General features: G+C 47.1%; 1 protein-coding gene across 7 annotated transcripts; it reads left to right on the top strand.

Moving 5' to 3' along the window:
• Positions 1–3,729: 3,729 nt before the first annotated feature.
• Positions 3,730–49,925, top strand: ILDR2 (immunoglobulin like domain containing receptor 2). 7 transcript variants are annotated; one of them, XM_080374556.1, is made up of 10 exons: positions 3,730–3,787; positions 5,594–6,912; positions 16,068–16,400; positions 17,498–17,617; positions 26,849–26,905; positions 31,657–31,803; positions 32,549–32,725; positions 37,852–37,968; positions 39,735–39,945; positions 40,873–42,393. In XM_080374556.1, exons 2-10 carry the CDS (start codon positions 6,867–6,869, stop codon positions 41,597–41,599), a joined length of 1,935 nt encoding a protein of 644 aa, XP_080230682.1. In that variant the 5' UTR covers positions 3,730–3,787; positions 5,594–6,866; the 3' UTR covers positions 41,600–42,393. The 7 variants fall into 7 exon arrangements, with proteins under 7 accessions (XP_080230682.1, XP_080230678.1, XP_080230679.1 ...); XM_080374553.1 differs by lacking the exon at positions 3,730–3,787 and adding an exon at positions 42,401–49,925 and having other exon boundaries at positions 6,628–6,912; positions 37,855–37,968; positions 40,873–41,560; XM_080374551.1 differs by lacking the exon at positions 3,730–3,787 and adding an exon at positions 42,401–49,925 and having other exon boundaries at positions 6,633–6,912; positions 40,873–41,560.
• The last annotated feature ends 2,671 nt before the right edge of the window (positions 49,926–52,596 follow it).

Below are 52,596 nucleotides of genomic sequence, written 5' to 3'. Positions count from 1 at the left end.
AAATGAATTTAGTAAGATAGGAACAGGCTGTGCTGAGCAGGTGCAGGGCATGGCAGATAAGCACATCACCAAGCAAACTGTTCATATACAACTTGACCTTTCTATCCCCTTATACCTCTATTTTCCCACACTTGCTCCTTCCCAAATCATCTAGATCTCTCTCTTTCTTTGCCTTTGATTCCCACCCTAACCATCCCATAAGAAGTCCTATGCAATCCCAAAATGCTCTTCCCTTACGTCCTGTAACATGTCCTGTATCTGTAGGCTGCAGCCCCTCTCAGTCCTAAAGTTGCTGTGGTATTGACTCATCTTGATGGGCTTCATACCTGCACGCTGGGTCTAAGGCTTTCCTGGGACAGCCCCTGGAGGGGCCTGGACAGGTTTTCCCTTCCTCTGAGTCCTTAGTTTGGGTTCCCGTATGTCATTGTGTCCCTGTGCTCCTCTGGACTTGTGGAGATGGGCTTTTGGTGGGCTAATGGCTCTTGTGATAGGTGTTGGAGGAGCCAGGGCAGGGTATTATCTAGGCTACCTCCATGCCATTGTCTCTCTGCACCCCTTTGAGGGTGAGTAACCGGGCTTTTATCACATAATTGCACAGTTGATGTCTTTCTCAGCCTGGTTATAGAGGGTTTAAACCTACGGTTTCCCTGGAGTGTGATACAAAGTGGGAACTTTGCCTTTCCAGTCCAGTAATTATTATTGTTTCATATGTAACGCATACCCATTTCAGGAATCAGAACCTGCAGGCTTCCCCTTCCTTAGGTGAATGACTTACCAGTAAGCTATAGCCATCAGCTTTCTCTTGGTTGCACTCCTTTTCACCTAATGAATCTTGGGTTTCTTTCTGAACAGTGCCACGACTGCAAAAGGAGCGGGGAGTGCCTTACCTCTCAGCTGTGCGATTAAGGCTGTAACTTTGAACACCTAGGAGTCAGGAGGCCTTTTTATAAAAGGTGAGCCATATCCCCCTGCCTGGTTCCCTTGCCTGTCTTTGCAAGGCTTTGCTGAGTGTTAGATTTATTGTGAATGTTCTGGATCAGGCCTCACAGGTGGTATCAGCATGTTTCTTCCAAGTTTCTGGGGGAACTTGAGTGACAGCTGCTGTGCTTCTGTTTGCTCTTCAGAAACAGTTGTGTTTGTGCTGGGAGTTGCAGTACAGCAGGTCATGGGGTTGTGGGATGCATGGGACTTGCTGGGCAAGTGCGTAACCCTGCTGACCAGCACGTCCCAGAACCACTAAACTTGTTAAAAGGTAAGTGGCAACCAGCTACCTGTGTATGGTACAGCTGCATCCCCTCTATTCAATAAATTTCAAATATCTTTAATGCTGTGGCTCCAATGAAACCATCACATTGCTCCAGTATCCTCGACAAATACTAGAAAATCCTTACTATCTGATAAGGCTTGGTTTTCAGGTGGAAAACAGGGATTTGGCTGGGACAACCTGGATGTATGTAAGCCTTAGCTTAGGTCCTTGTTGGACATCTATGTGCTTGGGACTATCTGGGCATGCAGAGAAGCAAAACTGTAAGCATGTAGTCAGCTTTGACAGTTGATTTTCAGACAGTGTATTTTCAGTCTCACGTTGTTGCTGAATGAGGGTTTTTTACATTGCTGTTCTTCTACATGTTAGGTACCAAAAATTTTCCAAAGTCTTGTTTTGGATCTGGCCTTAAGTAGGATGACCTGGGTAATTATAGACTTGTCAGACTGACAGGGATCCCAGGCGAAAGAATAGAATCACTGATACAGGAGTTGCTCCAATAATGTATTAAAGAAAAGTAATATAATTAATGCCAATCAACATGGGTTTGCAGAGAATAGATCCTGTCACATTGGTTTGTAATTGCATCAAAAAGATAATAAGTGTGGTTACTAAAGGTAATGCATTCAGACACGTGAGGCACGTGACTTGACCACACAACACTAAATCAAAGAAATGCAATGGTACAGAGACCATCCAGTCCCCAGTTAAAACATTAGCTTAGGATGTCTCAAAATGTAATTTAAAATGAGGAATTGTAACTGCACATTTTCAGTAAGCTTGTTCTTTCTTAGGTAATTTTTTGGCTGCATACTACTAAATATTTGTTGGTACCTTTGAAGGAAACACAGTCATCACAGATACTTGCAAATGATACAAAGACTGAGAGAATAGTTAGTAATGTGGTGGGATCTCCACCAAGAGGAGCTCCGCATGTGATGCAATATCAAAAGGACTAACAGCATGATCCCTGGAAGGATAAACAAAAATATTAAGCAGGAATGGTGATGCTGTAGTACTTCTGCTTTCATGCTTTTAGCAACTGTGCCTGGGATGCTCTCTCCAGATCTGGTGTTAGCTCAAGAATATAGCAAAATAACAGTCTGTTGAACTTCCAGAGAGAATGTTAAGGGTGCTGTGATCATCGTCTGTCTGTTACCTCTGTTCAGAAATGCCTTAAGGCAGCCCTTCCATCTAGCTTGGCACTACTAGAAAGTGAAGTTAGATGAAATTAGGGGAGTGTGAGGTCCCTTCCGACCCGAAGTGTTTTGTGATTCTTTTTCTAACAAATATGGTGTAGTTTAAAACAGGATGAAGTGTGGTGAAGTGATATGGCCTTTTATTAAGAAACTTGGATTAGACAATCACAAAAGTCCAGTTTGTGAACTCCAGCTCCCTGAAGATATTTGTGCTGCCCACAGTTTCTCTGCAGCCAAAACCATAGAGGGTTTATCAGCTCGTTATCTGTAGATATGCAATCAGAGTTTGTCTTATTCCTATTCAGTGTATTTTTGCACAATGACACACAAAAGATTGTGAGCTGGGATGATTCATTTACAACTGTGTGCCTATATAGTAACTTCACAAACTTACTGCTGATGCACATTTTTACTTACATGAAAATTTCAGTTTCCCTCTGAAAGTGTAGCAAAGGTACACTATGATTTTTGATGTCTAAAACAGAATCAGGAGCAGCACAGGAAATTTATACAGAGGAGTGAGTACTATAGAAAAATGCTGTTCTCTTGGGGGTTTTGGGATGCTGAATTCATATTACAGAACTCAAGGTTCATTGGAATGAGAAAGTAAAATTTCTCCATTAAATATTCTGAACATTTGTTGGTACAAACATCATGGTTAAGAACAAAAGCAGTTTATATATCCATATCACTCACTCTTGACGTTAATGGGAAATAAAGCTCTGTATTATTGTGCTGTCAGATGTAGCCCAGGCAGCTCAGAAAAAAACAACGTATACAGAGTGCATATATTTCAGCAGTGTCTTGCTGTGAAGCTATCAGCAATTAATAAGAGATTCCAGTGTAACAAAGCAAACGAGGAAAAGTTTTAGTTAGTAGCTATTCTGAAGAGGCTCACTAAACACTACGATTTTATGATATGTCATCTAATAGCTTCTGTAACATGCTGGTCTCAATACTAAATCAAGAGAACAGTGTCTAATGGCTGAATCTAGTATGACATCCCAGAAAGCTGTTGAAATCACTGTTTCTATGGAAATTTCTACAAGGGAAATCCAAGGGGCTTAATGGATGTGCAAAAGTACACATGAAGAGAAGTATTTTCATGCAGCATAGCCAGTTTTCAGGGATGTTGCTGAGATGGGTCATTCTGAGGGAGGTGCTGGTGTAAATCATTGCCGTTGCTGGTAACTTAACAAGCTGACTCTGCTTATCAACAAAGGAAATGACCACAAAAGACTGGTACTGGCAGATGAAAGGAGGGAGGGAGGAATAAAGCAGTTGGCAAGAAAAGAGCCAGCAGCTGCTACAGCATGAGTGAAAAGTAAGTTTGTTTGTTTCTGTATTGTTCACCCCAATTTGTTCATGATCCCATCGCTTGGAGGAGAACTGCTCCAGATGGAGTCACGGTATCACTTATATCGAACAGTGTTGTAGCGTGGTATTCTTCCGATTCCTTCTGGGGCTAAATTATGCAGAAGGGGCATGAGGAATTTGGTCATCCCATATCAAGGTTGTCAAGTGACCGAGGGAGATGAAGGTGGAAGGCTACCAGTATGCTGTTTCCCAGGGGACAGAGAATCCCTGCTGGGCTGTGGCTTGAAGCGATCTAGCTAATTGCATAGGAATTTACCCAGCTTTGAAGGTGAGATTGGGCTAACTGCAGTCATGCAGCTTTCTGTTTTGAAAAACTGGCTAAAAGGAAAGACAACATCCCAACATTAACTATTAAGCCAGCTCTGATGTTGCAATACTCAGATCAAAGGTCTACAGAGATGTGGAACATCTATTCAGGGCTCAGACATCCATCATATGTGCGTATATACAAATGATAGCTCACGTTAAGTGGGAAGGAACCGTACAGTGAGTCTGAGTATACGAAAATTTCAAAGCAGCTATAAATCCAACGTTACATGCAAAACAATGGTGTTTCCTTGTATTGAAAATCTTTCCTTCCTTTGTTGTGAGTCAAAAGTTTAGCAAAACCATGTATGCCAAATTTATTTGCAAAACCTGGAGTAGATAAAAAAAAAAAGCAAAAAGCTAGGAGTAGCTAACAATAGTGACGCATAACGGATTGTACTGCTCCCAATGTTAAACAGATGAGATAATATCAACATTGTCTCAGGAACTCTGGATCAGACTCCTGGCCAATTAAGTTATAGGGGCAAGGCACCAGGATTTCACTTGAAATGTTGAGGGTTAGCAGGAAAAATGGTTAGGGGAGGGAGAGGAAAAATAGCTTCGTGTTTACCTTTTAGGAGTCTTAACTCAGCCCATACAAATCTTCAGGAATTATAACCTATGGAAAGGTAACAGTGGTGAGGCAGGCCCTCAGCAGATGTGAAGTATTGTAACTCCATCTGAGTCTTCTGGAACTACATGTATTTCTGGAGCCTGAAGTTGTGGCCCTAAGGAGAGTTTCTGCTTTGCGTTCCAGCTGCAAATATGCACAAAAGCAGTGGGGTGTCAGATCACTGTGTGCTGAAGGAGAACAGCACCATGTGCTGTTGTGTATGTACGATATTTAGCATAACAGTGTCTTAGATCTTAATAGTGGCTTTTAGCTAGTACAGCGAAACAGTTAAATTCATAGTGTATCAGGTCAGAGGAACATCAGGACACTGATTGGGGTGGGTGTGTATTTTCTTTTTAAAGCAATGTTGAATAAAAATAAACTTCTTTGTGAAAAGTATTTTTAAATAACACTGAATAGCTCTGAATAAAACACTTAAAACCAGACTGGCTGCCTAGGGATTGTCTCTCTAATTCCACTTTATTAAGAGGGACTATGACTGTTGAAAAACAACTAAAATGTTTCCACGCATCTTTTATAGCAAACATCCTGTTTAGCTTTTTCACTCAGGTATTATCGATCTGGTTTTATTCACGCTTGTGAAAAAAGCTTATCTTGCCCGTAGAGAAGTCCAGTCTGAAAGGCAAAACTATGAGGAATCTACAGGCAATTGGAAAACACCTGCTGGAATGCAAATGGCTGGTACAGTTTTAGTGCAGGCATTCATCCTGGTGCACCTGCCATTAGTAGCAGGGCATACCTAGCACAACTCCCTTCTGGGCCCAACTTTGCATTAGAAAATCGAAATAATTTATATTCTTTGGGAAATTCCAGATGAAAAGAAGTTGAAGACTACTCCCGTCTCTCATGTGAATCACTGATGTCTGCAAAATCCAAACTTCACTTATGAACACCAGCAAAGCCCCTGAAAGAAAAGTGCCTGAAGATGAGCAGCATCCAAAGGAAGCTGTGCTGGATGCTGTGAAGGGTGAGTGCCATGCTGGAAAGGTGCTTCTCTTTGGTGCTGAGCCACCCCAGAAACCATGCCACTGTTTAGCCAGCTCTAGGCCTATGAATGATTCCACTGACTTATTTCACTTGTGCACAAAGCTTAGAACTTTTTGGTACAGTACATATGTATACACATGGGTCCACGGTGGCCAGGGCTGTTTAATTTCAGAGCAAGATCCATCTTTTAAAAAAAGTGATTTTCTTTAGCTGGATTTCTAGTTGCCTGTCCCCTTCCTCCCAAAAAACTTCTATCCCCTTCCAATATCATCTTGGCATGAAAACTTAACACCCCACAACTCAGCTGTCCATTGCTAACAGCCAGAACGCCTCCTCCTCATCTAAAATTATATCCCCTCTTCATCTAAAACTAAAGTAATTAGTCGCAGTGCCCAATGCTGGAAGTGGAAACCCCGGGGAAATTCAGAATTGGAACTGTCTACATTCGTTTCCCAAGGTTAATTTGGGGAGGATTGATGATGGGAGTGGACATGTTCAGCGCTTGAGCAAAGTTGTCAGCCGGGACGGGGCCGCGGGGCCGCGGCCCCGCAGGGTCTGTGTGCCCGCTCCGGGCCCGGCGGCTGAACTAGTTGCAGGGGAACGTGCCCTGGTGCCCGCTGCTGGGACAAGAGCCCCGGTGACCCCCGGCGGCACCTGGCAACCGAAACGCGCCTTTGCCGGAGGGAGGGAAGCGGCTTCGGGAAGCGGCGTGCGTGCGTGCCGGTGTCCCCGCGCCGCCGTCCTCCGCTCGCCTCCCACCGCCGGCCGGCCCCCGCCCGCGCCCCGCCGCCGCGCTGTCCCCGCCTGCCGCCGCGCCTGGACAGCCGCGGGGGCGGCCTGGCGAGGCGCCCCCCCTCCCCAGCCGCCGCGGGAGCCGGCAGCCGGCGGCAGGGGAGGAGCGGAGCGCACGGCTCGGGCCGCCGCCGCCAGCCCGGCCGGCTCTGCGGGGAGGCGGCTGCCGGAGCGGGGCTGCGGGCGCGCCGGGCGGGGCCGCCCCCCGGCCTCTCCCGCCGCCCCGCGGCATGGTCGCGCCCGCCCCACGGTGCCCCCGCCCCGCGCCTGCCGCCCGCCCGCCCGCGCCGCCGGGGCCCGCGGGAAGATGGATGGGCACGTCCTGGGCTGGATCGTCCTGCTGTGGCTCGCAGGTAGGGCCGCGGGCGGCCCCGACGTGTTTGTTCCTGCCGTGCCCTGCCCGGCGGGCTCTGCCGCCTTCTTGAGGATGGAAACGGGAGGTTTGGGGAAATGCCCCGGGAAGCTGCTGAGGGAGCCAGCGGCGGGTGGGGGTCTTTACGGGGGCGTACCGCGGCGCAGTTTGGGGAGACTTCGCGGAGAGGGGCCGGTCCCGCTGGGAACGGGGGGAGGCAGCCGGTGCCTCCTGCCGGCCCGGGGGCGGCCCCGAGGGGCCCCCGGCGCTTCGGTCCGCGGAGTGCGCTTGGGGGGGGGGGGGGCGGCGGGGGAGGGAGGAGCGCGTTTGTGGCGGAGACGGTGGGAGCCGGCCCGGGGAGGCAGCAGGAGCGCGGGGGGGCCGGAGTGTCCTTGGCCGCGGTGCAGGGGGGGATGGCGGCAACCCTCCTCTCCCCCCGCCCGCCCACGCCGGGTCGGGAACAATTGCAGGAACTTCTTTGCCGGTGTTCTGGCCGCACACGCCGTCTAAGAGAGAGGTCTGAGAGGAGGGGGCTGCTCTGCTTTGCCCCTGCCCCGGCTTCCAGGGGGCAGGATCCGGCCTTGCCGGTGATGGTGCGGCAGTGCCCAGGCCTTTGTAAGCGCCGGACGGGGCTGCCTCCCCCGGCACAGCTCGCCAGCCGCCCCTTGCCCAGCCGGCTCCCGAAGAGGTCGGGCAAGCCCTCCCTAAGCAAGGGGGAGGGGAACTGGGGGGGGCGGGGAGCGGAGAGGGCTCTGCCGGGGAGAGAGGGCAGGGGAACAAGCTGCAAGGGTCTGGGTCAGAGCTGGACGACGAGGGTAGGGATTACAGCAGGATGAGAGCGGCAGGGCAGCCGGGAGTTGGGGGAAAGAGGGGGCTCTGCCAGGGCAGCGGCAGGATCTGCCGCCTCTGAGCGGGTGCAGCAGCCAGGCACAGGCAGGAGCAGGAGGCTTTAGGAGAAGCTGCAGCAGGCTCACTTCACCAGGCAGGCTGGTTACAGGCTGAAAGAAGAAACAGACACTCTTGGATTAAGTGGCATATATTTCCCACCACCACCAATGTGTCCCACAAAAAAGACCTCAGCCTCTTCTGTCTTCCTATTCAGATTTAGGATTCACAGGCAGTAAATTTCGGCTTTTAGTCATAACACCTCTCTCCCACCACCCACCCACCCCTTTCCTTGCTTTTTCACTCTGAGTCATCTTCAACACCGGTGCCTGCCTACTGCTCCCTTCCAGGGTTTCATGGCCTCATCTGGGGCTTCGGCAGCTTCCAACTCATCCTCCCTCCTTGCCTCCCTCCCTGCCATTTGGCTGCTTCCGAACATATCCCGCTTCACTGAGTTGGTCTGGAGTGCCAGCACACCCACAGCTACCGCTGCTTTCTTGCTAGCCATAGGAGTGTGCTGATAAATAGCATCCAGGGAGTGGTAGAGGAGTACAGGGTGTAGATAAACATGACATAACATTCCTCTCTCTTTTTAAAGAGCTTCATTATCTGGCTAGATCAGGACTTTTCCATCAAGCTAGAAAGCTGGGCTGTTGACACCTTTCTCCCTCCATTAAAGGTAGTTCATGATTATTGGCAGCTGTTTGGAGCATGCAAGGTCTGTGCAGAGAGAGAGGTACCGCTGCGGTAGGAAGACCTTCCAGTCTCCTCTAGTCCTGGGCTTTTGAGGCAGGACTGCTTGCTGCTGGTGCTGTCGACTGCTGGCAGGCAAAGGCTTGCGGCAGGCAACAGGTTAGCCATAGCCGTGTGCCGAGAGATGGAGGCACCAAGAGATATCCACTTGTTCCCCTCCAGCCTCCTGCTGGCAGCTGCCACCCAGTGATAGAGCAGGCGGTGCTGTCCCATTATGTGGCTGAGAGAAAGCAAATAATCAAAGATGTGTGTGTGAGGGGGTGAGTGTGAGCGTGTATGTGTGCGCGCAGAAAAGGGAGAGAGGCTAGCAAACATGGATTCAAGATTTTCCTCTCCCCAGTGGCTGTGCAAAGGAATGAAAGGTCTGCATCAAGGTAAGGAGCCCTAATCCATTCAGAGTGGTACACTCCACTTTGGGAAAGAGAAGTGGGGGTTGGGAGGTGGAGGGGCCAGGGTAAGAGGCAGAGTGCAAGACAGGGACAAAAGGGAGCAAGAAAGAGAGAGAGGCACTCTCTCCCTCTTCTGTCCCCTCCTCCCCCCCTGAGGTGAGCTGAGAAATTTCTGATTTGCACTCATAGTTCCTTTCCTCCCAGCAATAATTCCTCTCTGTCCTTTGTTTGTCTTTAATTTTTGACTTTTGCCTTTATCTTTTGTTTGGTTTTGTGCATTGTGACTACTTACTGCAATTTCAAAAAATCCTGTGTGAGGTACAGTGGATTTGTTTGGCTTCTCTTCCTCCTGCCCTGCTCTCCCACGTGCCTAAAGCTCGTATTTTAGTAACAACAGCAAAAGGATGAAGAGCAGGTCATCCTTTATTCCTTCCTAGGAAGTGGCACAGGTTAGGATATGTGTAGGACTGTGTTCTTCTCATTCTAGAAAAAGAAGTTAAAATTTGCAAAGTATCCTTAAGCCCCTGTGTAAAGCTGGTTCTTGTAAACTACCAAGTGCAGCTTGATTCTGGAATGAATCCTCCCCTCGTGTTTACCATTATTCTTACTAACGCTGTAATTCCTAATGCATTTAAAACTGGAGAGAAGTGTTACACTGGAGACTGAACTCCAGTTTTATCTTCAGAACAAGCAGAGCAAATTCTTTTCTGCTTCGCAACTCAGGCTAAGCTTGGAAAGATTACAGTTAGAAGGCTGTCCACATTTACATGTGATCTGCTTTCCCTATTAAGTAATTTTTCACCAATAATTTAGCACTCACTACCTGTTTACTCTCCCTAAGCAGAAGAGCCACTGCAGTGCAATGGTGTAGTACAAAGGCAGGTAGATTTACTACCTCTGCTTTCCCAACCACAGTTTAGGAGAGCAGGCAGAGGGGGCATGCCGGAGCACAGCTGTGCTTTGCTATTTCCCGGCCAACTGAGTGGAGTTCTTGGGAAGGCAGGGAAACGGATGGATTATTTTACCTGCCTTGAATTGAAGTATTCACCTGATTTCCCTTGTCTGGCTGCACACAGCATAAGTATAGTGTAACTTGGAAGAAATCTTGCATTTATCTTACTTTTTATTCCTGTGAGATCACCTTGAGTGGGAGTGGCACCAGTGGGAATCTCGTTGCTATCCTAAGGACAGGTGTTATGGCTTGGTGTTGTAAGTCTTGGAGAGATTCTTCCCATTTCTTTTCCTTCATTCTCAGGCTTCTGGTGGTGACCAGTTGCTGAGCGATAGTGCTGGGAGTGAATTCAGGGATGCTGAACCAAGACTGTAAACCAGGAGCCATCTGACAATTTTAACAACTTTCAGACAGTAATAAGACAGGGTGGATTTGATCTGATGGCCAAAGCTGACATAATTCACCTGAAAATATCCAGGGTGACTTCTGTGACGGTGTGGAAGGGGCAGGTTGTAAGAGAGTGTAATGAGCGCAGGGAAGCTGGTGAAGAGAGGCTGATACCTAGAAAAGTACATGAAATATCCTGAGCTCTTGTGAAAGCCTTTACGCAGTCCCTGCCATTTTGGGGCTGTGCACTCCCCTAGAGAAGTCAGGAGCCTGGGGCACCTGGGGGACAGCATCACAGAGAATGGGGAAGGGCAAGGAATAGTCCAGTGTCTGCTGCAGTCACCTTGCAGAGTCTGGGCTCTACCCTGCATGGAGTGTTTCTGTATTGAGGTTCTGTGCTGTGGGTGCAGGGTGTGCAAGGCCATGCTTTTTTCTGACTGCTTTGGTTTTGTCCCTTTCCAGGTTAAGCAGTTAGGGAGCTGAAATTCTCGGTTTTGCTATAGAGCTGTAAAAAGCAGTACCATGCTTTCACCTCAGCTGCAGCTGACCTATTTAGGCATTGCTTTCTTGCTGGCTAAAAAATTGACAATTGGTGGCCACGGCGCTAAGAACACAAGTCTGATAGGAACCAGACCAAGACATCCAATTAATTTCCCATAAACCACTCAACAAAATCCAATGGTGATGGCTTTTGCTGATAAATTGCATGGATTGGATTTAGTCCAGCATGAGTAGACAGAAGTCTGTACAACACAATCTCAGTGATCCCACTGGCTCTCCATTCACCTGTTCAGACATTTGTTTAACATCTCTAACGTTTCAGTCTTGAAGCCCCGATCTTGCACTTCCTGATTCAGGCTTGATCCACCTTTGAAAGTCCAGATGGTTTGCCTATATTCAGCAGCAGGGGAAAGAATACTTTTAATTGATGTGTAGTAGCCAAGGCACAAAAAAAAAGAGATATTGGCATCCTTTTGCCCAACAGTTTGTTTGGGAAGTGACATGAACTACCGTAGGAGCACTGTCTCTTACCAATAAATGTATGCTTTTCTGCCAAAGCCCTTAGGTATGGTCTAGGAGTAGTTTTCCTGAAGTGCCTGGTTCAGGGTCCAAGGAGTTCCTGTTCTCTGTGCACAACTGCCACTCCTGTCCATAAAGATGCATCAAACTGGGGGGATGTAATTTTTGTAATTTCATCACATCTGCTGTCCTGCCTCAGGCAAGGGGGAGTGTGAGCCAGATAATTGCAAGGAAAGAGATGTGATGCGTGCACAGATAGGGAGACCCATGCTGACCCGAAGAGTAATGTGTGCTGCCTTTTCTTGGACTCAGATCTTGCCTAATGCTAGAAGGATGCAGTGTCTATGAGACCTGTTACACTGAACTATAGTGTTTGGCTTTGCCGTCTTGTACAGGGATTGGTGCTTCAGATCACCTTTATTCTAACTAGATGATCTTTAAGTTCCCTTCCAACCCAAACCAGTCTACGGTTGTATTCATAAAGGCTAATTTGAGGCTGTGTTGTGAAGCTAAATCTTTTTGGGATTCATGTAGCCTCAGGGAGGCATAGGGTCCTCCGGAAGGCAACTGAAAAGCAAGAGCTTAAATTATCGCCTCTCAGTTGCCTTCTCTCTTTTACTCATGGAAGGCACTTGGGAAGATCAGATTTACAAGGCTTAAATGTGAGTTTACAAATATCCCCTCTGTAATCACTTCCTGGAATTTTCTTTAATCACCACTAAAATGTATTAGTGATAGCTTGTGTGTAATGTTGATTGCATAGTTTGAATGCGTAATCTGAGGATAATTTAGGAAAAGAGTCGGAGAAAAGAGACATACACATTGCCAGTGAGAAACAAACAAAGCCCATACAATTCTATTTCTGAAGTGTGATTATTTTTAAGCTCTTTCTCTGAGAGTATATATTTACACATGCACAGACACATAACCATGGATTCTTTTTATTTTCTGAGAGTGAGGATATCTGTGTGCTTTAAGATGCACTTGATTAGTATTTGCAGACCTTTTTCTGGGGATTTAGGAGATCAAGAAAGAAGGAAAGCAAAATTGTCATGTAGTCATGAGACTCCCACGAGCTAGATTTCTTCTTGTGAAAGTTCAAACATTGTGAAATTCACAATGAACAGGTTGCTGCTCTGGAGCATTTACATGATGATTTTGAAATAAGGGCTAATCTTGCTCTGTCTGCATTAGTCAAAACATAGCAGAGCACAATTCACTTTCTTTTTAGTCCTACTTGTATTAAACTAGACAAAGAACTACCACGTTGCTGTCACTAAGCTTGTCATCGTTTTTAATATCTTTCACTCTTTTTTGCTCTGCTATATAAACAGCCCAGAGTTCCGTCCTGTGACATATCTGAGACTTTTCTTATCTTGGCTAGTCTCTTGAAGATTTTTGAGGTCAGCAGTTTCTTCTTGAGGTTCAGGAAGTCCTAAGCTTCCATATGTGAAATCTGTAACTCACATGCATGGGCGTAGCTCATAGGTGTAAAGCCATCATCTTGCCTTCAGCCAGTTAAACATCCTCTTGGCCTTTTCGATGGATGCTGTTACAGTGGTGACGTACAATGTGAATCGATTCCGATAATTTTTTTTTGGCAGAGGAAATAACAGGTGTATAATTTCCCAGTTCAGCCCTATATAATTATATATAATTTGACTTAAATAGATCTAGAGTTTCCACTGCTCCAGTCTCTCAATCTGAGGTATTGTGTTGCTCTTAAGTGCTATTTTTCGAAAGAATCTGAAAATACTACTTGAAAAGTTAATGAAGAACTTGGGATAGGATATAGAAGATGCTGGATAATGTATTGCACATCTCCCAAATGCTTTTGGGAAGAAGAATTCCTGTGGTTTTCCCAAAGCTGCTTTTCTTTTCTTTTCTTGATACAGACATTCACATGGTGGTGTGGTAGGGAAAGTTAGTCAGATGGGAATTTGCTAAAGCTCAGCTAATCATTTATTAAAGCAGTCCTGGCCTGCCAAACTCATTAATCTCATTAACAGGGAAGGAGGGCTACGGTGCATGGTTAGCTGAAAGCACTGTGTTTACTAAGCAGTGTACTTCGTTCACAAGGGAAAGATTTAAATATTCACTGTGTCACTGTTTTATCCTTGAAGCTGAAGTAACGTGATGAGTCACTTGATCAGCTCATGTCACATGCTGGCTATGGCCACAGACTCTGCGTGGGGTCAAGCACAGAGTTGCCAGATATAGGTCTGACCTGCACCTGTTTGTTTTTCAAGGTGTTCATCATGTCTCTTGCATTCAGATGCAACCAGGGAAGCACAGGTCTCTGGAGAGGAGAGCATAAGGCAACATCACCACTTGGTTCACCTTGAGAAGCAAGTGGTGACATTCTCTTAGTGCTGCATGGCTGCCACATTTCTGCCCCTCGAGTCCCTGGCAGAAATGTCCCAGCTGCCACTTCTTGAGTTCTCTCTCTGCTTACACCTCGGGAAAGTGGAGGAGCTGCCTCATACCCCTGTTTCTTCTGTGGGAGCATCTTGTTGGGACCTCAGCTATGTTTTGTGGTACTCTGGAGAACATCCACACTTCAGTGTTTGGGTTTGGGTCCAGGCACTTCTGGCAAAACTAGTGGCATCTCCTGTGCAACTTCCACATGGCGCAAGCACAATATGCATAATGCTATGCATTCATTGTATGCATAATGCAGCATTCCTGTGCAAATGCTGTAGCACCGCTGTGCAATGCAAGCACAAGGTAGTCCTCAGAGTCAAGTCCTGCCTAGATCAGTAACTCTTTGTTACCATCAGTGACTATCTTGCCTCTCTGAAATATGCTGTCTCCTACGTTGTGTCTATGTGGTGTTTTTTATCCCTTGACTGGTATTCAATAGACTTCATTGTGATTTACAGTTTGGACATTGATAACTTGTTGAATATTCCAGTGTTGGTCCAGCCTTTTCACTTCCCTTTGGTTCTGACTCTTGATCATGAGATCTCTGCTTGCTTTTCTGCTTTTCAGATCTGCAGCAGTCTCCCACTTGACCTTGTCCCTTCATGCCTGCTGTTGTCATACTGTTGATGCATTTATTGCTCTCTGTCTGCTTTAAGCTCCAGTGCTTTAGTCTATGCCTTTTTTTTTTCCTGTCCTAAAGATATCGCCTGTCATTTCACTTTCTTTTGCCAGCTTCCATCTCCTTTTCATCTCTAGTTTCTGGAGTGGGTGGTTTATTTTTGCTGACTCCATTTCCTTTCCTTTCTACATCATTTCTTAATCTCCTGCAACCTGGCTCCAGCCCTTTGAAATTGTGTTGACCTAGGCTGGGACACCTTCTTCGGCTTCTTACAGATGAATGTAAGCTTCCTGGTTCCCTTCTGCTTCCTATACTTACCCTGATACTTTATCCTTACTCTTTTCTTCTTTCTTGACATTTCCCTTTCTTTCCTACTGCTTCCTGACATCAGGAAGCCTTTCTTTGTCCTCAGTCTTTCATTTCTCCCTAAGCTTCGCCTAAGTCCATCAGTCCCTCCTGATGTTGTGTAAACATCCTCTTCTGCTTTATTCTCTTGGAAGTTTCCTTGTGTCTTGTCCTCTTTTTCGTTGGGCACTGCTATGGGCGTTGGGGTGTATGATAACTGAGTGTAGGGAGGTGCGATCATCAACATTTTCCATATTGAAACAGATTCCCTTTTGTCATATGAACCTGCGCCATCAGATCCTGCTGCCCCTCAGCTGGAGAGAGTGACTGGTTACAAACTTCCCCTTTCTTAGATGCCCTCTTCTTGCTCCTGGGCTGTTCCTGTGCCTCCACAGCCAGCACATCCCTGCTTGGGAAGGTGTCAGTATGTGTTTCCAGTGTTGTGTAGTTGCTCTCAGTCATTGCTGCCTGCAGGTCAAAAAGGAAGGAAGCAATGAGGGCGTGTGTGGAAGGTTTTGGCCATTCCCCTGTGGGTAGATGGAGTACCTCGGTCTCCCGAGGGCTCTCTGCAGGCATTGCTCACTGACTCTTAGCTTCTCCCCAAGCTACGCAAGGCTGTGGCAGCAGTCCCATGCATCTTTTCAGAGGCCTTAATATATCAGCTCCAGGCTGTGGCTCTCCTGTCAAATGGTAGATAAACATTACGTGTTGAATTCCATATCCTCCCTGAGAATGTGAAAAACTTGAGTGTTTGGGCCATTTTTCTCTGCACCTTTCACATGGAGCAATTTCTCTCAGTGCTGCATGCCAGCCCTGGCAGGAGCTGTATGATTTGGATCCACTCCTTCATGCATCTCTAGAATTTGGCAGAGCAAGCAGCACTAACTGGGCACCAGTGCACAGCAGGCTGGGCCAGGCACTGTGTGCTGGCTGAGGAGGTGTGATGCCACTGAAATTGGGAGGGATGTGACTTATTTTGCATTGGGATTATTATGAACTAAGGATCTGGCCCCTTGGCTGACCTGTAAAAGTGGAGTATGGCCATCCCTAAAACATTTCCTCTTTGTGAACCTGCCATAGAAGCTGTGAATCATCACGCTGCTGTCTTAGTGTCTCTGTGGATCATAAGAACAGATCAAACTACATTTGAGCCTTCAGCCTCATCGTGCAGTATTTTGTCGTGTGGCTGCAGGCTGTGAGAAAAGCAAACTTACGCTGCCAACGTCCATGCTTACATACATTGAGGAGTGTTGCACCCTAGCACCTGAAAGAGATGGACATTTTAATTTTATGTATGTGGGGAGAATGATGCTGTGATAGGAGCAGTAGCTCCCTCTTCAAGCAGTGCCAAGGCATATGATGCTTATGCTTTTGTCTTTTAGCTGAGGTGGAAGGATTGCAGGTCACTGTGCCTGAGAAGAAGAAGGTGGCCATGTTGTTTCAGCCTGCTCTGCTCCGCTGCCATTTCTCTACTTCTTCCACCCAACCAGCTGTGGTACAGTGGAGGTTTAAATCTTACTGCCAGGACCGGATGGGAGAAGCTTTGGGTATGGCAACTTCTGGTTTACAAACAATGAGCAAGAGGAACCTGGACTGGGATCCCTACCTGGACTGCGTGGACAGCAGGAGGACAGTCCGTGTCGTGGCCTCCAAACAAGGATCTGCCGTCACTATAGGGGACTTCTACAAGGAAAGAGATGTCAGCATTGTCCATGGTAACTCTTACCCCAGGGATGCTTGGTGAGGGTTGGAATGGACACTTGGCAATTTGGGGTGCTGGAGGTGTTCAGTAATTGTTCAGGTAGCTCACTTAGAAAAGGCTGCTGGAAGGGAGCTGTTGTATGCCAGACATTTAGGATTCAACCAACCAAACCTAGATCCAAAAGTAATTTCCTTTAGTGCTTCCCTTCATCCCACTCCATGTGGGTGTCTGACCCTGACACAGTGTTGTTTTTCCCTTTGATGAAGTGGAAGGTTTTTATTCCTGGCTTCTGCATATTGCTCTGTGTATAGATTTTCCTTCACAAAAGCATGCCAGCGAGAGAGGTACGAATTCAGACTCCGCAGTCTAGGTTTTTCTTCCTTGCAAAATCCACTGATTTGTTCCCAGTTCTGAAATACCAAAATTATCCTACAGCTTGTGTTTGCTCAGCTGTGGACTTCACCAGCCTACCCTGTCATGAACCTGAACCCACACAGCCTTGGGCATTGTCAAAGGAAGAGATTTCCATGGGGTGAAGTCAAGTTGGGTGGAGATGGTGGGGGTGGGGGGAGCAGGGTCCTTACACATTTGGTCTGGAAGGCTGTGTGAGAAACCTTGCCCCTCAAAAGTACAAGGCTTCTGCTTGACTTGGGAGACCACCTAGCCAGAAGCAGAGGCTCCTTGGTGTGGAGGGCATGTGATCAGCCTCAGCAAGGGGGAATATTTTCCTTTGTCTCCATGTAACCTCTTTGGCAGGTCTCTGAAGCACTGTAGAGGAGGCACTGTCTAAGCCCTTCTTGCATGGCATGAATAATGTTGAGACCCCAGGTGATAGGAAGGACAGAGTGTGACATTAGTTACTTCTCCTGCTCTCGGCACTTGCAGAGTGAGCTGCCTCTGTGGCGTTACCTGTCTTCCCACTGACAGCCACAGAGTCCTCAGCCTGTTGTTTTTTCCTGAATACTGTAATATTCTGGATAAAGTTAATCCCTCTTCTTAGTAAGGAAATGAAATGGATTTGGGACATGGAGATGGACCCAGTGCTTTCAACACTTCACTCTTGCTAAAGGTGTTGGAGGAAAAGCCTGACTTTTCTTTCTTGCCTTTCAGATGCAGACCTTCAGATTGGGAAGTTGATGTGGGGAGACAGTGGGCTCTATTACTGCCTTATTATCACACCGGATGATGTGGAGGGCAAGAATGAGGAATCGGTGGAGCTGCTTGTGCTTGGTAAGCCCTCTTGCCAGATTGCTTTTTCAACAGATAGCTGATGTATCTTTCCTTCTGCTCTCTTGCTCTCTACATATCTGTACACTGTATTACTATGGGTGTAAGATCTATGTGAAACAGTCCCTGCAGTACCTTCACCATTGCCTTGCACCTTGTGCAGTCATTCACACCTAGGCAAAGTGGGTGGCAAATGCTACCAAACCAGAATAGTAATGTTTACACCCACACTGCTCACACATTCCACAGGCGTAAATGACTACAGAAGGTGCAGGGCTGTGGAAAGTCAGAACCCTTGTTTTTAAGTCATGAAACAATAAACTTGCAGCCAAGTGAACACTTGAGACAGAGTCTTTTAGAAATAGACACCCAGACCTTAAATTTTATGCTTTTTGAAATCTTTTAACATTCCCTTCATCTTACTTTTCTGACCTGTGAGGATGTCAAGAAGCACCATGTTTATCTGCTTGAGTGTGTCAGTTTGGGAGACTTTCCTGTCTGCCTAATTATATTTGTCCAGTTCAGGGTGCAGTTTCACAGTCACCCTAATCAGGTGTAAGGTCAAAAAAGCACCCATCCCAGCTGGGGGAGTTGAGCCTTTCAGTGACATTTGTTGACACCACCTTGAGCCAGCTATATTTCACGCCTAGACTGCCCCAGGAGAGCAAGATGAGTTTTTCCCAACTTACCTTAAGATTGACTGACATCAATGTATGTCTGGTCAGCATGCTCACATGGTTGTTGGGTGTACAGATTCTGTATGTCCTGTGAAGGGAAATGTTAAAAAGTTTGGGTCTATGGTGTGTAGGTGGTACGTAGAGGCATACGGTAGAACATGTCTCTCAAGTGCCCTTGCTGCCCTCCCTAAGGTCAGAGTTTAATTGACATTTATATTTGGAGCTGTAGTTGTCATCACAAAGTAAACCAGACTGAATGGGTGAGTGACTGTTCTAACAGCGCCATCAGCTCCCCTCACTCCTTGAGGTGTCAGTCAAGCAATGGACAGCTGGAGGATGGATCCCTCCAGGAAATGTTACACCCTTACCTAAATCCACAGTGTGACTGTGTATCATGTGCTAGTTAATAACAGGTCCAAGACTGACCTGTGTCAGTTCAGGTGAGGTTATGTCTGCCAAGTGGCAGTGGTAGCTGTTAGGTAGCCTCTCCAGAGGAGTTGTCTTTGGCTGCGTGGTGATGGGCTGCTGAATTTTGTCCCTTCTTCACCTTCCAGTCCAGGATTTGGTGTCTTATTTGTGTCTGCAACTGTGCTCAGACACTAGTGTTGAAACAGTACCATGGTAACAGGAAGAATCTGTTTTTCAGTGTGTACAGAAGACTATGTGGGGAGAAACCAAAGAAATCCCCTCCTCTGAAGCTGGCTTGATGATGACCCCAGCCCCAGTTTGTTGTGGTTATGTTGGGAGGAAACATGTAGCTTAGGCTGCATTACCTTGACTGCACCTGATTTTCTGTTTGCTACGGCCTGTGGGTCTGACCTTGCACTTTGTGAAGCACTCGAAGTTTGGCAGCAGCATGAAAGCATACTTGTCATGGGCATACTTTGTTCTGCCTCATGCTGTTTGGCACAGCTTGTGTGTATTTCTTTTCTTGGTAGTGTGTATGGAGACAACATGCCAGGTTTCGGAACGATTCCAGGTTACCTTCCCATTTTCTTTCCTTCCTTCCCCTTCCCACCTTATTCTTTTCCTTCTGCCTTTGCTGGTATTTTTTATTTCTTTTCCTTTACCTCTCCCCATTGATGGCTAAAGGAGGAAGCAGCCATTGGTGAAAATACAGTTTCTTAATACTCTGTCATATTCTGGGAGATTTTTTATTCCATCCCACTGCTTGGAGGCAGACAGTGAGTATGGATGTAGACGGGAGTGGTTCCACAGTCCTAGGGGACATTGGTAAAACAGTTTTGTTTGCTCTTTTGCTGTTCGCCGCTCTTTGGTTGGAACCCATGTTCTGTGTTAGAGTGGTTGGAGCAGTGGAGGGACAGTGTCTGCAAGAGATGCTGCCATTCCCACAGCACATTGCTGTTTGCTCCCCGCTGACGGTGGTTTTTCAGATATAATTTACATTGCTTAGTTTGGGGCTGCTGCATGATTTAAGCACAGATTAGAATTTTGAAGAGAGCAGAGGTTCTGCCCGCTCATGTTATCAGTGGGGGTAGACAGAAAAATCAGAATAGAAAAGGAAACAGGAAATTACCCCTTCTAGTGGTTTCATATTAATGCTAAGATGAAAGGTGTGTTTAGGTTAGGGAAAGGTACTGCTGCACAGGGCAGTTCAATATCACGTAGAAACCTTGAAAGGTCTGAGAGGCAAAAATGGCAGATACCTAATAACATTAATAAATTAATGGAAATTTGCTTAGCTAAAAGTGGAGGATCCTGCTTTTATACAGTGAATTGCACCATTAAACATTGATCAAAAGCTGCTTTATCACAACTTGGATCAAAATCCAAAACCTAGAGCAAATTACATTATCCTTTTTTCTTAGGGAAGCGATCACAGAGACTTCCAGTGAAGTCTTAAGTAGCCAGTCAGCCTAGGTCATGATGGCATTGCATGTTGAGTTTTATCACCTGGATGTGCCAGTTGACACACAAAGCAGCTGAACAACTTTAGGCAGCATGAGAGAATCCCATGTGCTGTCTTCATTTCAGGCCTACTTCAGAACAGCATACAGCATTTATTTATATCCATTTGTGCTCAGCAAAGCTGATAGGATTTATAAAGCATACCTGATGTTAAGCATGTGCTTATGTGCTTTGCTGAAAAGACCATTCAGTAGGTTTTGCTTAGTCAGGGACTTTAACCCTCTCTAACAGAATCGGTGCAGGCAAGGCAAGAGGGATAGTAACCTCTGTGCCTCAGAGATGCAGGAGGAGATTGGCTGGCATTGAACCTCCTGTAAAGTAAGGAAAGAATTTAAATTAAAAGGTACTATTACACTTTTATTAAATATTTGTATTTTGGTGGCATTTCAAATCTCCAGATGGGGTCTAGCATGCTGGAAACTGTATGAACTCTGCTTCTGCTGTAGCAGGACTAAGCTAGTACAGAGCTTAGCAACTCCACAACAGGAGTAATGTGATGCTCTCTGCACTGATTTGTTTACTAGAAATGTAGAACCCTTTGCTGACATTACAACTGGACTAGTGAAGCCATTTGCAACTTTATACATTTTTGGTTTTTAGAACGAATGTGATTGACTCAAAAAGGCTGAATTTAAGAAAGTCTTAAAAGCTGCTGTCTTAGTAGCTAGCAGCTGAGTGTCCTGCTTCTTGAAACACAGACAGTGCTATTAATCAAACTGTTACTCATAGTCCCTGTGCACTGCTTTTTATATGAGAATGTCGGTCGGTTTCAGTAAAGTCATTCATTGCAGCCTTTGTTGAAGGGAACTGCAGTTGTACCGGTGCTGTGGATGCAGGGTGCCTGGAGTAACCTTTGAATTAGAAGTACAGGCAGTGGCTGCGGATAGCCCATCTTAGCATCACATGACCCAGCTGACATCAGGAAGCAGTCTAGCTTAATTGCATGGGATTGTGTATAACCCAGTACGCCTTTTCGAGAGCCAGAATTTACTAATCAGTTGCAGGGTCCTGTGAAAGCAGCTATACTGCTCCTTTCCCAAGCTGGTATAGCCGGGCACAGCTGGCTACCCTGAAATGTGTAGGTCTGTGCAAGCTTGGCAATGTTTACATTACAAGATTTTACATAGCTTGGACATGCTTCATGAAGTGGTGGCTGCATTCCTAAGAACATGTCAAGTTCCTGGAAGAGGCAGGAAAGTGGTCCACTAATCTCAGTTGTTGGATTGATACTTTGGTTAGTGATCCACGTGCTTTGCTAAGACATCTATTGCCTGTTTTTTTTCCCATCCAGTTCAGCAGCTAATGCTACATAAATTATATATTAGTGAAATATTATTTTATAATTAATATTTTAGAAGCTCTGGCTCCTACTGTTGTTACGCTTTAAACAACAACAATTAGCGCTTGAAGTTTTTGTTAATTTCCAAAGTCAGCTAGCATTTAACATTGTTAAACTGACATCTTTGGTAGTAATTTGTATTACCAGCCAATACTGATACAGCCTAAACCCAAAATCTACTAAGTCTAATGCCGACAGGTAGCAAAGAATGTAGATGCATATTGCACAGTAATGAATGTACTAATAGAGGCATGTGTTGGCTTTCAGGGAGGGTAAGAATCTCTACTGGGACATGTGTATGGTGTGCAATGCTAATAAGACAGGTCTTACTCAGCAAAGTGACTCAATAGCTGGTATAAATATAGCATAGCCAGGTTTTGATTCTCTTGTGTGCCAGGAGAGACTGTATTATACAAGTTGATGTGGTTTCGGAGACAGAGAAGTTCTTGGCAGAATTTTCCCTTACAAGACGATGGTTTTAGGATTTTGCTCTGTTTCACTGACAAGCTGCCAGTAGCATCTGAGCCAGTACTTGGTCACAGTGGTTGGCAGAGATGTCAGTGCTGTTGGCCATGTGTTGGGGATGAGAGGGCCAGATCTCAGCTGGGGAGGTGTCTGTAAGCAACTTCACTTCGAGGGCTCTCTGACCTTGAGCTGCATCTTGGTGACCAAAGGTGGGTAGGGCCAGCAGGTGAAGAAGTGATTGGCACAGGAGCCCTCCCCTTGAAAATCCAGGAAAGGTGCTGATGCCAGGAAGGCTGCTCCAGGAAGGCTGCTCGTATCCTCCCACTGCTGACATGCTCATCCTGTCCTTGCTAGGTGCTGCTGCCCTGTGCCACCTTTGTAATCTGGGTCCAGTCCCCCTCACCCTACCCCAGTCTACTCCTGGTTACCTATTTCACGCCATTTAGAAGTGCTACTTGTTGCCAAGGTGTTTTTACCCCTCTTTTCCTCCTTATTTGCCAGCGACAGCCACATGCTGCTTACAAAGGAAACTGGCGTGATTATAAGACCTCCCTTACTAAAGTAGCCATGGCAACAGCCTCCTTGGAGGTCTTTGTTGCCTGCTAAAACTTTGATCTCCAAGAAGGGCTGCTGCTGTTTCTCCCTCCAATTGAAGGGAAGGATGGGAAGAAAGGATAAAGTTTGCTCCAAGCAGAGGGAGCACAGAGGAACTCACTGCAGACTCATGGTCTCCCAGTAAATCTCGCAGCAGCTTCCTTGGAAAAGTATCTAATTTACAAGGGCCACGCTTCCTTGCCTGTGCTTTTTAGCCTCCCCTCGGGGCAGTGTCACTTGCCAGGGGCCTCTTGCCATGACGGCTCTGCAAATTTTTTTGCCCATGAGGAAGTAATAGTTCCCTCTGTAGCTGCTGCCTCCCATGGTCGCATTGTATGGCTGTGGAGTATGACTCTGGAGGCAGCCCTCAACAGGGAAACTAATTCAGCAGTTATTCCCATATTTACCCAATATTTATCACATTTATGCGATTGCCAGTATTTTACCATGTTTCTGTACTTACCCAGTTGCCATGTCCCTGACTGCACCTGCGCCTACTTTATTCATGTCATCATTTCCTTTCAGCTGCACCACTTACCCTAATTATTTTTGTGTCTCTCCTCTGCAGACTCTCTGCTAATTGTCTGCTTGACTTCAGGTCCTCCCTGATCTGCTGCTATTTACTCTCTCACTCTGCCACCCGCCTGCCTCCTGGGTGTTAAATCCTGTCCTCGCTCACCTCTTCTGTATCTCTGAAATTCGTGGAGCTGCTCTCCAACCCCCTCAACTTTTCATCTCCCATTGCTCCTCCTGCTCTCTACTGCTGCGCTCCACCAGTGCAGGCTGGGGGCTTGCGGGCTCCCTCGCACTTCAGGGCTGGCTGGGGCCTGGGGTGTGCGGGGGGGCTGCTGAGAGGCTGCTGTGGGTGGGTAAAGCCCTGCAACAGCACGGTGCGAATAGAGATGGGAGCGTGTCCCAGATCCATACTGGAATGAGGACAAGCTCCTAGCTCCAACAGAGCTTGCCTGGGACAACCCTGGAAAAGGGGGCCATCGTCTATGCCCTCTTTCCCCTGGGGGTGTCTGCTGGGGCTCGGCGGTAAGCTGGCACAGAGGACACGTAGCCCTTGCAGGTGGGGGGGCACAGTGACTTGGCAGCCGTGCCCAGCCACGTCCTGGGCTGCTGTAGTTCTCTTTCTCAGGTGGGCAGAGTTGCCGTGCAGATGTGACGTGGCCAGAAGGTCTCTCGGCAGGATGTTTTACTAAATTGTTTTCTCCCCGCCAATGTACCCCAGCCCTCCACCTTATAAATGTCCTCGAAAAAAAAAAAAGCGAGAGAAGTGAGGTGAGCTTAACGCCCATGGAAGAGGCAGCCTGGGTGTAGAGAGCTGGGAGGGCACTGGCCACGGATGCTGTGGCAGCCTCCTGGCTGGCGTTTCAGCCACGGGTCCAAAAGGAGACCTTGCTCGCTGAAACGCTGCCCTCTCTGCCGCACCGTCGGGCACTGTGCCACCCACCGCCGTGCCACCCTGGGCTCCCCTCTGCCAGCTACCGCCGGGCTTTGGGGTGCGCCTGTGCCTGGGCCAGGGGTGCACAGGGCAGGCAGCGCTTTTGCACCACTTGTTGCTGGCAGCAGCGGCAGGAGGAAAGTCGCCTTCAATGAGGGGCAGTGGTGGGAGCCTCCCGTTGCCGTGGCAACCGCAGGGCAGCCATGGCAGCAGCCCCGGCCTGTTGGTTGCACTCACTAAGAGGGAAGCACTCGGTGCGGGGAAGCATTATCAGTGAATTAATATGGCCCAGGATGGGGAGGGGCCAGAGCTGGGGTGCGATGAAAGGTGCTGGGGGCATGGCAGTGCAGAGGCAGGCTTTGTGCTTACTAGCTGTCAGCTGGGCTAGTCAAGGCAGCAGAGTTCAAGCTGAGCTGTGGTGGGGTTTGCTGCTGCCTTGGGCCCTTTCGGGCTTTGTGCATCCCCCGCAGGTGGCTCTGGGGCCTCCAGGGTTGTGCAAGCCCTAGGGCGACCAAATTCCCCAAGCAGATACTCAGCAGAGCCAAGTGAGGTTGCACAAGCAGGGAAATAGTTGCTGCTCATAGGTAGCACAGAGGAACTACTTCGGTTGTCTTTGTAATGAGTTAACCAAGGTCTCAAGCACTGTTATTTTTGACATTTTTGTCAAATGGTATTTTGACATAAATGACATATTTAGGTGCTTCTTGACGCTTGAACATGTGGGTCCTCCTGGGGATCAGGAGGCACCTTAAGAACCAGCACTAGCAGGGACTGAGGCTCTTTGGGTAGGTTCAAAATAATGCAGGCACCTATTTAGATGTGAAATGGAGCTGCTGGTCTTGATAGGTGTTACAAATCTCAGCCCTAAATCAGCTATATACCTGCAGCTATTTGTCTGTTGGCGTCTGCTCTCAGACTAGGGCTGCATGTGGGCTTGTGCAGAGTTAATAACACGTGGGAGGCAAGCTACATGCCTGTGTCTGCTCATGTTCAGTGTGTGTGTGGTTCACATGTACATTGCTCACATATACACACACACACAGAGGCCTGTGAAAGAATTAATATTTTTTGCGTGTGCTGTGAAAATATGGCATATGTTTAATATGCACGTGGCACAATGTAAATCTAGCGTACTATGACGAAGGCATACATTTGGTGCATGTGTTTGGAGCCTACTTGTGGCACCCAAGACCTAAGCCACGCATAAGTTATATATGTGCCTGTATCTTGTGAGCAGAAAGCATACATGAGCACTTTCCCATAACAAGGTAGTTGTGAGCAGTTTGGACACTTGATCCTTCCAGAAAAAGGAATGCAAAGTGCAAAGAATGTAATGAAATTGTGTATGTAGATGAAAATGTTGCAGTAGACTGATGGCAAAGAGTTGAATTTCAAAGTGGTAAATGAGGAAAAGTTATCTGAAGGACCACCGTTGTATCTTTTGCTAAGGCTTCAGGAGCACCTCGTCATGATGGCGTTACTGTGAGTACTAGACAGCTTTGATGAGTTGCAACTGGTTGCAAAGCACTGCCTGCATTCAGAGTGTGTTTGTTATGGCCCCAGCAGGCATCCTTGTGGATTTTTGATCTCTACAGAACCTCTGCTGAAGCACTGAGAAAAAACGGACAGTGGGAATTTGATTAAAATACGCTTCAAGGAAAGACTAGAGGCAAGGAACTTGGGATCCAGTTCATCATTGTGTCTGAGTGCTACTTAGTGCAGGATCTGAAGGGCATGTGGGGAGGTCAAAGGTAGCTTTCTACCACTTTTGCACTGGCTTACCCCTAGCTGCTTCTGTTATGTTATATCCACAATGTATGTCTTCAGAGTGCAGCTTTCCTACCCTATGCATGTCTTTAAAAAACCTAGCATGATCCTGGTGCTATATAAAAGAGTACGCAGCGTAGCTGCGCATAGGGGTGTTCTGCCAGTGCACAGGTTGTGTAAGTTATAGCTGAACACTGTGCAGGATATCACTGAAATATGCCAGACATTCAGTGCCAAAACAAATAGGCACCAAGCTGCCTTTGAGCTTGGATTTGTTGTATTCAGTTACAAATTAGAAGTTGACTTGCTTTATTTTTTTTTCTTTTCTTTTTGCAAAGTGACTCTACAAATTTCTACAAGAAATCCTTCCCTGGTTGGTTTGCTTTGCTTGAGAGTTGGCCTTATATCACACAATCTCACCAAGTTGCTTGTGCATCTTGAAATAAATAGCACATACTCACAGGCATGCTTCAAGACTCCTTTCCCAGAGCTGTCTCTGCGGTTGCAGAGCCTCACACAGAGAGCACCACCCACAGGAGTTGGATGCATGTGGCTGACTTGTCAAGGGCCTTGGGTTAAAGATGTTTCACATCCATCCAAACTACATCAGTACATTCTTGAAAGTAAACAAAGTCCTTCTCTTTGAGGGATGTTGTGCATTTCCAGGAGCTTTTTGCATGTGTAGAGCATAAATCCAGAAAGGTGTTGCTGTGTAACCACACTAAAGGGACCTCCCTCTTCTTGTCATTTTGTGCCTAGATTGGAGAAGCTCTGTTCCAGATTCTTTCCCCCACAGTTCTGCTGATAAAGATAAAATGCAAGGACACAGAAATGGCAGAAGTGCAGAGGCAGACACCAGGCATCGAGCAAGATGACACCTATGGTTGATAGGAGTTCACTTAACAGAGTGCAAGTGGGCTGATGAGGAAGGGGACTGGAGGCTAAGGCAGGGGCTGGGGAGTGTGTTTTTCCTGCAGTAACCTCTCTCCTTGTTCTCCTCCTTCTGTCTTTTCTAGGCAGGACAGGGCTGCTTGCTGATCTCTTGCCCAGTTTTGCTGTGGAGATTATGCCAGGTATTCAGTCATTTCACCCTTCAGTCATCCAGTCCTCTGTCATCTTGTCTGTTTATTTTTCCGAAGCATCTTTATGTGGTTACATTTCACTCTATATGTGTGTTTTATCTCATAATAAAAAGAGAAGAGCCTATTGCTTAGTGGGAGAGTGTGTTGGGTTGAGATCTGAGAGAGCTGATGCTGGGACTTGGGGGAGGAATGGCCATGCTGAGAGCCAACATACAGGGATAGCAGATGTCATGCTAGGATCAGTGTGACAGCAAAAATGCCAGCGCTGTTGAGGGGTGGTTTTATATCAAGATCTCTGCTCTCTCCCTGCTAGCACAAAGGTAACGCTGCTCCAGCCTGCAAGACCTTGGCAGCCTCATGTGACCCTGTGGTTTTGTACGTCAGCTACTCATGCAGTACCACTCCCCAGACCCTATCCCACGGGTACCGTTATAGCCATCACCACAGATGGTAGCACAGGAGGTGCTAGAAATAGAGCACTGGTTAGCAACCCATCAGTGGCACAGTCCCTCTTGTGCTGCATGGTCAGGGCATTATCTAGGTAACACCAGGTGGTTGGACCAGACACGAAAGCTCTGTGCCCATGACAAATCCCTTGCTAGCCAAAGTAATGAGAGCTACCAGTACTGGCACTCCTTGCAGAGGAAACTGAGACCCTGCAACAGATTGTCCTTGAAAGGGAAGAGCTGTGAGAACGTTTAGCCCTTGAGTCATCTGAGCATCCCCTGACGGTGCCCAAGGAGCGTTTCACATGTTTGTGCAAAAATGTAACTGCACATAAATGTGTGAGGCTATTTTCAAGTCTGTCCCAGAGATGCAAATGGAGAAGGCAGACGCTCCTCCACCTCCAGTATAAGCCAAAGCTCCCTGGAAGTTCAGCGTGGTAGGAGAGTGATTGGTTTTTCAGCACAGACAAAAATTTATTCTCTGCTGCCTAATGCTTTTTTCCCCCTGCCACTATTTACAGTTTTATCGAATGGGTATAAAATTCTCTGTGTTGGCCAGGTAGCTTTCTGGTACTCTCCCTGCATGGGTATAAACAGCAAGAAAGTGTAAAAGGCAGCAGCAAATCACTTTTCAGCTGTTGGCATTGCCTGTTACCTGAGTAAACAAAAGCAGATGCTGCTGCAAGCACAAAACAGTAGTTTCCAGACAGGGAGGACACGCAGCATTTCAGCTTGGTAGTCATTTGAATCTCAGGGTTACATAGTTGTATGTGCAAATAGTTGTATCCCATTTTGTGCGTGAAGGAGGAGCCAGCAGACTCTTTTGCCATTTTCTTAACCTCATCAGAGAAGCAAATGGTCTAGCTTTCTGTGAAGTAAAATTCTTCCTGATTCATTGGTCCCTGTGAGTGGGACACTGATTTCAAACATCCACGCCTGGTGCTGAGTGACTGCCTTGCAATGTGCAATGTACATACTAACCTGACCTTTCGTACTCCTCAGACTTGTTCAGAGTCCACTTAGAGTGGACTTGCTGTTGGCCTTTTTCCCCTTTACCAGGCTTTTATCCTATGGAGTTGTTGTGAACTGTTCCCTAATAGCTCTGGAGATCTGACACCTGAGCTTCATTGCGTAGTTGTGGCTGGCCGCTTCTGTCATTTGATACTATTTCACCACCTTCCGTCTATCAGTGATGGTCATAGAGAACGAGATGAGAACACGGCAAAAGAAAAAGTCACTAAGCTGTTGCCCTGCTTGGATTGGCACAGATTAGGCAGTATGGGACTGGAAAGGGTAATCTGGCTCGCTCTCCTGCTTGCTATCCTGAGCACTATGTGATTTCATCCTTTCTGTAAGCTTAGCAAGTTTAAGAGTATTCTTTCTCCCATTGGATCACTTTCTTTGATATGCAGCTTCTAGCTTCCATCTACATTACTTGTGGCCTGTTTACGCCCATTTATGTAAGACCTTTTAACTATAATACCTGCTTTTTCTGCTAGCATTCATCCTCCTAGCATATTTATAGGCAGCAGCTAGGTCTGCTCTCAGCCTTCTTTTTAATAGACTAACACAGCAAGCTTCAGCGCTCCTGCAGCAAGGCAGACCTATCGAGTCCCTTCATCCCCTCATATCCACGTTTTGCATGAGCTCCAATCTGAATCCATCTTTTCTTGTACAAAGATGGCCAGAGCTGCATACCATCAGTAACTTCAGATGAAGTTACATGGAGGCCTTGTGTGGTAGCATTAATATTGCCTTATCGTTACTGGAAATGTCTTCTTTATTTGGTATAGGATTACATTTGCCATTTTTGTGGCTGTATTGCATAGGTGGTTACAGTTGCCCAATGATGGAATAGCATAATAGCATACTGGATCATTTATCTTGTTTTTTAGTTGTTGTCAACTAATGAAGTTCTGTTCAAAAGAGAAATTGTTCTTAATCTTTGAACATGTGACCTTGAAAGCATTGCTGCATACCTTGAAATTCAGTGTATTGCTGCATTTCATGTTTCTTACTGTAGGCCCAAGGACAGCTGGCCCTTTCTATAACACACCCAGTCTTCATCTTTAGTGACACCACCTCCTACCTCTTACCCTCAAGATACATTAACACATTCTTATTTTCTGTTTTCAAGGTTGTTCATGAAATTACTAAATAAGATAGCTCCTAGAACCAGCACTTGAGGAACTGTATCAGTAATCTCCTCTCAGCTCTTACTTTTCCATTTGTGAATGCTTCCCCCTAGTTTTTCCTTGGCCATTAGCTGAATTTTTCTCAGCATATAGTAACTTCACCAAAAAACCCCAAACTAATCCACAAGAACCGAAATGAGCTGCAAATTTAAATGAAGTTCATGTTTCAGCCAAAAAAGAAATAAAATATTCAAAAAATGTAAAATATTTCACTTGACACTTCTGAAGTGAAGTGTTTTGATTTGTAAATGCCAGATGTTTCAGTGATGATTTTTAAAGGAGATTTTAAGTTCTAGATTAAAAATGGCATGAAAGAAAGGGAATTATTTGTAAAAGAGTTAAGGAAGACTCCAGCAAAGCAGTGAGTTTTACTGCTGTTCAAACAGTGCTGTGGATGAATCAAAAATGACGCTTCTTATTTTTGCATTTTATAAAGAAAACAGAAAAAACTTGTTTTGATTGTTCCAAGTGGAACATTTTTCCTTGACTTTCCAGCTTAGTGTGAGAGTTGCACCACTTTTCCAGTGTGATTCTGTACTCACATTGCAATCCTTGGATCACTACATCTTCATCTTAAATAATAACATACCAGGAGACCCCTTAATGAACACTGGACTTCTGTTCAGAGGCAGTGGTCTGCTGCCCTACCCCAGTGCTGAGCAGCCCCCGCCACTTCTTTCTTTGCTTGCTTACCATCTTTCCAAGGTGGTTGAATAACCACCTGGGAAGATCTGGAGTTGTCTTTCCCCACCAGCATTCTGACTTGTAGATAGGTTGGTGCATATCTCTGATGTAAAACCAACTCCAGGCCTCCTGTGTCATAGAATCATCATATAGAATGGTTTGGGTTGGAAGGGACCATGAAGATCATCTCGTTCCACGCCCTGCCAGGGGCAGGGACACCTTCCACTAGACCGGGTCGCTCCAAGCCCTGTCCAACCTGACCCTGAGCACTGCCAGGGATGGGGCAGCCACAGCTGCTCTGGGCAACCTGTGCCAGTGTCTCGCCACCCTCAGTAAAGAATTTCTTCCTTATATCTGACCTAAATCTGCCTTCTTTCAGTTTAAAATCATTCCCCCTTGTCCTGTCGCTCACTACATGCCCTTGTAAAAAGTGCCTCTCCAGCTTTCTTGTAGGCAAGTACCCTTTAGGTACTGGAAGGCTGCTATAAGGTCTCCCCTTACACATTCTATATGTATCCTATACATTCAGAGTCTTGCAGTTTCTTGGCGTGGATGTGTTCACTGGTCATTCCCTTCATCCAGGGAATCCCCATGTGGCAATTGGTGCAGCCCTGTGTTTGCAATCCCCTGCAGAGCTGGGAGCTGCCCCAGCATGGGCTGGGCACCTGCTCCCGCTGTGGCTGCTGGTGCTGCAGATTTCCCAGCAGCAAAGTTTGAGAAACAGTTTCTCGCTCCCCTTCCCATTCTGGACCAGCTCTTCTGTGCTTTCACTTGTAGGGTGTTTTTCAGCCGCTCCTTTTTGGGGCCTGGCAGACATCATCCAAGGCTTCAGCAGGGGGGGGAAGAAAAAAAGTGGTTATTAGGTTTCCTGGCTGGCTGCAGCGCCTTAATAGGATGTTCGTTCAGCACATTCAAAAGAATAATTGCATGCGTGGGCCTAGTTGTGAAGGGGCAGGCCTGGCTCATTTACTGGGCTATTTATAGCATGCTTTTCACCATCGTTTGTCCCATTAAAACTAGAATGTGGGTAGGGAACAAACACGTAAGCAGGGCATGAACATGGCCAGGAAGAATGAGTCTGATGAGATCCAAATGCTAATGGGGCATGTCCGGTGGCATTCATACAGGTCTGTTGTGGGGTGAGGGTTTCTGTGCTGGGGAGCCAGAGCTCCTGCCTCTGTGCTGCTCGCATTTCAGTCAGCCAGAGATGTCACAAGAAGCTCCATTTCTCATTGTCATGTGCCATTTCTGCATTGATACAGAGTGGGATGTAGTCCTAGACCCGCAAGGAGTCCACTTCTGTTATTCACCTGTCTGTTTTGCCCCTATGCTCTCCCCTGGGAGGATGTTGCTGATGCTCCCTTCCACAGCAATGTGCAGTCCTGTAAGTATCTCCCGTTCTCGCCTTGTTTTCCAGAGTGGGTCTTTGTGGGCCTGGTGATCCTGGGGGCATTCCTGTTCTTCCTCCTGGTGGGGATCTGCTGGTGCCAGTGCTGCCCACACAGCTGCTGCTGTTACGTCCGCTGCCCCTGCTGTCCTGAGTCCTGCTGCTGTCCCCGGGCGCGTGAGTGACCCTGTCCAAGCCTGGCACAAATCTGCTGCTGTGCTGCTTCTGCTCCCTGGCAGAACAGGAGGAGAATCTGCTTCCTTTGCCCTAAGCAGTTTGCTTGACGAAAGAACTGGTTCTTAGGGAGTGAAGCATCTGACCTATTGCTCAATGGTTGAGCGCTCAAAGTTAATTACAAATGTAATTCCCTGAGCCCTCCCTGCCTTGGCAGCTGTGCCTGCTTCTCTGAAGTGTCACTCTCCCCTTCCAAAGTTCTTGTTGTTGTGTCAGTGAATGTTACAGGTCAGAGCTAAGAGCATCCTGGGAGGTTTCTTCCCGGCAATGCAAAGCAGCTGCCCTCTACAGCAGTGCAAAATCCTTACAACCCAGCAAGGTTCCTGGTCAGGCTCAGGCAGATCTGTCAAGTTTCGTGAGCCTCATCCCGGCTGCTTGAATCAGTTGTTTTTAAAGCTGAACTGCCACTAACTCATGGCAGCGGTAATGCTGGCTGTAACACCCTGAATATCTTTCAATTGCCGGGCACCTTGCAGTGTTCATCTGACCTGCCGTGTGCATTTTTTAAACTCCCCTCAGGCCCCTTTGAGGCTTAGAGAAATTCAGATTGGTCCTTGTAATTTCATTTGTCCGGTTGTCTCCCGCTGGGTTGTCACCACTGTTGGTGATTTGGAGGTTTCGGCCATGTGCCGTGTGGGTCTGTGGGGGTCTGGTGTGATGCTGACTGCTGTTCTTTTTCTTTTTTCAGTGTATGTAGCAGGCAAAGCAGCAAAAGCTGGGTACCCTCCTCCAGTCTCTTCCATGCCAGGTGCATACTACATCCCCAGCGTTCCCGTAGCTGGTGTCCCGTCTCCTGCTGTGCTGATGGATAAGTCGCACCCCCCTCCCTTGGCCCCAAGTGACTCCAGCGCAGGAAGCCAAAATGGTAATTTGTGGTGCCAGGCACAACCTTCCGTTGGGCAGAGGGCTCGGAAAGGGAGGAGTGGTTGTCACTGTTGGAGTGATATGAACAGAAGAAACACAGAGAAACTGCATTTTAATCTTGGCTCTGACAATAACATTTGCATCCCTTAGGGCCACATGGTCCAACTTTTCTAGGGCCATCAGCACATTGTCAGTTTGTGGGTGCCTAATTAGGTCTGCAGGGAATGGGAGGCCAAGTTCATGCTGCTGCAGACATTGACTTGCAGAGGACAAAAGGGTCAAGATGATTTCAGGGGAGCAGAGGCAGTAGCCATTTTCCCCTTAGAGCTGATGCCTTGCAAGCTGCTCTCAGTAAATTGTTCTTCCTGCCCTCCGTAGGGCACTGCTTGCCCTCTGGCAGCAGTTCTTGCTGCCACGGGTTTTACTGGCCCTGTGGCATTTTGGGCACAGGGACATGCTCCCTCGGCGTTCCTGCCCAAGAGTGTTTGGGACTGGATCCCCTCCCCTCCCTTACAGAAGTCAGTAGGTCACTTTTTTTGTTCAGCCTTTGCATTTGTGAAACGTGAGTGATAAAAGGCTTCTAACTAGAAAGGAGTTGTAGATCAATGTCAGACATAGAGTATCAGTGTGATGACTCTATCTTGGTGAGGGTCACTTCTCCCGCTGCAAAGGAAGTTGCCATCAAGGAAAAAGAGGGTAGCTATTTAGCCACATGCTAGCATTCCAGGAATCAGAGTGGCTGTCTGAATTCAAGCACACTGCAGCAGAAGTGACTGTCGCCATGTAGAGTCACCATTCTGCCACAGGATGTTTGCCACTGATCCAACGACGTGTCTGATTTCAAAGCACCACACCGATTATCAATTGTTAAATTGGCTTATGGCTACGTGTTGATAAGGCACTTCTGAAAAGACAAGTCTGGTAGCGTAATCAAATAACTGAGCTTTTGGAACAACCCTACAACACATCCTTCCACTGCCCCAGTGAGTATATTAACCTTTCTGGAACTACAAAAAGTCTTTTCCTTCCACAATCATACTTTTTCCCTCATTGAAATCAAAACAGAGCTTTGGAATGGAGCATTTTGAAATAGGAAATAAATCAATCACTGACTCAAAGTAGAACATACCCAATTCAAAAACCTTTGTCAGAAAATGAAAAATGACACCCCAGTGCTTAATTTTTTTCTCCTGTGAAAAATGTCACTGCATGTAGAGCATGGTGTTGCCCGTGGCAGCTCCAGGGACTTTTTAAAGTCAGATCACAGCCCCGATCTCGTCTCTGCTATATGTTACTAGCAGAGCACAAATGCAGAATGAAAAACTGCGGATGTGTTTAGTAACCAAATTGAACAGCTCTTAACATCCCGTGTTCATTACACAGAAAGATGCATTTATTACATAATCCAAATTAGCTAGCTGAATTTAATCTCTCAGCTCGGGACTTGACAGGAAATAGTACATGTTGCAGATAAAACCATTAATGCGGATAAAACCATTATTACAGAGTTTTAACTTGTGGCAAGACAACAGAGGTTCTTAAGCTTTGTAAAAAATTTTTAATATTTAAATATTTAAATCTTTTTTGCAATAATAAGGACAAACGCTTAGTCTGGATCATGCACCTGTTGTTCGAAGTCTTCCTTGAACTGTGGAACTAAGGAAGGGTAATACCCTGCCCCCTGTTACTTTTCTCTTAAGGTCCTTGACAATGCCAGAATATCCCCTAATTACAGATTGTGGAAGAGAAAACATTATGTGGTTGTTCCAAAGCTCCTTGTTTGCTGGTTGGCCAGACAGCAAGCTAAACAAAACAGGTAATGGTTGAGTTTATAATGGAAGCCTTTTCTCAGAAAGAGCACTAATTACGGTCTCCGTGTCCTCCACGAAGCCAGCATAGGTCTGATCTGAAACTTTGAGACTTCAACCTTCCTGTCAAGTTTATTTAAAAAAATGGGATTAGAAGTGCTGGGAGACAGAGACAGAGAATTCTGTAATCCTGGCTGCCAGGCTAAAAAGGACAGCTTTTGCCCTAGATAGTTTCTGTGCTTATAAATGACCCTGTGAGGTGATCTAGTGAGCAAACTCAGGGATGAGGATATTTAGAAAATATGTCTAGGGTTACATAAAAGCCATGTAACAGAGCTCCAGCGAAGCCTAGGAACTCCATCCTAAACTTAGGGCTGAACAGGGAAAAAAACCCAAAACCTTCCACCTCTCTTATTTAGAAGAGTCTTGCCCATACATTGTTAGGATGCAGTGGTTACCTGGATCTCGCGTATCTTGCATAGATTAAGAATCTTGCATAGATTCCTTAAACTATGTGCATAGGGAAGCTTTTGGTTTGCGAACTGGACTCCAGACCTTTAATGTGGAAAGTGTATAAGGATGAGACATCATTTACTTCCTAACCACACTGGTATGAAAAAAAATAGTAGTGCTGTCCTTTCTGGGGAGAGAAACAGCTTACAGTTTTGGCTGACTTAGTTCCACCCACAGAAGAATAAAAAGTGTCTAGTTAAACACAAATTAAACATTAGAAATTTATGAACTGTTCAGGAGAAGAAAATTCCAACAGGGAAGAATGTTCCATTTCCTTTAACTTCAGTGAATGGGTCTGGACAAGTGGTTAACACCTCTGCATCTTTATTCCCTTATAATTAAGATGGGCCTAAAAATATTCAGACCATAGTAAAGGGTTATAGCAGCTTATGGATGAAGGAGGGTGTGAGAAGGAAGCAATGATATCTTTGGTTCTCGCATGAAGGAATAATGAAGAGATTTAATAAGTTGAACATTCAGTATCATTGCAAGAATTATTTAATAAATAAATGTAGAGACAAAATATGCTTCATCTATAATGGAAAATACTTTTTATGAGCTGTTCACTGTCATGTTTGCAGATTTAAATCCAGCGTTACTTTCTAGATGCTTACAGAATTAACCAAGAAATTCATTTGCCTTTTGATACACAGCTGCAATAGGCAGTCGAGCATGAAGCTAGCATGAAGCCTAGCTAATTCTCCATCAGTTCCAGGAGCGATAGATGTTGCCCAAATAGATACTTGGCACAGCCTTAGCATGAGTAGTGGCCCTGGGGAGACAGAGTTTGGAAGCTCCTGTTTTGAGTTCCCCAAAGGTTATTAGTAGGTCAGAGTCATTTCCAGCTGATGGTTGTTTGCTGCCCTGTGTATAAATGAGGTCGCAGCTTAGCTGAGCTCCTAGTAGACACATCAGAAGAAGGAATAGTGAGAGGCCTCTTTCCTGGCAAGGTACCAGACAAGAGGTCAGCCATGGTGGTGAGGTGAGGTGGAGAGCTCACCTTGCCGTTGCTTGAGCAGTGCAGCAGGAGTCACCACTTCGGAGGCCAGTCAGTCCAGCCCCGCTTCGCAGCAGCCGCCTCGCTTCAGGACTCGTGGTGGCCTTCCATTTTGGAAGGCAGAGCCAGGGTTCCTGGTGTTCTGTAAATCACTGTGTGCGTTTGCAGTCAAAGCGTATGTATTTGTGGGGATAATAAAACACAGTGGAACTCCAGACTGCTGTCGGCTAAGCTATCTGGAGACACACTGAAAGCAGGACCCTGACAGACCCGTACTATGTTTTAACATCTAACCTTTCCCAAGTACAGATACACAAGGTATTATTTCCAGATGTAGTTACTTACCTTACGTGTGCACAGTCAAAGTCCACAGCAGAGCACTTTCCTCCTGAAGCAACTTGCGGGATTATTACAGGAAACATTCTACCCATTTTGATGGCACGGCCGTTTCTGAAGCAGAGCATGGTTATTTAATAGCGCACAGACACACGCACAGCAGTTTAGGACAGAAGGTGCCTAAGAATACCTCTGCCAAGTCCTTCTTCAGCCCACACTCTGCATACTATGCAACGTACTACCAAACCCATATGTTAGTAGCTTGATCTATCAGGGTGTGGGATAAAACAGAAAGAACAGGTTGGCTTAAAACCACTGTCCATGCCACAAGAGGAGTATTCATGCAGCACTGCAGTATTCACACAAGGGAACATATTAGCCCCATGCAAAGGCAGACAAGTTCCATTTTGTAGTGCTAAGTGAATTGTCCTCACACAATTCTCTAATGAGGCTGAATCTGTGGGTTGTAGTCCTCTTTTGTACTTAGACCTGTATTTCTGTCGCTCTTAAAATAGCACTAGGCTGAGACCTTTCTTAAATAATCTGCTATAAAAGCCTTATTGTCGTCAAAGTCTGCATAGGTGGAGTTCTCTACTTGGTGACTATAGACCTGCCTGGAGGTAATCGGACTGTTCACAGGGTTAGCAGATGAAGTGTGCAGGGAACCAGCCTGCCAGAGTTAAGAGCTGCTGTGGCTCCAGGTGTGTAGGGTTTTTTTTTTCTACACACAGGAATGTGGAAATGCCAAAAAAGCTTCCCTTGCAAATGAAGGAATCCCAGGAGTCAGGCACTTAATGTATGTGGCAGACTTACCTTTTCTGTAAAACAAAGCATGTAAAAAATGCCAGAGCAGGCAGTTTCACAGTTACCCAGTGACCTGATTGGCCCCATCATTGGATTTGGTATAAATCTCAAAGCAGCGTGATGTGCTCTGTGGGACTTGCTGTGTTTCCTTCTACCACACGCTCTTCAACCTGTGTGAGCAGAATTCATAGGGATGGGAGGGTGGAGTGGTCCTGCAGAGTGACAGCTCCCAAATGCTCAGCCACCTGCTTCGCCCTGCAGACTGGGAGCTAGAGGAAGCCTGATCTGTGACTGCTTCTCCCATACCATGACGAATCCTTTCTGTAGTGCTGAGGAAGGAGAAATGAGTGCTACTTTTCTCTCTGCTATCCTCTGTGGGAGGTGAAATCACTTGTGGCAATGACACCACTTGATGCATTTGGTTGTACAGATTGGGCATTTCCAAACCATTTTTGCTGTTACTGCAAACTTTATAAATGATGCAGCTGCTCACAACTTCACATCCCACGTTATAGACAAATTTCTTCTGAAGCAAAGACTGAGTCACTCCGTTTCGGAAGATGCGGCCTACCTGCCTGCAGACGTGAGCTCAGCTACAGAAGCAGTAGTGACAGAAAGTCTCCTTGGACTTCAGTGTGTTTTCTTCTAATGCTTTTCTTTTATCATTAGCAGTGCGCAAAGGGTACAGGATCCAGACTGACAAGGAAAGGGACTCCATGAAGGTGCTGTACTATGTCGAGAAAGAACTGGCTCAGTTTGACCCAGCCAGGAGGATGCGAGAACGATGTGAGGAACAAGCATGGTTTATTTTTTTTTTTTTCCCATTGACTGATAAAGACTGCAGATTCGTAGTTAAAAGTTCAGTGGCTTTGCCTTAGAGCCAGCCCCTAAGGTACGATGTCCGGGATATGGTGCTTGGGGCAGATAAAAGTCTAGATTTTAGGCATTTACAGGTATGTACAGATTTTAAAGATCTACTACTTACCTAATCATCCTTAGAGCAAACAAGGTGAGGGATACTCAAATGCTCATGAAAATTGTCTACTCGGGTAATTAAACTTTGGATCATCAACATCTGAAAAGCCAAGTCTGTACTCATGCCTTATGCAGTCTGTGGTGTGACAATAGCTGGGATATTGTCTTCACAATTTCTCTATGTCTTATGGTGTGGTGCCTGTAAATTCCCAGCATTGCAAAATAGGAGGAGGATGATTTTATTGGAAGTCTGTTTTGTGGACTGCAATGACCCCAGTGTGGTTTGAAGAATGCAGAAAGGTAGTTTGGAGTGGCTGCTGCCCAGCAGAAGGAGCAGGGTCTGTAAGAAAGATCCAAGAAACCAGGAGATCGTCAGTTTTTGTGACACTGGTCAACATAAGATCAGAGGCAGTACATGCATCTACTGATGGCTTGGCAGTGAGACAGCTGCAGGTGAAGGGGAGGAGGGTGGTCAGTAGGGACATGATGCAAACTAGTAACTGAGCTTGCTGTGTGGAACTCCTCACTGTCTTCCAGTAGCCTCTTGCAAGCTTTATTTCCTTAAATACAGGCTGAGGCTGCACTTAATGGGTGTCAGAATAGAAACCCAAGTGAGGATCTTTCCACATTAGGAGGCAGAGGTGCAGTGGCCGGATGAGGCGTGTGCCTGAGGAGGTCTGGCAGTGCTGCTCTTTGTCTACCAGTTCTGTGGAGAAGACAGCAGCAGGCTAGGGGCTTGGTTCCTCTGGGCAGCATCTGAGTCGTGCAGAGCTAACCCACATTAGGCACTGGTAGAGGCTCATTTAAAACAGACGCAGGAGGTCCTGCAAATCAGCGAAGGTAAGGACTTTAGGGAATGGCACTACATCAAAGCTCTGTACAGATTAGGCATAACTAACAAATTATATATACTTCTAAAACAGTCGCTGCTGAGCACACTGTCTTCTCCACCTACAAGATTTACTATAAAAAGACCTCTCCAGATTGGTATGTCAGGCCTCCAGATGTCAACGTGCTTGACGGGGTAGAGACTGACAGTGATTCAGACAGTCTCTTGCTTTTTTCTTAATCTTTTTTTGAGGGGGTTGGTTTTGTTTTAGCTGGGCAAGTCAGGCCAAACCTAGAGCCAGCCTGTCTCACACCAGGAAAGGGGGAGGTACACAACTGCTGTGGTGATGTTCCACCAAGCTCCGTGCCCACCTCGTGTGGGTGGAGAGCTCACATGTGTTACTGAGGCAGGGCTGAGGGGGGATTTCTGCAGGAAGGCTGAACTCGGTTATCTGGAACACGGGCATCTGATGTCATTTGCAATACTTTAGAATATCCCAGCTGGCTGCCAGCTACTGGTTCAGAAGACCTGTAGGTCTAACGGCAGCTCTGTCCAAACTGAGCTCCAGGAGCCTTGGGCAGGATCAGTCAAGGGTTTGAAGGGCCTTGGATTCCATTTTGATTTTTTTTCTAACAGAGGGCAGCTCAGCTGCTTTTGGAATAAGCTGCAGCCTTCCTGTCCTCTCCTCCCCTCTCACACACGTGCTGTCAGGTGATGCCTATCTCATTTCTTTCCTGCAACCCTGCAGATAACAACACCATCTCTGAACTCAGCTCTTTGCACGAAGAGGACCTGAACTTCCGGCAGCCCTACCGCCAGGTGCGACGGAAACCTCTGCCTCCTGCGGGGGACCTGGACGGCGACGCTGAGTACTGGGCAGGAGTGATAGGTAGCGGCAGCACGTCAAGATCACAGGCTGTTTCCGACTACAGAGATGAGCGGGACACTTTCTGGCACAGGTGAGGAGTGCCATGTTGGGAGGCAGCTATATCTGGCAAAGTAGTAAAGAAAAGAGAAGGAACAGATGGACTGGTAGCTCTTCTCCGTTTCCCACTGCTCTGGTTCTGCTTAGCAGGACAGAGGGTTTGGAGGGAAACACGGAACCTGGAGATGTCATTCGATGAGGTTGGAATGAATCTGATTGCCACGGGCCTGCAGAAGCCTACCCAGCTAGGCAAAGCCAGGTACCAGGCCCATTCCAGGTGGGACGTAAGAGCTAGACCAATGGGAAACCAAGCCACCTTTCCCACAGTGCTCTCTTGAGATGTGTACCTGATCCCTCTAGCACTTCCCAGTGCTGGTCCGCTTCATTAGGAATCACACCCTAGTGCTTTGGAGCAGCAAGACCTGTACTCCAGGCCTAAAGGACTGGCACTCTGGTGCCTAGAAGAGAGATATCACATCCTTCCCTCACATACCAGCAGCTCAGTCTCCCGAAAGCAATGGCAGGGGTTTCCTTCCCTCAGTACTGGGCTGTTGTGCCAGCTTGCTCTTTTTAAACCTGCTTCAAAGTGGCCCTGCTGTGAACTTCTGTAGTCGAGTTCTTGGTTTTTCCCAGCAGGACATAACACCTACAAGCTCTGGGGCCAAGGACAAACAAGTCCAGTGCTGCATACTGGAGCACAAGGGAGGTGCACTCTGGGGTAAATCTCGGGTAACATTAGACATGTAGAGTCCGAGCTATCCACACTAAGCTGCCTGCACAGCCAGCAGAGAGAAGTGGGGATTTTGAGGATATGATACATCTCTTCCTACAGAAGATGATGAAAACAGGTTAGATGATTCATGCCACATGAGTGCGTGTTTCCCTCCATTGTCTGTGAAGGCAGCTGAGGGACGAGTGCAGCTGGATCCTGCCCTCTAACGCTACCTCTTCCCTCCTGCAGCCAGCAGAGATCCAAGTCCGAGATGTTGTCTCGTAAGAGTTTCTCTGTGGGAGTGCCGGCCGTCTCTATGGATGAGCTGGCTGCCTTTGCGGAGTCCTACAGCCAGCGGCCCCGGCGGGCAGACAGCCAGGAAACTCGGCGTTTCGAGCGGTCAGAGTCACACGGTGGCCGTGGCGGAGGGCTGCCTCACCAGGACAGCTCCATGGAGGAGTACTACACCAAGCGTAGCAGAGGGAACCGAGAGCCGCTGACGGACTCGGATCGGGGCTGGTCATACAGCCCACCCCGGAGACGGGCCCATGAGGAGAAGCACCTGCCCAGGCTGGTGAGCCGGACGCCTGGAGGGAGCCAGAAATACGATCACTCCTACCTCAGCAGCGTCTTGGAGAGAAAATCCCGGAGCTACGATGAGAGCGGTGACTGCAGTGAGACCCCCTCAAAGCTGAGCTCACAGCCCAGCCAGAGAGGAGGGGGAACGTACTATGCCTGGTCACCACCCTCTACCTACAAAGCCGAGAAGTCGCAGCAGCAGTCGCAGCAGCCACCACCGCCTCAGCAGGAGGAAGAGGAGGACACCCTGCCCCCGTACAGCGAGAGGGAGCTGAGCCGAGGCCCTTCGTACAGGGCCAGGGAGCAGGCCTACCTCAACGCCTCTGACAAGAAGAGGAAAAAGGACGCCAAGAAAGCAGTGAGACCATGTCTAGTGCTCCTGATCCAAATAGGCTGAGTGGGGAGCCATCTGGCAAGGGTTACTCACCAGAGTTTATGGGCAAGGGGGCTTTCCAGGAGGGCAGAGCCTGGCGTTCCAGTGTAGGGAACCCCAGATAAGGGGAGCCCCTGTGGGAAGACGGCAGTCATCAGGTGTAGGTGGCCAGAAAGGGAAATAGCTCCCACACAGGACTTCGTGGTGGATGGGACAGCCAGATGTGCCTGGGACTGAGGAGGCAAGGGATGTTTTTGGCACCTGTGGTCTGGTGATCCAAGGGAGCGGGAGTTTATCTAGGGTTTCAGAGGATCATGGTAGGGAAGGGAACTTACCCAGGGCTTACGGAAGTTACAGGGCATTGCTTTGGCCCTGATCCTTGTTAAGGAAGGGTTGAGAGGCTCTGTTCTTCTGGACTGGGACAGGGCTAGGTGATGGTGCAGGAGACTTCATCTTTCTGAAAGAGGTGGGATCAGAGACTCCTGTGGGTGTGTGCCTGTGGGCCCGTATAGGGGCTGTGCATGCCAAAGGCATTCCTCACAGCACACCAGCAAGTGCAAAACATCCTGCCACGGTCTGGGCTGGTGAGGACTGATGGCTGCTGGGGAAGGGGAGGGAGCTGGCTGAAGTCTGCTCCACGAGGGAGACCTTGTCGTTAGAGCAGCTTGGCTGTTTGAGCTTATGTGCCATGTGTGAGAGAGGAATGGGGTGTGAGTGGACAAAGCTGTTGCTCTTTGATTCTGTCTCTGTCAAAGCTATGTCTGTTTCTTTGTCCGTTCCATGGGCGCTCTCCTGTTGACATTAATCTTCTCTCTTTTCTCTCAGAACGATTTCCCAACGAGGATGTCCCTTGTTGTTTGACGTTGTTGTGGACATGTCATGTTGATGGGCTGCAGTGGAAAAAATACAGAGCAACAAGCAAGACAAGCCTCCGTGAAACTTTGCAGCCGTTAGCCGTGGACTCAATTGTTTGTTTCATCGGGGGAGCAGAGGCTTTTGTAAGAGGCAGACTCCCATGAACAGCGCTCGATCTCAGAGGCTCTGGGAGTCTGCCAGGAAAACTAGGCCAGGGCTCTCTTTGGCACCCTGTTTTCCAGTGCTTTCAGTTCTGTGCTGGAAGGCAGCTACATCCTGACTGTCCCGGCCGCCCTGAACTACAAGCAAGGCTGCCTTTGTGCCTCTCCCCCTGTCTCACGTGCAGAGAGAGGCCTGTGTGCGTACCTGTTGCTCTCTGTCTCCTCAGTTCTCTGTTTGCATCAAAATTGTCTCCATACTTACACTTGCAGCCTTTTCTGTACCATCCCCATGCTGGGAGGAGGCCTTCTTACAGCTGCAGACTGCCTCCAGCTGAGTGGGTCCTAAATCGTGAAAGAAAATCTACATCCTTTCAGACACTATAGAAAAGGACTGATGAGGTGTTAGTTTGGCAGGGGCTGAACAGAGAGAGAGACAATTATGGGCTGGTTTGTTCAATATATTTAGTTCTGTTCATTGTGTGAGGAGAGTCGCAGGTGAGATTGATGTATTGTTTTGAAAGTGGATCAAAGTAGCTTTTATTGTGATGAGAGCATGATGTGTTTTTTCCCCCCATCCCAACTGTGATTTGTTTGGATACGGTTGCATTTCCTTGCAGCTGAGCTATGACCCTGTAGAGCTTCAAGCTAGAATATCTACTACACCCTACCATAAGCAGTGCTCTAGCCTTGGTGGTGCTCTGCTTCCAGCACCACCAGACATCTCTGCATAGTGAGTGGCCTTTTTGTTTTAAAGAAGCAAAAATGGGGAAGTCTCAGTGAGAGGGCAGCTGCAGATCTTCATTCTGTGCTACTGGTATTACTCCTTTCTGGTCATTGTTCCCAGACGCCAAAGACAGCAGTAACAGCAATGGGAAAAGAATTAACACTGGATGAACACAAGCTTTGAAAGTCACAGTTTTCACGTACAACCATCTCATTCACTTCAGTCGTGACATGGTTTTAGTGGCTGTTGTCTCAGGAACAGCTAAATTTAGAAGTGAATGCCTCACACCATTTGGAAGCCTGACATTCTGGTTTTCATAGGGTATAATGCAGTCATTTCTTTAATTTTTATCTGCTAAAATAACGTGAAGGAAGATGATGGGAACATTTAAAGGTCCAGTATCTTGATCCCTATTGCGCCTGGAAACAACTTAGTGCCCTGTTGTGTAATGCACGTGGTCAGCCTCTGAAATGCCATCTCTGGAAATCTGGGAGGGGGTCTGGCCTCAGGTGCTCACTCTGGCAATATGGTGTTGAACACGACATTTTTGAACATCACTTCAGTTCTGCATAAAAATGATAGATTATTTTCCGTATTACTCCTTTGCTAGATCACCAGGAATGGTCAGGGAAGAGGAATAGATATGGATGATGGTGCAGTTTTCATGCTGAAAGGTGAACTGATGAAAGGAAGATGGCTTTCTTCTCCTCCCACACTCCTCTGGTGATGACTGGAGTTTTGGAAATCCCAGTCCTGAGTCTTTCTGGACAGAGAAGGGTTTACCCTGGAGGGGCATACAATCATGGAATCACAGAATGGTTTGTGCAGGAAGGGACCTTAAAAAGATCATCTAATTCCAACCCCCTGCCATAGGCAAGGACACCTTCACTAGCCCAGGTTGCTCAAAGCTCTATCCAGCCTCACTTCGAACATTTCCAGGGATGGGGCATCCACAGCCTCTCTGGGCAACCTGTTGCAGTGTCTCACCACGCTCATAGTAAAGAGTTTCTTCCTTACATCTGACCTACATCTACCCTCTTCTAGTTTAAAACCATGGCCCCTGGTAAAAAGTCTCCATCTTTCTTAGAAGCCCCCTCCTAAGTACTGGAAAGGCTGCAGTAAGGTTTCCCTGGAGCTTTCTCTTCTCCAGGCTGAACCCCAGCGCTCTCAGCCTTTCCTCATGGAAGAGGCGTTCCAGCCCTCTGATCATTTTTGTGGGCCTCCTCTGGACCTGCTCAAGAAGGTCTGTGTTATTCTTGTGCTGGTGTCCCTCTGGGTGGGGTCTCAGGAGAACAGAGTAGGGGAAAAGAACCACCTCCCTTGACCTGCTGGCGGTGCCTCTGATGCAGCCCAGGATATGGTTGGCTTTCTGGGCTGCAAGCACACATTGCCAGCTCATGTCCAGTTTTTATCCACCAGTATCCCAAAGCCCTTTGCTGCAGGGCTGCTCTCAATCCCTTTATCCCCCAGCCTGTATGAATACTGGGAATTGCCCCGAGTTGCATGCAGGACCTTGCACCTGGCCTTGTTGAGCCTCATGAGGTTCACATGGGCCCACTCCTCCAGCCTGTCAGGGTCCCTCCATGTGGCATCCCTTAAAAAAATGAATCAACTGCACCGCTTAGCTTGATGTCACCCACAAACTTGCTGAGGGTGTGCTCAGTCCCACTTTCTATGTCGTTAATAAAAGACTGAACAGTATCAGTTGAGGGACACCGCTTGTTCCTGATGTCCATTTGGATGTAGAGCCGGTGTCTGCAACTCTCCGGATGCAGCCATCCAGCCAATTCCTTATCCCTCCAATAGTTACCCATCAGATTCACATGTAGAGACAAGGATGTTTGGGTGGGACTGCGTCAAAGGCCTTACAGAAGTCACAGTGGATGACATCAATTGCTCTTCCCCTTAGCACCAGCACAGTCACTACATCATTGAAGGCCTCCAGGTGGTCAGGCAGGATTTGCCCTTTGTGTAGCTGTGCTGGCTGTCTCATGCCCTGCCTGCCATCCATATGCCTCCACGTAGCTTCCCGGAGGATCTGTTGCATGATGTTGGTGGGCATGGAGGTGAGGCTGATTGGTCAGTAGATCCCATGGTCCTCCTTTTTACCCTTTTTGAAAATGGGTGTGATGTTTTCCCTTTTCCAGTCACTGAGGGCCTGGCTGCCGCGATTTTTCAAATAGGGAGAGCAGCTTAGAAACTACATTTGCCAGCTGGATGCCAACTACATCTACTTGTATTTGGCTGGAGAGACAAGATTTTATGTATTTTCCTCTTTGCTCATCTTTATTGTATGTTCCTAGGAAAATCACAGCATAGTTCACAAGAGGTGGGCAGGTCGGCGCCATCTGTAGTCTTGATGGCCTTGAGAAGTGTACAGGGCTACACAACATTCAATTTTAAATGAAACATTTCATCCCTGACATGCGACAATACTAGCAGCAAGAAATGTTGATGTTTGGTTGGTCTGAAAACCTTGGGAACCCCTATGCTATGAATTTCATGGGATTTTTGCCTGCTGTCTTTTCTATCTGACACCCAGCAGACGCAGGAAACATTTTGCACAGAAATGTGAAAGTGCATCTGCAACAATAGCTGTGTCAGAAAGGGGCCAAAACATCGATTTCACAGTCTCCGCATACCTATGTCTTTTAAATCATGCTGAAAGCCAGAGTGCCACCATCTCTTCCTCATTTCAGTTTTGCCTGCCCCTTATCTCAGTCGCTGTAGTCGAGTTAATCAAGCCTTTGGGAATGAGTGGTGTGTATTAAAAATACAAGCCTTCCCCTCATGTATTTCAGTCAGTTTTGTTTGCTCAATGCTGGTACTTCAGGGCATTCGTACACTATGTGTGAGAAATTGCCATTGTATCTAGCTTATGAGTAAGTACTTGCAAGCTAATTCTCGTAAGAAAACTATTTTAATGGTAGAAACAACTGTTCATAAGAACTCCAGCGTTTCTTTTGAATCCAAGTACTTGGAATACTTGGAAAAGTATTGAAGATTTTATGACTAGTGATTCTATGAGTTATACCAGATTATAAAAATCTCAGGTTCCAAAAAAAAGAGCAGCTGTTAATTCCCTGAAGTCAGATATGGGCAGCACCTGTCAGTCAGCTCCACCTTGCTCTAAAATTTTAGATTTTCTATCTCCTTATACAAATCTGAAGGAATTTTCAGTTACTGCTAGGGTCTGTCCTCATGCCATCTTTATTTTTCCCGTTAGAAATGTGTCTGCTGCAGCACCAAATGGACCAAAACAAAAAGTGAGGAGTGACGTAGAGTAGGGCTTCTGTCTCTGTAGCTGCACAACCCTAATGACCCGTGACTTGCAGCAGAGGGGAGCAGGGGGCCATAGGCAGGTGGAGAGGCTGAGAGGAGCCTCTTGCTTCAGAAAAGAAGTAATGGTTTGTGTCTGTGCCATCTTTCACAACACTTGCAGAATGCTGGCGCTGGAAAATAACGAGCCTGGTTATTCTGGTTTTTACAGGGTGTCAAATTATAAATTTTCCAGTGATCAATTTTTATTGCTGGCATAAAATTAAAATCCTTTTCATACAGGATATGGATGTCTGGGTCATGTCAAGGACATGGATGGTTTTCTGGCCTTAAAATGAAGCATCACAACAGTGACTTGCTAAGAAGACAACAGAGATGATGCAGGATCAAGCATTAGCAGTAAATTTGGCTGTGCTGTCAAAAATGTGATCTGGGCTACTGAAAAAAGTTTTGACATAATGGAATGGGAAAATAAATACCCCAATGGTAATGACTTCTCAGCAATCCCATTATTCCTTTAAAGTACATTGTAAAGATTCCAGTGAGTAACTTCGGTGTGAATATCCTCAGACCACTCCATTTCCACTGGAATGGAAAAAGTACCAAAATTAGCACGCTGAATACTTACAAAATTTTGAGGAAATCCAACATATATCACCTGAGACAGCCAGCTAGAATTATTCAGGTCTTTGTGCTGGCATATAATACATGCCAGACTGGAACTGCAAGCATCCCAGCCTTTGTTCCTGTTCCTAGGTCAGACGTGACCACCCAGCAGCGTGCCCCAGGCCCACCTCACCTTCCCTGCAGCCAGCACTGGCAGCCACATGTGCGGAGTTTCCCCGAGAGACTCCAGCTCTGCTCTGATGCCTGGGTCCCTCTGTAGCTCACTGAATTGCAGTTTTCATTCTGGCTCCTGATTCCGGGTGCGTGCTGCCTGTGTCAGCAGTTACACTGCTTTCCTGACCTTTTCCAACAAGCCCACTCCAAGTGGGCAATACCAGTTCACCTGTAATGTAAGACACATGGTTTTGCAATCACCGAAGAAACTTTTACCTGCTGATCCTCTCCAGACTTACCTAAAACTGGCCAGAGAAATTTGTGGGAGGGAGCAGCAAAGAAAGTATTGCATATTGTAAGCTGGAACTAGCCTTTTGCAGGGAGAAGGGGGCATTTTCAGCATTTTTTTCAGGGAGTTTCAGGCGAGTTAACCACACATGGATGCCACCACTGGGCTGCGACCAGCTTCAATCCGATGACAGAGTGATCTGACATTATGCAAAAACTTGTTTTGGTCAAGTTGCCAGCCTGCTCCTACAGTTCCAGGTTGTCTTGAGCAAAGTAACTGCTAACTCTCCATATACTCAGAGGCCCATGTCTCTTTTGAACCAAGGTCGCTCCCAAAGCTGCTTCTCGAGAGATGCAGGACAGCCCCTGGGCTGTACAAATACAAATCCCTGAGAAGGAGCAATCACAAAACATTTTGTAAGTCAAAACCTTGCCACAAACTCTTCCAGGTACATAAACATGCCACCACAATGTTTATCATGCCTGGGCTATTCTGAAAATAATTTTAATATTGTGGAGATTGTTTTGCTGAGAAACCACTTGGAGCTACCTTTCCTTTTCTCCAGGGAGCTTTCACACAAAGACAGGTGAGGACCTGTCCTGTGTCACTACATACAGGGTTTAAGACATGTGGAAACGGAAAGTGAAGGGCCTTCAGCTCATTTCTTGACTGGGTCCAGGAGCAAAGAGACCTTTGGCATAAGCCAGGTGCTGCAGATCTGACCCTGTGACTCTGAAATACCTCTGGTACAGCATCTCTGTTAGGCTATATTGGCCATACCTGCTTTCTACAACAGCTGTGCCGTTAAAACCACCCTCATCATCACTTGGGGCTCCTGAAGTCCCTTTCCCATGGCCTGGGAGAACAGAAAAGAGATCCATTATGTAATGTGACAGGGCAGCTATCATTTTGATATGATCTTAAAAATGCCAGCTGGATTACCAGCATGAGAAACAGAATAAAGTTAGTCAATACTAAAGGAATGAATCTACCATGATTCCTATATGAATTCTCTTGTGACCTTTATAATTGCTTTTTGACATTCACCCCTGCCTGCACAGGGGCCTTTGCCAGGAGAGACCTTCACCTCCTCTCCCTTTCTGCCTGTCATTTTTTGTTATGCTTGTAATCCCTCTCTGACCCCTCTGCTTTCCTTGGCTATTTCCAGTTAACCTTCGGCGTTGCGCTTAGAGGTTCTAGTCAATTTACATGTAGAGTGAATGGCATTTTGTAAAAAGACATTTTTACCCCCTATAAAAGCAAAAAAATTACAGAATACACAAAACAAACCCCCAAGCACTCTAGATATCCTCTCAAGTCCAAGCAGGGATGTTACGGCAAACAACTTAAAAATTAAAGCTGAACATTATTTCATCAGACGTATTGTTTTCAAACCAGGGCAGCTGCAGCCAGAGCTCTGAAGTGCAAAGAGCAGAAGCAAATGCATTCAGATTTCATTGTCTTTGGTGAGAGCAGTGCCAGAGAGAAGCAGCATTTCAGAAGTCATAGCAAGCAAATGGGATTCCAAGATTCTGTTAGTTAACATTTGACTTGAAAAGTATGAACTAAAAGTTGATGGGCTCATTTGAAAAGCAAAATTCAGTTCAAGGAAACGGTAAGGTTTTAATCTCTAATGCCTGGTGGGGACTCTTTATCACACCTGCTCATTTTATATAGAAAAATACGTATTTTTTTTTCCTGCAAAACATCTAGTGCTCTGAGAACAACATGCCCTCTGTACCCCAAGCACCAAAATGAACTTGGAGGTGAAAGGAGCCTCTTATGCATCCCTGTCCCACGCAGACAGTCCGCAGAGCACCAACGCTGCCCCTGTCATGCATCCCAACAGACTCACCTTCAGTTCTGTATGTACAAGCTACACTGTCCGGAGACTCAGGGCTGGGAGCTTGGTGCCTGCTGTTGCTGACTTTTCATAGACCCTGTTGAAAGCCCCAGCCCGGAGGTGTAGTCCTCTTGCTGTTTATCAATGAGCTGGGTTGTTTTTTGGCTGTTGTTACTTTACTTAGATTTCCTTCTCTCCTGTAATGAACTTATTTTCAGTAGGGGGGGGGAGGGGGGAAGGGGAGTGGAGAAGGACATAATAATGCTCTGTATAATGAAAACACTACACTTTTATAGCTTTTGGGGACACATCCTCAGCCCCAATTACCAAGCATTATACATCTGCCATGCTTGCAGTTTCAAGGTTGTTGCTTTTGAATTGTCACCATGGAGAATAAAAGCAGGAAAAGCTACCGCCAATCTGCCTTTTTATTATTCTGCAGACAAACAATATGCTCACTTTTTGCTAAGAAATGAGCAGTTTACATGAGTGGTTTTAATCCTTTTTTGTTTATCGGATGATAACTCAAACATTTTCCAGTGGAGCAGCAGACCCTTTCATAAATTTCATACTTAGCTCACAGGATAACATATATGAGCACGTTCTGCCCCTTCTGCCTCCTTTCATGCGAGAAATCCCTGCAAGCAGCCCATGGAGCCACACTACTTCACAGAAAGGATAAACTCTCCCTTGGTTTTGCAGACCTAAACCCTTTTTCCCTGTAGATTTTATTAGGAAACTTTTTATCTTTTTCCTACAGACGTTTCTTCCCTTTTGGCAGTTTGACCCCTTTGTCTGTGTGCCCGGTGTACTCTGGACTGATGGTTTTTGCATCCCGTAAACAAGCAACTTCATTCGGATCCTGTCTCCGTGTTATAAATAATGGATGTGGACTCTCACGCTTTGCAGATGTGATCTGGACAGCATTTACACATTTAGATCCGCGTCTGCCAGACCGTGTGGCAGGGGAAGCGCACGCAGCTCCCAGCTCTGGGCAGCGTGTCCCTGCACAAGGCATGTCAGTCACCTTGTCCCTTCAGCTTCCTCCCTCTGGAAAGGGACGCAATCCAGGGCCACCGGTTTCCTCAGGCAATGCTGGTCAGACCCTAGCGAGCTCAGCCCCGCTCTGGAGGCCTCTCCCATCACAATTCCACTTGGATTTTCTGGCTCTGCACCGCACTAATGCCCCAGCTTCACACCCTCGGCAAACATGGATCCAGACAAGCCTCACCACACCGGCGCAACCCTCACGTTCCCACCCTCAGCCAACAGCCGCGGCCCCTGGGCCAAAAGTACCACACCAGCCAGCTCTCTCCTCAGGGACTCACCAGGCCCTCAGCCTCAGGGGGAAGCCCCCCGCCTCAGGGGGAAGCCCCCCGCCAGTAACCGAAACAACGCCCCTCAGCCGTTCGGTGCTAGAGGCGGGGGGGGCGCCCACCCGGGCCCCACTTCCCCCACCGGCGCCGCTGTGACATGGCCGCACCGCGCCCCGCCGCTACCCGTCCCCTCAGGCTGCGGGCGGCGCGGGCAGCGCCTTCCCGCCCGCGCGGGGCGCCCCCTGGCGGCGGCGGTGGGAGCGCGCCAGCTGCGTGAGGGGCGGGCGGCGCGGGGACGGCTGTCGCATGCAGCGTGTGGCGTTAAAGGTCGCCAGGCTTAACGCTCGCCTCTGGAAGTCGTTGCTGATCCTTTTTGTTTGTTTTCCTCCACGTGTGAAGGCGCTCAGGGTTTCTTTGGGCAGCTTCATTCCTTCCCTCAACGACCCCTCCACTGAAGAAGTCTCCAGACCTACAAGGAGAAATAAAGGTGCCCCTAGCTTGAAGGCAGACGGGTGTGAGGAAGAGATGCCGACAGAAACACCGAGAGGTCACCCAGCTCTGCGGGAGGGTGCTGCTGGCTGGGGAAACGTTGGTGCTGGCAAAGCCGGAGGTGCCCCTACAGCCCCCACGGTAACTTCTGTTTACCCCTCAGGTAAGGGTAAGGTAAGGCTAAGGTATGGGTAAGGCTAAGGTAAGGTATGGGTGAGGCTAAGGTAAGGTATGGGTGAGGCTAAGGTAAGGCTAAGGTAAGGTATGAGTAAGCCTAAGGCTAAGGTGAGGCTAATGTAAGGTATGGGTAAGGCTAAGGCTAAGGTAAGGCTAAGGCTAATGTAAGGCTAAGCTAAGGTATGGGTAAGGCTAAGGCTAAGGTAAGGCTAAGGCTAATGTAAGGCTAATGTAAGGTATGAGTAAGCCTAAGGCTAAGGTAAGGCTAAGGTAAGGTATGAGTAAGCCTAAGGCTAAAGTAAGCCTAAGGCTAAGGTAAGGTATGAGTAAGCCTAAGGCTAAGGTAAGGCTAAGGTAAGGCTAAGGTAAGGTATGAGTAAGCCTAAGGCTAAAGTAAGCCTAAGGCTAAGGTAAGGTATGGGTAAGGCTAAGGCTAAGGTAAGCCTAAGGCTAAGGTAAGGTATGGGTAAGGCTAAGGCTAAGGTGAGGTATGAGTAAGCCTAAGGCTAAGGTGAGGTATGAGTAAGGCTAAGGTGAGGTATGAGTAAGGCTAAGGCTAAGGCGAGGTATGAGTAAGCCTAAGGTGAGGTATGAGTGAGCCTAAGGTGAGGTAAGCCTTACCCCTGTCAAGGCTCTTTTGTGTCCGGACCCAGCAGGTCCAGAGCTCTTGGCTCTAGATACAGGTTTGTGATTCAGGGCCATTTCTGAATTAGAGAAATGAGCCTAAAAAAAAAGAAAATGCCCAAAGTGGCACAAAATCGCTAAAACTCCCAAGTTCTTGAACTCTGATTTAGTACTTAGCTATATGTGCACAGAGCTGAGGTCCAGCTGACCTTCTAGAGTTGTCAAGAATGACGAATGAAGGGACTTCAACCAAGGGAATCTGCTTTGGGAGAGAATCTTACATCCTATCTTTGTGATGTAAGCCATGCACACTTAGAATACTTTGTTTGTGTTAAACTCTGATTAGTTAGCTCTTACGGTCTTTAGTCTTGCCTTAGAAGTGAACTATCCTCATTATAATACTAAAAATCACACCCCCTAAGGGAAAGATCCAAGCCCACTAAAAGACCCCTCCTCAGAGAGCATGCGTAGTAGTAAGGTAAGT

This window comes from Falco punctatus (assembly GCF_963210335.1).
Source record: "Falco punctatus genome assembly, chromosome: 2".
NCBI classification, from domain to species: Eukaryota; Metazoa; Chordata; class Aves; order Falconiformes; family Falconidae; genus Falco; species Falco punctatus.
This window is presented reverse-complemented; position numbering and strand designations above follow the sequence as displayed.

Coding starts and splice junctions, on each gene's coding strand:
- ILDR2 (XM_080374556.1), top strand. CDS start 6,867: ATGGATGGGCACGTCCTGGGCTGGATCGTCCTGCTGTGGCTCGCAG. Junction 16,401..17,497: donor AGATGTCAGCATTGTCCATG/GTAACTCTTACC, acceptor CTTGCCTTTCAG/ATGCAGACCTTCAGATTGGG. Junction 17,618..26,848: donor GGTGGAGCTGCTTGTGCTTG/GTAAGCCCTCTT, acceptor TGTCTTTTCTAG/GCAGGACAGGGCTGCTTGCT.